A 69,224-nucleotide genomic window follows, 5' to 3' on the forward strand; every position below is an offset into this window, starting at 1 on the left:
ATTCAGATGTGCAGTCTGGCTCCGTGCTTTTGAACAGCCTACTGCATGTGACCTAACACTGCAAACATTTGGCTGAGTGAAAGGTAACATGGTGTCTTATAAAACTTTGATAAATATCGATGGTAATAACAATAAGGAACTAGGAGCTAAGCATGAGGCGTCTCAGCATGTTTCCTGAGACTCACCTGTGAACAATCTAAAAAATGACATACATATACATACTATTATAAAAAATTTAAAAGAAAAAGCACACAAACAATATGCATTACGTGTAGTTTAACTGGCACATACATATTCAGTTTCTTACAATAACTCTTTCAGGCAGATTTCAAACAAAGACTGGTATAACATATAAATTCATGTTACTGTTGACTACACACTAACTAGTTTTATAAGACCTAATGTAAAGTGGCATTTCTCACTGCATGGAATGATTGACAGTATTCTTATGCTTATTTCACACATTAGGGTGAAGCACAGCTGCATATTCTGCCACATGAAACCAGTTTTACACTGTGTTGATTGAGGGTTAAGTTAAAGATGCAGGTTGGTTTTCTCCTTTTAACGTCACGCACTCTATGATCTACCTGTTATTGTCATCCATGCTCACATATGGTACAAAACTGTGGTCCTCTCAAGAGATATTGATCCAGTGCCATTACACATGGAATTCACAAAAGATCATTCAACTATTTTGCAGCTGGAATATTACTCGAACATTAACCTCATTTTCTGTCCTTAGCTTTTTCATCTTGGATTAAAAAAAAAAAAATCAAATCAGAATATTTTAACAGACACTGGCTCGGTAATACTGGGATTTTTAATCATACAAAAATAATTTTGTAAGTATCGTCAGTATAAGTGAAGCCTCTATTAAGCACCTGTGGCAACACATCTGTCTTACAGTTTTTGATAGCACAGTGTATATTGCACGTGCCTTCAATATAAATTGCTTTTAAATAAATACTTATAAATATGGACAAAAAAACTGTAAGTAACATTCAGAACAATTACCATTACCATATTAGTTTTGATTTCTAGCTGTCATTAGAAGCCTTGTCTCACAACAGTCAATTCTTAGCCTGAAATTTTCCACTCCAGTAGAAATGTCAGTATCATCAAGTATCAATATAGCACTCCTACTGCACTTCTACATTTATCACTCTGCCTGCCTGTTTATATGTGCATCCTATCACCCAACACCTTATCTTGCAGTTAGGCTACAAGAACCACCCAGCATGCCATCTGTTTAGAGCATGTCTGATGCTGCATTTGAGTTAAGAAAGATTATAACTACAGGAGAACACAGATCAGAAACATGTCAGGATGACAACAACAGAGACAGCGATGGTTTAACTTCAGCTGTTTTACTGAACCACTGTGGTTCAATATTTGCACAGTCAATGTAACCTGTCTGACTAAGTTGTTCGTATTAAAGTTGTCTAAAAAGCTAATCAAAAATGCTAGTAATAACTCTCTGTTAAAATAAGAATAACACACTCAGGGTTTGCTTGGTAAAGAAAACTGGTCTTAAAGAAAACTTTTGTCATGTCAGGTTCACTTTAACAAAAGTTGACAATAGCATCACAGGATGGAAGGTCCTAAAAAAACAGGAAATCTTAATTTACCTGGAAATAATATTGAATGACAAAATCATAAATATTGTTAAGACTCTTCTTGCTAATCCATTTTCTATCACTGCCTTGCAGATACCTGTGTGAAAAACAGGTAAGTCTTTTGTATATTTCTAATTCCTACAATTGCAATCAATTCTTTGAACCCTTTACTCAATGTCTACCTTCCCACGACTGTCACGTTCTGTTGCATGTCACCCACTATCTCAGCAATGATGAACGGAGTCTATAGAAACTAGAAGCTCTCAAGATTCTGGCATTATGCATCCTCTGGGGTCCAATAACGGTTAACTATAAACCATCACTTCATGGCAATACTAAAATAAAGGAGGATGTATTAGAGGGTTTTCTGTTCATATAGTCAACTTTCAATGCCCTAATTGTGGATTCAGCACCTGGATGTGGCATCAGTGACGCCGCTCATTACACACACACCAAGGGTTGTTCTCTTCACAGGTATAAGACAAAGGATGGTCAAAGGATGCAAAAGTTGATACTGTGCTTGTTTCTGGCATCAGAATGTTTGGATTTCTAAAGAAATATGGCCAGTTTAATAACTAACAGGATGATCTTGGAATATTTTCCAACATTCGTAATGCCATGCGCCTGCCTTTTATTGCAAAGATGAAAAATTTCTCAGATTCATTGACTCAATTTTTATGTGAATTTTTTTATTACATATTACTGGTGTTCCTGTTTGTAAAAGGTGCAATTCAATTTTAGTATTAACATCAGTCATAATAATAATAATATAAATTTCTGCATGATTTTTCCATCAAATTCTATTAATATCCTTGCAAAAAAAAAAACTTTATTGGGCTTTTCCTGCAAAAAACCTAATTAAACAAGATAGCTATTTTCAGAAGCCATAATTTCTACAGAGCTCTGTAGGAAGTTCACTTCCATGAGCCAGATTTGCTCTTCTTTGGTTTCTGGTGCTTGTTAACAGCCAAAGGAAACACAGAGTGCCATGTTTTCTTTGACAGCATGAATGTGCAGAAATCAAAAATGAAGAAAATAAAAAGTTTGCTACTTCCAGTTTCAAAGTGCAAGTGCAACCCTAATGCAACATCACATCTGTGCGGCATACGATTAAGCATGGGGTCTCTTACCTCAAAAGTAGCTGCCAAAGTCATCCATACAGGGAGCGCTCATGTCTGACCTTTACTGCTGCAGGTCCAAGTTGTACTGCTGTGGAGTTTGGTGAGATAAAACGGACCATCATTGTACCTCGAAATTCATACTTTTGACTGTTACCTCGCCCTAACCTCATCTTTAGTGATGAATACCAAAAATAGTATGACGTGTGTGCAGTCTGATGATGTTTATGAAGATGTTTATGAATATACAATTATTAATATTAGCCTACCAGTAAATGCATTAATGTTTAGTATTTAACCCTTGTAGTTGGCTGAGGTGGAGCCATTTTTTAAACAATTTTAGACACAGCTGCAACTAATTTGCTGGTTCTTTTGTACTGTTCAAATGGGGTTAACCATTTTCTACCGTTAGCCATGATTGCAGGTGCTAGCCCCAGTTTGTTCCTCCTCCGTAGCTAACCACCGGGTTCACAAAACAGACAAACTTACTACTGTTTTGAAGACATTTCCAAACTTCCACAGACTCCCCTGTGGCTTACAGCACAAAAGTCGCTTTGGATAAAAGCATCTGCCAAATGAGTAAATGTAAATCAGTGGCAGGACAAGCAAGCTTGCCCAGTTAAAGCTAAAAATAGATATCAATTAGAATGATACTGAAGTGGAAGTGATCTGTCCCATAACGGATCTGACGTCATGTATTTTTGACTCCCAGCTATTGTAAGTTGATGGTAAATATGTTGAAGATATGTTGAACCTCCTCAGCCAGGAAGGTGAAAGGCGAAGATGTCCAGGCAGAGAGCAGCAAGATGCAGGAAAGAGGCTTTCAGCACAGGCTTGTATTTATCTTTCAAAAAGAAAATGATGCATTTGTGTGACATTAGCTCTTATACTTGACTTTATGTGACAGCTTCTATGAAACGTATTCATCAATTTATATATCTCAGACAGTTTAGCCAACTCTAATCCCTCTGAAGAGAGCGAATTTAAAAAAAAAAATCTCTATAACTATTAAAATGTTGGAAGTAGTAAAAGTGAAGTTCAATAACTGAAAAAGCATCAATATCACATGATGAGCCATCCATATGCATAACCAACCGTTTCCAGATAAGTTATTTGTTCAGATAGATAGAACTTCACTCATCCACATGGGGCTATGAGGTCATTGCTGTAATAAAAGTAATAGGCTTCAGCCCCCTGTGACCCTGAAGAGGAAAAAAGAAATATGGAAAATGAATGAATGACTCTACAGATATGACAGCAGATATAGCTGCAGATTAATGGCACATTTTTCTGTGAGGAAAGAATCCAGGATGCTCAACTGTGAGAAATATTTTACATATCATTGTATTTTATTGTGATATAGTCCATTTATAATATTCTTTGAAAGAATATAAAGCATTTGCGTGCCTTTGTTTTGGCAAGAAACATATATGCCTGAACAGATACTAGTTTTGTTTTTCCAATTGCAATGGGCCGGTTGATATAATGATTGATTTAATTATAGTAAACTGTCAACCTTTCCCAAGAAAATCATGAGAAAACATATGGTCTGAAATACCACATCAGGACAAAGGAGAGAAAATATTTAGGCCTGCCATTCATCCATCAAATCCCGAAAATCGCGTTCTCTCACATATGCCCACCGTTTAGCAGTGGGAAAACAGACCATGCTCTTTTTCTGCCATTTCAATTTCAACAATTAAAATCAGTAGATGGACCTTGGTCCCTGTTATGTATAATAAAAATACTGCTGTAATCTGTGTATACATGTCTGTGTGTCTTAAGATGTGATGTAAAGGCTAAATTGCTTCCAGAGAAACACCTCATAGGTGAAAGAAGACCTGGCTCAAGAAGGCTGCTCTCGCCCTCTTAAAAATCTTACTCTTGGCCCTGAGCACTGCCCACTTAATTTTTCATTCACACGTCTGACCTTATGTCTGAGTATTATTGTATAGAGAGGGAGCGCAATGCTGCAGCAGCTGAGAGAGAAATAATAGACAGAGTCCGACGTCATGAAATACCACATTAAGTACACAGGATGCCTTTATTTCCCAGGACCCCATTCTGTCCATTCTCAAACGCTGATCGAGGGATCAGCTTGATAAAACACATCACACAAGCCAGAGACTGCAGACAGAGGAGGCTCCACCGCCAAATACAAAGGTTAAATCTCAGATGTACCCTCAGTATATTATTGATAAATATACTGGTGATAAATATTATAAGTTATAGTATGTTTTATGTGTTTTTTTTGTAGAAATTAATCAACATGACTTTGAACCTAACAGGGCAGGACACATTTTTAAATTGTAAAAAGTAATTTGCCATAGAGAAGTGGATTTCGACAATGCCAGCAAGTGATTTCACTTTGCACCTATTTTGTATAATTTCAAGTGTCAACACTCTGTGCTTTGGGGTAGGACTTGCCCTTGTGTGGCTCCACTTAAGTTTTCATTTATGTCACCTACTCTGACTCTGCCTTCATAAGTAATGGCTCTTTTCCTCAGTTATTAGGTTGTGTAAATAATATCATCAGTCTTTCAGTGAGTTGCATGGCTGTGAAATAGCTGGCCAATAGGGCAGTTGCACAGCAGCTGTAATATTCTGTTGTTCATAACCAGTGGGAATCTATATAAAGTGTTTTCAAAATCCTGGACACAAAATAACTCTTCTTTGTTGCTTTAAAATTTATTTACATGAGGAGAGTTAAAGTTGCAATTGCAAGGTCATTTGCATTTAGCCCTTTTCATTACACAGTGTAGGTCAGTGTATTTAATTTTCAATTACAGTAACAATCACACTAATGCTTATCACACAATATGAAATCAAAAAACAAAAAATATAATAATTTTTTATTTCAAATGCATTAAAGCCCCACTAAATTCTTCACATATACTGTACAGCACAATATGCAACTTTGAAAGAGCTTTCTGTCCATTTCTGTTTTGAGCCTGAGTCACCCTGGTCTATCAATCATCAATTTATCGGTCCAGAATATTTAAGATTGGGCACACTCTGGTCATTCTTGGAAAATGGTCATTTCCTTATCTATATTATTTTATTGAAATATAAACACAGACTTATTCCAGGATATTAATCTACTAAACATCAAACATTTTAAATGTTTTAGTGCCACTGTGTGCAGCAGTGCTGCATTTACTCACTGCAGTACCTAGACAAGATAAGGATTGAAGACCAAAAACAATATGTCCTAAGCATTTTCTCACAAGTTCAACAGCATTTCTTGGAGAGCTTTTAACAGCAAGCATGTCCATAATAAAGCCAAAGATAATAAGAGGAGGGAGAGGGAAACTGCAAAGACAGCCGGTTAGATAATTTGGCTAGAAGATATTCAATTTGCTGAAGATCCACCCAGGACATACTGTATACGAGGGGCTGGGTTGAGGGATTTAGCCATGTGGGTTCAAGAGAGTTAAGCAAAGAACTTTTTTTTTTATATATTTCTAAACTCTCTGATAAATGGCATCCATGGTTTTCTGGTGCATTAGAGGAGGATTCGTATCAGCTGTTTTCACAGCTGTTCCTCTCAAAGCCTTGGTTTAGAGAAATTCATAGTATCCAAAAGTGAAATCTGAGTATATTGTAATTGATTTTAGAGCTGCAGGGAAGCACCAAACCAGGACTTAGACTTTTGAACCCCATATAGTTAGATTTGAATTAAACATAAAAGTTCATTCTTGACTTTGGAAATGGAGTCCTTTGTGAAATCTTTCAACAGTATCACATGGTCTGAAGGTTGCTCAGTTTTTTCGGAAATGGAAACTTTTTTGTGTGATACAGTTGGGAGCTCTGTAAAAAACTACAAAGTACACCTTGAGTTGGGTTTGTTTTGGCAAACGACTATTTCAAAGTTCAAGAATGAGCTTTCATGCCTCACTTTTAAGCCAACATAGACAAGAGGTCCTACAATTGCTGTAGATAAAGTCATAACAGCTCCATTTGCTGATGAAGACAAGCACTGCAAAAAGCTGGTAGGTGGACCTTGAGTTAGGAATGTTTGTAACTATTTCAGAATACTTTCACTGAGCAACATGAAGTCAGGAAAACTGGCAGGTTTTTAAGGTGTGTTTATAGTAATTTAAGGTTTAAGGTGACAGTGATGACAGTGATGGTAAGATAACTGGCAAATTATGACAGAAGATGCTTCCAGATGAAGATGTGAACTTACTGTAAGATCCTCATTTAAAAGAAAAAAACACCACTGACTTCTGCAAGAATTATAAATGAGAGATTTCCTGTCTCTGATGTAAAAAAAAAGGCTTGATAAGGCTCCACAAAATACATACATACATACAGTATACATACATTATACCAGTAATGAAGTACAGTAAATGTATAGCTGCTCTATGTAAAAAACTGGTCTCACTTATTCCATTAAAAAAAACAGGGCCCATTGTGAAAATATTCCACATCCAACTAAGTTCATTAAAAATACAGATCAGGTCATTCGGGTTAATAATGACATCATAGCAACTGTAGTGTGCTGATATCCAAAGCAGACAAGCACTAATGGACATTACATTAACACCGAAGTTCACGGCTGTTGCTGAAGTTTTAATGAAATACACAATCAAATAATATGAGAAAAATGTGCAGTGTGTTAAAATGTTTCCTACTCAACATCAACCACCTTGATTATATTCCTTATGAAAAGAGCAAAATTTCAGTGAATTCAATCATATTTTGAATTCCCAGACATATCCACATTTTGCCTTCTGTTATTCAAAAACGTTTCACAAAGAAAACACTCCCTTGTGATTCATGTCTTTGGATTTAGAACAAATCCCTCCATAGTTTCTGAATTCCTTTGGTGGTAAGTAGTCGCGGGTAGGTGGTAAGTAATCAATTTCAACTGTACCGAATTCCTCCATGGTTGCATTCCCATCACCCTCTCCATCATCCATGTGCAACTGGATCCCACAGACCTGATGTGCTCTTCCCCGAGGCCTCAAAAAACACAAAAATTAACTTCATCAATTACTTTCAGCCATATTTAATAATAAGGATAAAATGCCCCACAAGAATTATCTTCTTATGTTACTGTGCAAAAGAGGCAAATTTGTAAAGAAAATGTGCCAAGTTTAGTGGCTTTTGTTAGATGCAGTAATGGAAGAAGTACTCAGATCTTTTAATGAAGTAAAAGTACCAGTACAACATTGTAAAAATACTCATTTACAAGTTAAAGTCCTGCATTTAAAATAATACTTAAGTCAAAGTATTGGCAGCTAAATATGCTTAAAGTATCCTGATAATTTACTAATTAATTAATGGAGCCAGTTTTAACTGCTTTATATGGTTAGGTAGTTTAGGCGTTTCCAACCTAGCACTCAAGCCCCTCCAAGGGGTCACAAGATAAATCTGAAAGGTTATGAAATGACTAATGGCAGTGGAAAGAAGAAAAAACAAAGTTCTGATACACAAATCTGTTTTCAGTTTTTGGACTTTTCTCTAATCTGTATTTCTAGTCAAATATTGGACAATTTGAACAGTTATTGAAATGAAAACATGTGAGAGGTTTATAGGGTAAATGTTTCTCTTTGGTGGAACACCTCATAGACATCTGAAACACAACTACAAACAGATTTCATATAAGAGGTCAATAGACAACAAGGTTGGGAATCACAGGTCTTATTTTCAACGATATGTTGGATCCATACCTGTACGTCTGTTCTGCAAATGCATTTCAATCTGCAATTTATTATGCACTATTGACAACAGCTACTTTTACCAGTCACTGGTAGGTAATGTCTTAGACGTGAGCATGTGGTAACATTGATCTTTTTTCACACTTTTGCATTGTTTTCTGTTGGTTCCAGAAATGATCATTGTATAGTTACAGTCAGGTTTGTGTCATGTCGGTGGTCTAGGGGTCTAAAATTGCAAGGGGCTTAGGCCATGAATTGAATAGTAGTGCCCCCTCCTGTTCGAACGGTGCAGCATGTTTGGGTTTTAGACTGCCATGAACCCTGAGTTTAATTTCACCTTGAGTTATAAGTTTTTATAGACCTTTTTTCCTCATTTATGTCATTACTGATGCTATCACTACTTTTCTAGAAATGACCTTGAAGTTTGCAAATTAGTGATTGTAGTTTCGCTGTGTATATGGTTTTATATTTGATGTCATTCACAGGTTATGTCACTATTGTTTTATATTTTACCATTTTCTCTAATTTTGAAGTGTTTCATACCACTTAGGTATTATATAGATACATTATATTAATCTATATTGGACTGTACTTTGTATAAAGGCCAACAGAAGGGAGGGATTCCCACCTGTCTTCATATCGAGGGGGGCCCTACATCTGTCAGAGACCCAGACCTTTTTCTAGAGATGTCAGCTGAGGATAATTTATTGTTGGATGTGATGCACTACAGACATACACTTAGAGACAACACTGTGTGGGACCAGCCTCTGACAGGGCTGAAACAATAGGCTTGAATCACTGCAGACATTATGATGTCAAGGCAGGAAAACCACAGGTGTAATTAATAACCGTAATAAAAGTCAGGTGATCTACCTCCAGGGTTGCAATATTGTGCTGGCTCATTGCCCTGGCTTTATGATTTAAACAAATAAAACAGACCCATCATTATTTGTATTAGTTACACCTGTGTTTCCCCTGCTTTGACAAGTTAAATAAAAAACAAAATCTTTCCATCCTCATCAATGTTATTATAGAGATGAATTCTGCCTTAAGGTCAGAAAATTAACCTGTCACAGTATCTCAATATTATTCTCTCAACTAAACAATTCCACACACATTATAAATCTTCACATTAGTCTCAAAATGTTTTCCTTTATAATATGAGACATCTCAACAAGAGAGTTTGAGGAGTTCTCTCATCATACCTTTGAAAACAAAACAAGGGCAATTTCTCTGAATGTTTTATCACAGTAGGAAAAGCACAGGTGTAAATAATAAAATTAAAGAGGGCTGAATTCCATTTAGCTGGTTCAGTTGAACTTAAATAGAACAAAGTTATCGTTAATGTTATTAGTAACACCTGTGCTTTTCCTGCTAAGGGTCTGTGAGAAGTCTCAATACCATTACAGTTTATTTACTTATCTATTTTATTTAATTATTTTTCTTGTTTTTTGAAAACAACAACAGGACATTTTTGGTTTCCTTGTGGGATTTTTTTGTTATTGGCCTAAGCAATTCTGTTCTCCCTCAGTAGTGGTTTCTTTGCTGCAATTTGACCATGAAAGCCTGATTCACGAAGTCTCATCCGGACAGCTGATGTTGATATGTGTCTGCTACCTGGATTTTAGACTCTAATCTGAGGCACTGTTAATTGGTGTTTTCTGAGGCTGGTAACTCTAATGAACTTATCCTCCAGCAGAGGTAAGGTCTTCCTTCCCTGGGACAGTCCTCATGAGATCCAGTATAATATAGAATAGTGCAGTTGTCCAATAGGGCTATTTACTATATACCAACACTACCAACACAACACAGTTGATGGTCTCAAACACATTAAGAAGGCTAGTAATTCCACTAATTAACTTTGCAGCTGTTAATTGAAAAGCATTCCAGGTGACTAGATCATGATGCTGGTCAAGATAATGCCAATATTGTGCAAAACTGTCAAGATAAATGGTGGCTACTTTGAAGAATGTAAAATATTAAATGACTCATGTCAAAATGAGAGAAAAGAAAGACCTATTAATATATATGTGTGCGTGTGTGTGTGTGTGTGTTTGTGTGTGTGTGTGTGTGTGTGTGTGTGTGTATAGTTTATCATTATAATTATTAATTTGTATATATAAGTAGTTTCTAATATTAAGTTTGTGAGAAGGAGTAAAAGTGTAGTATTTAATTTTTCACCTTTCACTTCTGCCTAACATGTTACCTTTCTGACAAACACGGGCACAGGTCATCAGAGCGCTGCGGTGCAGCAGCACCACCTGGCGGTCAGGGGTGGGACCAGCCTCTGCTCTGTGTACACTAGCACAGTTGAAGATGGCGACTGGAGTCCTTCAGAGAGTCAGCGGAGGCTTGGCTCGGGCTAAGGGCAGGGCCCACTCGGCCGGACAGCTTGTCCTCTGGAGCAGGTGGGCGGTCATCAGTGTGCAGGGCTCAGTGTTTACGGGTGTGCTGTCTGTAGTTGGCTGTTGTGTGTTTTTTTATCAGCAGGTCTCTGAAGTGGCTACGATGAGCCTGGGGAAGCTAGCCCGTTAACTGCTAGCCAGTCCTCAGTGGCCTTAAGCTTTAACTTAAACCAGAAACTGCACTTTAACATTATTTATTCCGGGGTATTTCAGATTAACGCTACGCGTGTTTCCTGGTGAAGGTGAAAGAATACAAGTTTCTGTCATCTTTTGTCAGTGAGCATCTCAAATGCTCAAGGTCAATTTGATACTTTATCTTTATTGCCAAGTTGAATGTGTCTGCCCTCTGATAGGTGCTTTATATGAGCCATACTCTTACATACTGTTGCCTGCAGTAATTCATATACATCACTATCATTGTGTGTGTGTTATGTACCTCAGAGGAGCGGACATGTCAAGCTCGGTCTGTATTTTGATTAGCTTACTGTAAAATATTGTCCTACAACAGCTTTCAAATTAAAGTGTAACCATATTCATAATAAATAAATTGCACATGCAAAGACACAAAGAAGGAATGAGACTTTCTCAAACTCATGCAGTTGATCATCATGACATGTCTGTGTTTGCAGAGGGTTTGCAACATCAAGCAGCAGAAACCGGGAGGACAGCTGGTTTAAATCACTGTTTGTGAGGAAGGTTGATCCAAGGAAAGATGCTCACTCCAACCTACTGACCAAAAATGAGGAGAGTAACCTCTACAAAATTCAGTGTAAGTTGCTTTCTCTATATTTACACTTAAACCACGACAAACCCTTACGCCTAAAATAATGATGAGATTGTTTTCAAACACAAACTTTCTTTTCAGTCCACAATGTGAAACCAGAGTGCCTGGAAGCATACAACAAACTCTGGTGAGTGTTATTTCACATTATTGTCAAATCACGTATACTTTCATTAACATTAATTCAGTTAATTCGTTCAGCAGATGTAGTGTCAACAGTAGTAGTGTGAGATCAGGACAACCTAAGTACAGCGTTGTGCAGTATTGAGTAAAAATAGTCTGGAGCAGTCTATTCCTGTGAGGTGGTCCGACCAACCTTGCTCATACCTAAGATGCCAGGAGGCCATTTGCTTGTAGTTAGGGACTAACTTGGGACTCGCAACATTAAACAGAAAACATATGACCAGAAAACATGTGATTGTTATTTAGATTTGGTAGTTGGAAAATAACTTCTTCAGGGGACTTGACTGCAGATATGAATCCAGTGTCAAATGCACTAATAATCTATGTGCTGTATTTCAGTATTTGATCCAGGTGTCCAGCTGAAATTAATTTGTTTTCTTATTCATCACAGTGAGGATGTTTTGCCCTCCATCCATGCTGATAAGTACTACCCCTGTGAGCTAGTGGGAACCTGGAATACCTGGTATGGAGAACAAGACCAGGCTGGTAGGATTACTAGTATTAACATTTGCTGTATAACAGATCAGGGGTCTGCACTGTTTTCAAATCAGCAGGCATGCTATACTATATATCCGTCCTCATGCAAGTATGATTATTAGGAATTTATGATGTATGTATCCGGTTAAAAGTTGTTGTATTTTTAAACCTGTAGAAGCTATAGCTCCACCCTAAATGAGCATTCCTGATTTCCAGGGTCAGTATTTCTCATATTCTTGTTGCACAATTACGTTATATTACATGAATTATTGCATTATTTATTGACCAGAAGTACGATTCATTACAGAATTATTGGCTTGATAGTGAACAAAACACAAACAAGACTTATCCACCAAGCCAGATATCCATGAAACATAATAATGATATAACCTGTTCAGACTAACAAACACTTCTTGTGAATTTCCTCCTAACCCTAACGATCTTTAATTATCAAGATGTAGCAGCACTTTCAGACAAATCGAGTACACAGAGTCTGAGGCCTGGAGTAATGTTTATTTTAATTATATTATTTAATGATCCTGCTTTTAATATATTTGCTTTCTCTGTAGTTCACCTGTGGCGTTACAGAGGTGGATACCCCGCTCTAACAGAGGTGATGAACAAGCTCAGACAGAACAAGGTAAAGACTCCTTCGCAAGCATCTTGTTTGTGTCACCTGTGTATAACGCTTTAGTCGGAGAGCCATCAGTCCAAGTAAAGTTTATCGATTGGTGTCCGTCCACTGGCAGGAGTTCACGGCGTACAGGAAGGAGCGGGGTAAGATGCTGTTGTCTCGCAGGAACCAGCTTCTCTTGGAGTTCAGCTTCTGGAACGAGCCTGTACCCCGAGAGGGCCCCAACATCTATGAGCTCAGGTCCTACCAGCTCAGGGTAAGTACCAGAGCCAGGGTTTATCTTATCATTAGCGGTGTAGTTGATGATAGCGACAGATTTATGAGCTAAGTCATGCCTCATGTCTGATTTGGCCCACGCCTTTGCTTTACGAAACATAATCAGCTCTTCTACCAAGAAACCCAAACACTGATTAAACTTAAAAAACTCACATGGATGTAACAGCTTATACTAAGTTAATTTCTCTTTATTTTCAGTTTTATTTATTCAGCCCAAAGTCACAAATTTGCCTCGAAGGGCTTTACCAATCTGTAAAACATACAACACCCTCTATCTTTAGACTGCTGGTTCAGATAAAGGACTTTCATTACGATCTAAATGATGGAGCTCATGATCTGAATCTTTTTCTAAACTTTTGTACACATAATATATCCACCTGACAAATCACTCGGTTTTCGCATCATCCTAACTTCACATTGTGAAGTGTACACTTGGTTCAAGGCTAAAAGTCATCTGCACAGCATGTTGTTGCAGGAAGGGGGAACATTACTCTTTCACTTTCCTAGCTCACGTTTTCCCACTTAAACGGATGATCTCCTGGTCACATGCTTTACTTATGTGACCTCTAAATTGCCTCCACCCTCACAGGAATACCGTATAACATGTAACGACCCCGTCAGGATGACAGTGGTGGTGGACAGTCTCCACTTGTGCTATTTTTTTTCCAACCGGGTCACTCATAAACAATTTATACCTACTTATGGACTCCTCGCTGAAATTGGCAATCCAGTGGCACATGACTTTAGCCTGGATCAATGGTTGGATTGAAATCAGTCTTAGTCCAACGTAATGCTTGATACACCCTCCGCCAGTTGCAGATTTAAGTCGTACTTTGTAAGGCAAAACTTTCTAGATAAGCGCTCCCTGGGACACGTGATGAATGCAGGCTATTATCCCTCATCACAGACTCAGATTACATCTTAGAAACAGCAGGACATTTGTTGCCTTAAGCACCAGACAATGATTGAGGAAGCCTTCGGGCGTAGTTATTATTGCAGCTTATCTTCACAATGACAAAATACCTGAGTTACGTCTTTATCACTCATTTGTGTTAATACGTTTATTCTGGAAAGAAGAAGAAAGTGTGATACCCATCTGCAGTTTGGAAAACTCAGAATTATATATGTCTTAATGTAATAAAGAATCCTGTGTTTTCTTTCCTGCAGCCAGGAACCATGATCGAGTGGGGTAATTACTGGTAAGGCAGCCTGAATTCATTTGATTCACTGAACTGTAGTTACAGAACAGTTGCACTACATGAAACCTTCCTCATCACACTGTCATTAATAAGAGCTATTCCACAGAGAGGCCCTATTTTGAAGCTGTACTGTCATGCTCTCAAGCCAAGACCCAAAATCAAGTGCAATATTATGTACACTGCAAATGTGTGTCTGTAATAGTTGTGTATAATGTGCCTGGAAGGATCCACTGCATGGTCTGACCGAGCCAACAGGTCAGCATTTATCAGTTTGTGCAACACAGTTGATTGTAATTGATTAAAATGAAGATGTGAGCTTTCTCCACACGACTTAGTTTACCATAGACTTTTTTTTCCTCTGATGGCTCTGTAATGGATTTCTGTGTTGGTCTTTGTACTTGTATGACCATTTTTTCAGTTGTTACTAAGTCCACTGGATTACATATCACTATATGTTTTTGGCTGCAAAAAATACTACTGACTTATACTGTCAAATCTTCCATATCTTTTTCCAGTTAACAGATTTGTAGTGATCCCTAAGCATCACGTGCACCATTTTAAATGAAAATATGACATAAAACCCCTGAATAATATCTAGTAGCTTTTCTGTTTTGAGTTTTCAAGTTTCCATCCTTAAAAAAGCATAGATGTGATTTGAAATAATCATAGGGGGAAAAAATTACGTTGGATGAAAAGACCACGCTAAGACAAGTTCATCTTTTCCTAAAGCCGGTTATTTTCTTATGTTTGCGTTTATGTTTACTTTAACCAAGCTTAATTTGAACAAACCTCTGTAGTCATGCAGATAATGCCAGTAAAGCAATTTAAGGCAATTTCAATATAATTTGTGGAATTGAAGGCTTTAAATCCAAGTTCAAGTTACAACAACATGAAGAACTGAGGCTGTATAGTTTTGTATCCAGACAGTGATTATGATTTGAATAAGTGCATGTTTGCTTTGGGACAGTGCGTAATGGATTTTAAACATCTCCCTCACCTCAGTCCACTTATTTCACATAGACTTGGCCAGTGTTAAGATTCATAGACATACATACAGTAAGTTATGGCCTCACATCTAATGTTTGGACGTAATGTTGCAAAGGATAATCACAGTTATGGAAGACAATTGCCATCCAGCTTATGTTACCAAACAGACAAAGTGTAATTGTGTAAATTAAAGACAGTCCAGAGTAAATTCAAAGATGATGTTGAAATCCTTGTTTGAGGACTGGTCAAATATCTTGTGCGTGCAGGGCCGGTTTTGTTATGCCAGATGAAGCCTTGGTGTTTTTGGCCTGTGTTGTGACTGGAGTTGTTTTTGTCTGCAGGGCCAGGGCCATTGGATACCGCCAGCACAACAGAGAGGCTGTGGGAGGGTTTTTCTCACAGATCGGCAACCTCTATATGGTTCATCACCTCTGGGGTACGGTCAAATACCAGCTTTCGCAGAATTACATGCTGACAGTGTCAAAATTATTAGCTTCTTCAATATTCATGTTGCTCCATGTCTGCAAGAATAATACTTATACATGCAAGTGTTTCATAAAACCTTCACAACAACTTTGTATATTTTAAGGTCAAAAGATGTTGACATCTGAATTCTGCTGCAACCACATGTCCAGAAATATCTGTTATTTGTGTTATTGTTGTTATACATGTGTGTGATTTGTTGATCTCAGCTTACAAAGACCTGCAGTCCAGAGAAAACACGAGGAATGGTGCCTGGCAGCAGGAGGGCTGGCACGAGGTGGTGTATTACACAGGTGAGCGATAAATAAAATCCTTTTTCAAACACTAAGTGCTGATGAGAACTCATGTTTGTGTCACTGCAGATTTTCAAAGTCTTTTTCTCCATTCTTTTGGCATTTACATCATTTGTCTTGAGTAACAACATACTGAACTTTTTTTATCACTTTTAGACCCTGTTGAAGCTGATCAATATCAAACAGACTTTAAACTATGAGGACACACTAAATCAGTTCTAAATCTGTTGTTTCACCTTTCTGCAGTTCCTCTCATTCAGCATATGGATTCCAGGATTATGATCCCGACGAAGGCTTCCCCGCTGCAGTGAAGTGAGAAGTGAGCTGGAAGCTGAAATCAAGTGGCACCCTTTCGAATGTTAACATCCATCCAGAGCATTACTATCATGGTTTCAACCTCCTGTCACAGTGCTGCCAGACAACATCCCTTATTCTTTTTCCCTTAATTCTTTTTTTGTCTTTGCTTCAATACTTCAAGATGTCACAAAGTCAGAGGAGGTAACAATGCCTACCATGTATTTGGAATTAAAAAAAGTCCAAGCCACTTAAAGCCCTTGACAACAGACAACCTTCTTTTTTTTTCTTTTGGGTACTGGGGCAGGATGAGTAAATTTGGCCAATTTAAACTTCCTGATGTTCGTTACATCCAACGTCTTGTACCACATTAAACGCTGGTCCATAAAGAGAACTCATCTCTAAGTTTAGAACCAACCAAAGTTACTTGAAAAGGCGAGCAGCTATATATAGTGTAAGTGTGGGAACTGATATTAATAAAAATAGTACTGCTGAAGCTCACTACACAATGCAGTGGCTGTTTATTTATTTAATGTAAATTTGGAATACTTGTATTATCTACATGTGCTGAGTAAGTGGCACTTAGATGTAAGCCATGCCATTGCTGAGTGAAGTGAGAGAAAGCCTCTGTATACTCATGAAAACTGTATATCTGCCTCAAATAATGATGATGATGATGATAATAGAGTACAACATGGTGTAAAATGTAAACCTCAGAATTTTATAATTGTGGTCCATTATACATTGAACATTTTTTTTTTTTTTTTGCAAACTACTCCTTTCAGTTGCTTTTTCCAGATGTTCCTGAGTTCTCTGTCATGGTGATATTGATGTTTCATGGTGCTGTGTTTGTAACTATGGCTTCTACTTTTTTCTTGTGAAGACAGCATGCCTGATTTTAAAAACTTTTTATCTAACCTGTTTTAAAGGGGCATAACTATCATCTATGATAATAATAAATGTTATCTATCATTGGCTGAGAGGCCAGTCATGTTGCTGCATACTGTAATATCAGAGATTTTATTGTGAAAGGAAGCATGTTTATCTTGTCTTTCCGTTCATGGAATCATAGGAAACAGTGTGGAGGGAAGGACAGCAGCGCCAACACAGAATAAAGTCGTTCAAACAACATCTTTGGCAGCACGTTTTTATTTTTAATGCTGACGTTCTTCACGGGACTGAAGTCACCACACTCACTGACACATCTGGTTACAGTTCTTAGTACCTATACAAAATTAAAACATTTCTAATGCTCATTGCACATGCCATTATATGCAGGAGCTGTATTAGATTACCTAAAGGCTTTGATGCAAAAAGTGCAAAAACACTAAAATCTTCTTCTTAACCCTCCACATAGACAGTGTTTGGTTATTCTTGTAGTATCTTCTAGTATAAAAAAATCAATAAGGCAACATCCCCATGAAGGTAAAATTGGTGTCACTAGTGTAAACATTTTTCATTATAAAAATCTAAAAGTCTATGGAAAAATGTGCTCTGGATAAAACTATCAGAGTCACACCCTTAGGTGCAAATATAAAATGTTAAAATTAGTAGTTACTATTCTTTTAGCATCTTTAGATCTTCTCCATTTCTTTTAGTAGCTCCCCAAAACTTGTAACGTACCACGAACACCTCTCCTTTACCTGCGGCCTCACAACGTTCCCACCAAATCCAATGAAAGCACTCTGAGGATGAAAGAAATAATACTTTAACCACACTGTAGCTCCAATATGCGTATTAACCAGCTGTCAAATATTTATGTGCACACTTGAAACTGACAACATACAGCATAAGGTGCAACACTTACAGCAGGAGGGCAGGCCTCTAGATCAGTGGCTCCATCTCCGATCATCACAACAGTCTTGAAGCCATACTGTTCCTTCAGCATGCTGATGACCTTTCCTTTTCCACCACTCTCAGCTGTGGGCTGGCTCTCATCAAAACCAGCATACTCTCCTGGAAAACACATCATTTAATTAAGAAATGTAGGATGATGCCAAAGAACAAGCTGACAGGAGATTTCTGATAGGAAACACAAAATGCCATTTTTGATATTATTAGGTAGAGGATTCAGGCCTTGTACTGAATTGTTTCATAGTCATTACAAAACTCCACTCTTGTAAGAACAGAGAAAAGTCACTAACAGCTCTTACCAGTGAAGTAGAACTTGAGCCGGTTGGCATAGACGTGATGCAGAGGAATGTTTAGCTGAGTGGCCACATGTTCAACAATGCAGCGGAAGCCCCCTGAAATGAGGAACACCTTTATGTTGCGCTGGTGCAGACGGTCCACAAGCTCCCTGGATGAAGACAAATGGACATTTAGCAACACTCAAATTAGAAGCATTTTTTTCTTACATTTTTGTGTAACAGGCAATAGTAAGATCTCATTTGGACCAAGAGGCCTCATCTATCAACTACATCTGAGCAAACCATCATTCCACACGTTTATGACTGGATCTGATTAATTACACATCTTTGCATATGAACAAAGGAGCAGGACAGGCTTATAATGATAAACACATGCATAGCATTTAATGCCAGGACTCTCATATTTGGAAGATGACATTAGTCTCATGCCTAATAAAGAAGGTGTATAAACTGCCAACAAAATGTCTGCCATGTCAGCAACCATGATAGTTAAATACAAACAGACAGCTCATTTATGCTCATAGTAGAAAGTGTTTTGTAGAGTTTCAGACACTGGATGGCCATCCTGTGTTGGACAGTTTGGTGCCTAAATCACCTGCTTTTTATTTTCTTGTATAAACCACTTCCAGAGACCATGACTTTAGACTATGACTTCAAAATACTATAATATATAGTATAATAATATTGTACTTGCTGTTCTTAAATGGCCACAACAATTAACAAGTTCTGTTTCCTTATAAACAGAGGATAGGATTGTTTAGCACAAATGGTCAGTTTAGGTGATTAGTTTGTGGACATTAAATCCCCAATCAAAGACCAAAACCAATGTTTCCGTATTGAGTGGAATACAAAGTCACTACGTTACTCAAATAAACAAAATGTTGGCATGCTCACCTGATACCTGGAGTCAGCTGAGGTGGGTGGTCTGTTATCAGTTTGTTCACTTGTTCTCTGGAACATCGGATGATGGAAAGACGCTCAGTCAGGGCTGTTTTAAAAGTCATTGAGCCGCCCATAGCTTTGCGAGTCCTGATATGTGAAAGTAAAACAGCATGGTTTAACATCTGGAACAAATCCAGTAACATCAAATATCAACATGAAACTTCTCCTTTCAGTACAACAGTGCAGATAAATAATTTAAAAGTATTTGTTTTCCCATTTGATGTAATGTTGAGAGCATTTATACACATACATTTCAGTGACTGCATCCCCCACACCACAGAATTTGGCCAGTTCATCAATGCCTTCCTCTTTGATGACGGTGCTGTCCACATCGAAACAGACAGCGTCTGCTCTCCTGAAGAGCTCCTTGGTCTGTGAAAGTGTAGTCATCATGCTGGGCAGAAAAAAAGGATACAGTATGAGAGGCTCAAATACAACAGAACCAGTTCAACAGGAATTACAGGTCTGATGGCACAGATTTGTTATTCTCAAAGAACTTTATTAAACTAGGTGTTGCAGGTAAACAGCAAGTGCAAAAATACCTTGTGTGAACAACTCAGCTACAGATGAAATGTATTGTTTGACGTAAAAAATCAGCTCACAGAAAAATGGCTTTTTGCTTGTTATTCTGATTTATGAATATAAAACATGGAAAACATAAATCAAATTAAATAAAGCTGAGCAAGAGGAATTCCTATGATCAACAGTGAATCCAAACAATACATTTCTGAAATGAATGGTATGATTAGCAATAAATTGTTACTCCACAGAAATGTTACTCCAAAACAGTTGGATAGATGGATGGATCAGGTGAATTGCATTATTACAGCAGCCTACACAACAGCAAAAAATTGGCTCATTAACAACACATTATTATCAATAACGTGAAAAATAAAGTTATGGAGTAGGAATAAAGAAGACAATACAGAGATAAAAATGTCCTAAAACTACAGTAGAAGTAGTCGTGGGAACACTCTGACACAGACACTCTGACACTCCCTACAAAAGCTACAACTTACATCAGTTTCTTTCTTACATTTCTGGATAAAACCTTTGAAGCATTTTAAAGGATTATCTCTTTGACTTTGTTATTAAAATCAATAGGATGTGGCAACATAAGGAAGTCATCTGAGAGCAAATCTAATTGTCATTATCAGGGTCCCGAGATGGATTTGCTGGTTTAACGTGAGGTCTGTGATATTGCAGAGCAGCTGCCTGATTTCATTGTTTAACTAAGCCCTGTATGCAGTGAATGTCTTCAATCCAAACACATCCATTGACTGAAATACCTATGTGCAAACGTTTCTGCATCGACGGAGCTCATCTCATCAAATAATCACATGTCCGTTGATGTGAGAAAAAATGGGTTACATAAAGCAATCTGCCTAAATAAACCATACTGGAGGCCGTTAAGGACATACTCTGCCTGTATTGCGTCACCCCAGACACACTACAGAGGACTAAGGCTGGCAAGCGAAACCCACAACAAACATGAAGACGATGAAAGCCGATCAACCGAGCCGATTCTGCGGGTCTTGCGTTGCGGTTGCTCGCTGCTGCAAAACACTGGCATAACGGTGTCACAGCTTTACGTTACAAATGACCGTTAACGGTTCCCGAGAGGATGCTACCTGTCCGGTGTGGTCAGCTTCTCTTGATTTTAGAGCTTTCAACACCTGTTCAACTGTCCAGTGTGAGAAACTACTCATGTTGCAGGCCAGGCTCGTGTCTTAAAAAACATTTATTTACAACATTATATATACTAAATATACTCAGGTTGTCTTCTGGTACTTACTGGTAAGGGCAACGTCGATGCAGCAGTAACAGCAGCTCCAGTATTAGCCAGCTTCTCTCTGTGGGCTCACCGATGAGGAAGTGGAGCGCTCACTGCGGAACCAATCACAGTCAAGCCGGTGAGGGACCGCCCACTAGCCTTTGGTCCGATTCCTTGACAACAGTAACGGTCAGTTAACGGCCAATATATGCTACTATGAAATGTGTCTCAGCAGGGTTACATTTTATCTGCTATCCTTGTAGTAAATTTAATTTTAAACAGGGGTGTAGTGCGAATAGTTCTTAAAGGCATCATGTTAATAGGCTGTAAATAAAAAAAGCAAATATGTTTGTAAAAGAAATCATGGTTAAAACTGTTTTAAAAGCGAGGAGAGGGGAATATTAGATACACAGCTGAATAAATTAGTTGGGATAATTGTGGCGCTGTCAAAGTGTTTTTCACATTCACATATCATTCAAGACATTTAAGAAACACGCGCGCGCGCACACACACACAGGGCTGAATGGAAAAGCCCTTTGAGATAACCAGGTTGAGATGCAATTAAATCTGAAATTAGGATCAGATAGCAGTAATAGTGGGATCATGAAAAAACTGGAATATTTTTAGAAAACACTGAAAGGAACACTGGAGGAAAAGTAGGACACTAAAGTACAATCTTAAAGAAAAGGTGGCATCTCCAAAGAAATGACTCTAGGAATACTTTCCAGGCCAGATGGTGGCAGTAATGGGCGCAAAATGCCACAAAACACCAGAAGAAGAAGGCAACCCAAGGCGAAGAAGAAGGAACGGAAGGCAGCTGACATCCCACGTTGTAGCCGCGGTGTGGAGCGTGGACAAGATGTCGCTCTAGATTGTCCTGGTTCGCTGGAAAACCTCACCTGGGTCCAAAGGAAATGTGAGTTTGAACGTCAGGACATTTCACTTCAGTGAGCAGCCTAAAGGTCTTCGATTAGCTTTACGATATACACGTGAGGAGAAGTTAACTTGTGTAGCCTAGAAAGCATGTGGTCCACATGCAGGAGTCTAGCTAACGGTATGACAGGCCACTGTAAATGCAGGGACATGTTATTAGGATGGATCAGATGTTTCAGTGTGGTCTGCAACAGAAATCAAGCTTCTGTGAATCGTGCAGTGTGTGTCGTGCAGTCAGTGCAACATATTCTAAGAATAGCTCAAGGCCCCGATGTCTGCAGGGAAACTTAGACAGCCATTCTGAATGTGTACATAAATAAGATTATGCTCACAGTTGTGTTAAATATTTGTTCATCTGTTTTGTGGTGAAATCACAGGATCACTTCGGAGGAAATGACCTCCAACCTACTCATCATGGAGGAGCCCCAATCCTCAAACATACAGACCATGTGGCAGAGGTGAGGAGGAGCAGACAGTCACTATATCATTACATAGGGGGGGAAGTGTGCTGTGTTTGTGGAGACAGGAAGGTTAATGACAAAGCAAAGCTACATTTCATAGAAAGTAATTGTGGCATTTTGCCTGCTTCCCAGGCTGTCGAGTTAAGAATATGGTCTATGGACTTTTCTGTAGCCAGACCACCAGTGCTTGCAATGGTATAAATCTTTGGCCATTGTCTTGATTTTGAGCTGTTCAGCTCTTGAGTCAAAACCACTCTTTGCATGTTTTGTATGGACACAGATCTCTTCAGCCCAAATGTGGCCTCTGGTCTTTGTCAGCTCCTCAGCCTCCATTATGTTTTCATAGCAGCAGCAGCTACAATGGCACCCAGTGGAGCGCATACCTCCACTAGGGCCAAACAGTCCCACATATGTCTGTGACATCCACATTATTAGTCATAGATCTCAACACCATAAATATGGGCTTAATGTGTAAAATTAACCTCCTGTCTGTCAGGGAGCTGGTGTGTCGGCTGCTGACGTGGAACTGATTCATGTTGCAGATGATCCTTGCGTGAAGATGGGATTGTTGATCCTTTATAGAGCCGGGAGGAGAAACGTGGAGAGGTAACTCATCGTTAGTAAAAAAAAAAAAAAAAAAAATCATGTTTTTGAATGCATGGCTGAATTCTGTGTTACTCTTGAAATAGTAAATGCAGTCAGACACCATGCTAAATTATTGGTTTCACACACTGACTCAACAACAGGAGAATAGTGCTGTTCATGTGCCTCATTCTTATGTCAGAGTGAATACAGCAATATGTTATCAGCTTGAATATGATAGTCTGTATATCCAAGGCTGCAACATTTATTTAGATATCTTATTCAGTTGATAATTTAGTTGAACAATGAGTGATTTCGTGTGTGTGTGTGTGTGTGTGTGTGTGTGTGTGTGTGTGTGTGTGTGTGTGTGTGTGTGTGTGTGTGTGTGTGTGTAAATGATGTATTATCTCCTAGCCTCTGTTCTGTTGTCTTTTTTTTGTTCCAGCATGTTTTGAAACGTTTATCTCTGGAGAAGTGCAGGCTGTGTGACGCTCAGTCAAACTGCTGGTCATCGCACACTGGCCCAAAGAAACAAGGTTGCTACGACTGACGCCCAGTCCGTGAAGAATGGCCCGGGGATGGTATGTTTGTGCAGTCACACTGTTACACAATGAAACGCAATGTGTTTGGAGTTGGAGTTGAGGCATGGCCGAATTCTGTTCCATCCGGTCAGTGGTGGATACAATCAGACACCATGCGAAAGTCTCGTCTCATTTCTGCTAAATGACCGGAGGAGTGCTGCTCTGAGCCTCCTCCAGCTGTGCAGGAATGAGTACAATGATGCATTCGGGAACTGCAGATGCTGCTGCTCTGCCTCTTGGTTTTAGATTGATTTGTCTTCTGTTTTGCTAGATTCTGCAGCACAACCACTGTCTGCTTTTGAAGCAGGGCTGTCGGAAAGCTTTGTCAACTACTCCGCCCATGGTAAGAACATGAAAATGTTAAATCAAAGTAATTATTATCATGCTGTGAGATCTTTTTAAAACTTACATTTTTTTGCTTTTTTCACCCGTAGCTCCATAATGGGAAGGTGCATCTTGTACGAGAAAATAACGCCCTCCCTGCCCTTGGATGAGTTTTATTAAAGATGTTGTGGATGTGAATGTACCTCTCTCTTTTATAATAAACTTCTTATAACTGTTCAGAACGGGTCTTGTGTAATTGGGCTTAGAATTGTTGGAGGAAGAGCATTACAATTCAGAAGCATCACAAAGTTGACACCTTTTACAATAGCAAGACTTTAAATTAAATGCAAGTTTTAATAAATAAATTCATAGCATACATTTCAAGTCCTTTCATCTATAAATGTCCCTTGAAGCTGGTAACCAGTATAATACATCCTGCATAATGATCAAATAGCCAAACATAAATGTAAGTCAATGGCATTTCAAGTATGCAGGTTCACTGTCAATTATGCAAGTGATTTTCACAAGTTTTGCATTAGCTGCTAAATCCTGGTTTCGCCGTTCTAATAAAATGTGAAAGAAAAGAGTAACATGTTGTTCCAGGGCATCATTTATACACCCAGAAATCAGTGGGATCTATATGAACATGATCATTCATGTTTGACATTTATATTCTAATGTTGAACAGCACATTTAAATCAATGTCTATTTCATACAGTAAAAGATGAGGTGGAAACAATGAGTCCACTTTTGGGATATGGAGATTGTTGCATAGTGTTGAAGAAACAGAATGGCTGCTGGCTCCATTTGTTTTAAACAAGCGCAAAAAAACCTCAGAATACGGCATATACAGTTAAGCATGGGCTCATTTCAAATTAAATAGTTTCTCTAGCTTTCTTTCTTTTTTTTTTCTTTTTTTTTTTTACAAGCAAATCTGTTATTTTACGATCATTTTTTTCTACCTTTGCGACAGCAAGCAAACTGTTGAACAGTGACACATCTTCCCACCGGTAATGTTCCACATGTCTTGGTTGCCACGCTTGGCACAATAGCACTGTGGTAATAAATACTGCTTTTCATTAGAGAATATGCTGCACACATTAAAGACATACTTGTGAACCTCGTCTGGTAGTAGTCGGTTACTTTTTACCAGTTCGTTTCTTTCATACGATGGGGAAAGGTACAAAAAGCCACACAGAGTACAAGTGTATCCCCGATAAGCCTCAGCAGATCTGCCCTGAGGAACAAGTGCTTGTTACCAGATGTGGTGGGCCGGCTCATCTGCCTCTCCCCCTATCGACAGCAGGATGGCTTTGGGAGTGTTCTCGAAAAGTGCTGCTCTGTTCTGAGTTTGGCCCTTCTTGACCCAGTGGCCGTAGATCTTGAACGCACAGGCGTCAATGAGCTTGCGGATGGGCTTGACAGCGTATGGGTCGCTCTGGATCACATCCTTGGTGACAGGCTTGGCACGGCGGTAGTTGCAGTAGATCCTCATGGTGGCGAGCACAGTCATGCAAATGACCTGATGGAGAAAGTTCAGTAGAGTTCAATGGTTGTTGTTTATACGTATAAATTGTGGAAAACAATCATGATCTCTTGGAATTTAAAGGCCGTACTGGTAGCTTTTCACGCTTTGGCTCATTAACTGCAAATTTTTTATATTTATATACAGATGACCATTTTTCAAAGTGCACCACAAGTTTGGATCTCAGTCCACAATGTCCAAAATAGCCAAAATCAACAGATATAAAATAAGTGCACTAATAAACAGTATAATTATATGAATAAATAAAACATAAATTAGTCAATACATTGTAAAAATACATATATGAAATATGAATCATAAGGGGATTGATGACGTTAACATTAATGAAAATGGAAATTATACAAAAGGGAGGAAAATGCCCCTATGAAAGAAAGGGGGCATTTAAAAAAAAAATATATTTTTTTTTGGGGGGGGTTATTTCATACATTTTACTCTCTTTTGTCTCTGTGTCCAAAAACGTTTGAGTGTCAACTCTCAAATAGTGTTGCATTCATGGGTCAAGCCAGAAAATCAGACCTGCATGATGGAAGGTTAAGAACAGGGTCTATGGTGTACTTTTTGATAATTGCTGATTGTAACTGAGAACAAGAAAAACATGTTTCCCGAAATCTCTTTCATCTCACCTTGAAGCGCCTGTATGGACTGAACTGCCGCACTTCATCCACCACATACTGTGAGAAGAACGAGTGGTTGAGAGCATCTGTGGCGGTGAAACGCTGCTTTGGGTCCACCACCAGCATCCGAGAGATCTGAGGAAACCACATAGAGAGTTTTGTTCATTAAAACCTTACGGCAACTTCCAATTTTGACAACACCACTGAAAAAATATTACCAATACTTAGTTAAGGCTGAAAGAGACAAGCATTTTACATAAAAAAAAAGCGTACCAAATCTTTAACAGTGTCTGAGCGGTCCTCCCATTCTGGAGATGCAAAGTCGTAGCTGCCGGCCAAGATCATACGCAACATCATCATCTGTTTCCTGTGCCAGAAGGGTGGAGAGCCTGCGAGCAGAGTGAACATGATCACCCCTGAACTCCATCTGCAAACACAAACCAGAAGACAACCAAGCTCAGAAAGTGTGTTTATCTTTGCTTGTATATAGTTCAGTTTATATGTGCGATGTTCAGATGCCTTTCCACTGAGGTTTTAGCCTCAGGACACTCACATGTCCACAGCAGTCCCATATCCTGCGTGTCCTGCATCCATGGAGCACTCGATGATCTCAGGAGCCAGGTAACCAGGGGTCCCACACACCTCTGCAATACAGACGGGTCAAAATCAAAATGTTCATTTACTGTAAAACACAATGTATGATTCAAACCTTTTTAATGAGCTGTGAAATAATCCGGGCTCAGGCAGTGAAAATTATAAAGGGATATACATGCGTGGTCACCATGTTGTGTCATTGTGTAAACTATCCCTCAGAGATCACGCAGGGGCGAAAAGAGCAATACAATCTCTCACTCAGACAGAATGCTAATGCTAATGCTAATGCTGTAATGCTGCATCAACTATCATATCAACTCTGTATAACCAGAGATTACAAAGTGCTTTTCAAGGGGAAAAAAGGAAAAACAACATGCAACAACAACAGTGCTCTCAAGACTGTGGACTGTCCTCACAATAAACAGTTTATCCCATGTGGATGAGCCAAGCTTATTGTAAAAGCACAAAAAGAGGCTGGTCTTTGATTCCTTTAAAAGAAAAAGTAGTTTGGCTAATTAGTAAATCAAACAATGACTTAAATAAAGGAATAATAATGAGTTAATTTCCACATTTTCTAGTGGGTTCAGTCTAACTAGAAAACAGTTTATATAACAGCTATAACATCTTTGAATCCCATTTTAACAGATGTTGATGCTGAAATTCATTCACCTTCACTGTGCATTTTGATGGTGAGGGTCACTGTAGATATGGAAGTAATTTAACATGCACTTCACATAGTGTATTTACCAACTAAGCAAAAAGATAAGATGATGTACCGGCCCATTAGACGTGTGTCTTGCCAGTTCCCACTGGTAATGATCTGCTGCTTTATCGGGGGCCTATTTGGAAAGGTCAGTGTGCTCCGAGTGTCTGGGACCACACCAAATAGAGTGTCCTGTTGCACCTTAACCTTTGTAAGAGCAGCTACGAGAGACGGGAGCGTGTTGTGCAACCGGCTGGGACTTTACTGGTGCAGGACACTTAATGATCCTCGCCTGAATATGCTGGAGAATTAATTTCTGCTGAATCTGTGTTTAAGTGTCTGTCTACCTTGATACTGATGAGTGGTTTCAGTGAGTGATTTGGACCATGTAGAGGTCAACTTGTCTGTCTGACATGACCTTAAATTTATCAACAATCCAGAAACATACTGTAATAATGTTTAAATGCTCTAACTAACCTTTGAGCTTCTCTTCCGGCTGTATTTGCACAGAGAAGCCGAAGTCGGTGAGTTTGATGTTCATGTCGTCGTCTAAAAGGATGTTCTCAGGCTTCAGGTCCCGGTGGACGATGTTCTGGCTGTGGAGAAACTGGACCACCTCCAGCAGAGAACGCATGATATTCCTAAAAGCAACACATGCCAGACTCTTTCAAGATCTTTAAAAGATGAAGCTTGTGTCTCCTGCCTCCAACAATGAAAACAACACGCTCACTGACCTGGTTTCCTTCTCACTCAGAGTAACTTTCTCTGTGAGGTAGTCAAAAAGTTCACCCCTTTTCATCCTGGAGAGAAAGAAAATAAAACTTTTGAACATCTGTTGCTTTTTAGTTTAAAACATAGCCATGTAAAACTTGAGATCTGACACTTACAGGTCAAAAACCAAGAAGAAGAAGGCTTTGGACTCAAAGCAGTCTTTGAGCTGTACTGGAGAGAGAGAGAGAAACGTTTGAGACACATTCAGTATTTAATCAAGGCAGGTAAAACAAAAAGGTCTTAAATCAGTAGATAATGTGGATCACTTGGAAACAAATGCCCCTTCACAGCTGACCTCCTCAGCAGGTTAGTGGGACAAAGGCCACACAAAGTCTTTTTGCTTTGTGGAAGCAATAGTAGGACTCCTGGGCTGATGCACACAGTTTTAATTCAGCTCTGTCTGGGGAATGTGCTTACTGATGTTGTCACGTCCATAGACTTTCTTGAGGATGTCAATCTCCTTCACTGTTGCCTCTCTGAGCTCCTCGATCTCCTGCGGACTCATCTTGTCTGAGGGGGTGATGTCGATGATCTTCACCGCGTACTCCTGAGACGAGTGTTTGTCGATGCAGCGACGCACCACACTGCTCACTCCCCTGAGGAAGAGAAAAACACATCAGCCTTCTTATCTAAAGCCTAGTTGGCTGATTTCTTCAGAAGTTTCTGTTTGGACAGCTGGACTTGAAAGACACATGTTTGTGTGCTTCAGTCAGGAATTCAAACAACAAACTCAAAGTTTCTGTGAGAACTGTCAGAGGTTTTATCCTTTAAATCCTTTTTTTTATCCAGTATATCAGTACCGCTCTTTATGGATGACAAAATGAAAACCAAATGTTTCACATACTCAAACTAAGGAAAAGTATCCATCCAGATGTTTAGTAAGTATAAACAGTGAGGACTGTGTCATTCGAAGTAATAGATAATGTATTCATGCAAAACACTGGTCTTGTTTATCATTAACTTCCAGAAAAAACAGTAAAAACATCAAGTCAAATTAAATCTAACCTCATCACTGTGATTGTCCATCTTTTCTCATGTATATAAACTATGATTTTATAACAGAAACCTGAAGTGACTAATACACAGAAACTCATCTAACTCTCTGTCCCCTGTGTGTGAAGCTGACTGAGCCACGTGAAGAATACTAGCAGCTGAACACATTGTCCACATCCGGTGACCTCGTGACCTGCATGTGAGAAATGGAGTGAAATTACATAATCTATCAGCGCGCCGGCCAATCCCGGGCCACTCGCAACACTAAACTCTTTGTCCAAAACATGCTGAAGTTAATGAATGCATCTTCCTCGAACACTGTGCTTTACGTAACAGCACCACCGTCTGACAGATGGTGGGGAATGACAATGAGCAGGCTCGGGCGTTGTTGACATTTCTCAGGGACTTCTGGGAAACTTCAGGGAAACCATTCAGCTTGTTTTTGTACTGTCCACACCAAAAGAGATCCTTTGGTCAAACTGAAGTCTTAGTCGAATAAATATAATAATGATAATGTGTTGAGTGTGTAGCATCATGTAACTAAACATAACTATGAGAGCAGCATCAACCTTCTCATTAAACTCTCAGCAATAAAGTGAACAAGCATATTTCCCAAAATGTTGAACTATTCCTTTAAAATGAAGCAAGTTAATATTTTAAATCTATTGGCATCCCCTTATCAAAAGTCACAAGTGTTTACTGGTTATGACCAATTGAAAGATTGTGATTTTCTTTGCTTCATTTGAATATTTTTAGAGTCCTAAAGTAATAAGGCTTATGACCCTTGTGGGGGTCCCGACCCCCACTTTCAGGTTATATTATGGACGTGTGCTTTGTGAACGTACCTTCCCAGAATCTCCTTGGGCTCATACTTGCCGTAGAACTCCTGAGCCCCGACCCAGTCTGGTATCTCCTCGTCTTTGGTCATGATGGAGTGATGCTGGTTCACCACCAAAGGTACTAAACTGCTCTCCTCTTACAGCTCACAACAGGCTGTGGACAGAAAACATGTTCAGCAGTGAAACCTGCCTTTCCACTGACACAGCGCTGCTTTAGTTGAGACAGTTTCATCGGAGCTAGATGTAAAGTAACACGTCTGCAGATGATTATTGGTGGAAAGAGTATTCAGGTGATTTACTTCATGTAATATAAACATATTTCAATTCTATTACAAGTAGATACAAGTTCTAGATCTAAAATCTCACAAAAGTAAAATGACTTAGGTATCATCAGCAAAATGTACAGTGTAATCAAGAGTAACAGCACACAATATACAGCATAACGAGCCCTGACAGTGTTTATATTGTTATATATTGTGTTAATATATGCATTCATCAGCAGCACTTGGTCGTGATGAAACTATTGAGCTGAAATGATTGTCGATTATTATTCCATTAATTAACTGACAGAACAATCAGGAACTATGATTATAATTAATTGTTTTATGCAGAAATTACAAACATTTTCTGGTAGCAGATTCTCAAATGATGATTTGCTGAATTTCTCTGTAATAATAATATCACAATATGTAAATTGAATTGAATGGGTTTTCGATGCTGGTTGGACCAAACAAGCCATTTGAAGACATCACCTCTCATTGCCCATTTTACCTTTCATAGACTAAACCATTTATTGAATGAGTGAGAAAATAATTTGCAGACTGAATGATGAATGGATATAATCACTGATAATAGCTCTAGGATACTTTTTATACTTTTGGGTGGATTAATCTGTAACAATATATTAGGTTTCTTTATGTTTATCAGCACAGTAACTAATAACTATCAACGTTTGTAGCGGAGAAAGAAGTACAATATGTTCCTCAACTCAAGTAAAGTTCAAGTGTCAATGTACTGCTCTACTCTTATTTCACACTGTCATTCAGACCAGGGGCTAAATTGTACTCACGTGGCAGAGTTCTGATCTGAATATTTATGAGCTCATTTTCCAGCCAAAGAATCTGAAAATTAATTCTAAAAAACTAAATTAAACCAAATCTTCAGACTAGAAAGATAGATGGAAAGATTTCCACTTTCCATGGATTGAACTTGATTGAACTAATTTCATGCACATTTCACGTTGTTCTTATTATAATGAGAGTTTTAAGAGGGTTTCAAGATGCATTATCAGGGGTTTGTGTTGCCTTTGTCAGTATCGGTACTTCCACTGATTTTTATGAAATTACAGTGACATGTTTGAATAATAATGTCAGCTCTGCTTCACGCATGTTGCTTGTCATGGGATCTAACGAGCGAACAAACTGTTTTGGACCAAGTCAAGTTATCGTCCCAGACTTCGTGTCACACTCGACACACAGCAGCGTGTGGACTAATACAGCAATGTGCCGTAGTGTGTGAACTGGATCGCCCTCTCATCCGCTCTCACTATTTGACCTTTAGAGGGCTCCAACAAAGCAACACATAAAAAAACAAAAAAAAGATTTAAAAAAAAAAAAACCCGCTGGTTCACTCACCGTGCCGGTCAGTCCCTGATACGAAGGTTATCCATCATCAATACTGGGTCTGTTCACAAAGTGTTAAGAGGACGGACAAAGATGTCCAGCCAAACGCCGGTGCTGTCGCGGCTTTGTGGGGCTGCTCCTGCCATTGCAAAGGGTGAGCTCTAATGTCAGATGCCAAAAATAAATTGTTGCTTCCACAGCAGCAGAAGGAACAGGAGCAGCAGTTACACACTCTGAACGTTTGCCCACACAAAATCCAGATCCATGAAATAACACCCCGCAGCTCTTGCTCTCACCAGGAGACAGTTATAGACATTTGGAGACTCAGGATTGCCCTACATCACCCTATATTACTTCACATGCAACGTTCACTTTGTGGATTTGCATTGAGGCTGTAATGACATGACAGGTGTCAGGTGGTCCCTGCTTTGTCGCTCTTAAAGTCTAATTAAAGAAATGGCATGTAAAAATAGAAATGTTTCTTGAAGAGTCCAACGTAATAATGTGCTCTGTCTGGGCAGGCAGAGTAATAAATCATCACACATCACAGTGCATTCATGTTCCAAGTGCTTTATTATTTTTAAACCTAAATTTGTTACAATAAAACTGTGCATATCTATGCTCCAGAAAATGGAAAGTGGTGGTTTCACAAGTTATCACGATCTGCAACTAGTGCAGTTCACTTTTGAGTATGTGATGAAATTTAAATCAAAAGCAATGAAGCTGATGGAAACACTGACAACTGAAATCAACTCAAAACATGCCACACCAAAATATATAAACATTATTTATAAGACTATGATTACAAGCAGTATGATGCTCTCCTGAGAAATGAATACAATGTTTTCTGAAGATAATCAACTGTCAAAGTAAAATATGTTTATTGATCTCTTGTGAATCACACACTCTTCGTATCCAGTATAGTTGCTTATTGCAGTTTGTTCATGTACTTCACTCTTCAGGTTTTCCTCTGTCTCATGACATACCTGTGGAGAAAAGAGAAAAGTTTAATGAGGTTTTCATACTGCCAATCATTTGTAATAACTGATTTGTCGTATTTTAAAAATAATAATACAAGAAAAAAAAGCTGGTTGAATGATGCATTCAGAAAACCTTTAATGCTACTCCTCCCTATGGCCATGCGGGGTACTGCAACACATTACATCAGCACCATGTCCAGCACAGTGCAAAGTCATTTGGCTGTGACGTCTGGATGACTAACAGCTTATGAAAAGCCTCCTTATAAGTACAACAAACAGCGAGACCTAAACTGCAGAGACAATGTATTGATCTGGTCTAAAATAAAAGCAAGGATAAAACCTAAACTGTGTTGAGACTTTCAAAAACAAATAATGAAAAATTATAATGATATAATTCCATTAGTGGCCCAGGATGCACTTATCACATATAAATCCGCAGGTAATGTAATTTAATTAATTTCACTTACCATTAGCGAACCTGCACTGTTTGAGCACTTCACTGAAGCCCTCGCACAGTTTGAGGTCGCTCTGGTTTTGGGCACAATCAACAAACTGTTTGAGCTCATAAGAGCAGGCCTGATGCTGCTGAGGGGCCTCCTGCTGGTACATGGACTGTGGCTGCTGAGCCTGGTACGGCTCCTGAAAGACAGGACATATTTACTGTACATGTCATATTTAAAGAGCATGTTCATGCAACTAATAAGCAAACAACTGCAGTTTCCCCAAAACAGAGCATGTAACACTTCTAGTCAAAAAATACTGCAAGACCAAACACAGCAATAAATCAGGCAAGTGTCAAAATTTGCTACATGCCAAGATATGGCTTATGGTTAAGGCTTACATGTGTTTGATTTAAAGTTGATTAGATACAGACAAGGAAGTGGAATCAGTCAGCACACAAATACCTCAATATCTCTGTGGATATACACTTTAGAGAAATCCTTATGTACATGGTTAACGGTTAAATTCGTGAAACTTCATTGACATTTCTTTTACATCAGTACATTAAACGACTCAATTACACCCAGTTAACTACTTTTATTACAACTACTACTACTTGTATTTTAGTTGGATAATAGCTGTTTCATCCTCCATCTCTAATAAAGTACTGCTAACTCCATGTACAATCTTACTTAAAGATAAAGATAACATGGTTTAAGTGTGTACACCAGTTGCAATAATCATGCCATTGCTTAACTTGGTTATTGTTTATTAACCTCAATTATTACAGTGGATGCAATTGCATGCACTGATCTATGGATTACTTATCATCACTACTTTGCCTCCCTCTCCAACCCCCAAATACACACACACTTCCTTTGTTCCTGGTGACCTACCTACCATATGTCAGACACACTAATCTGCCCCGATGCTATTCCAGTCCTTTGATCACAGTTTATTTACCTGGTATGTGACATCAGGCTTGGCAGACTCTGATTGTCCTCCACCGAAGCCTCCAGTCATAGCGTGGCCGATGGTATGTCCTACTGCAGAGCCCACTGCCACACCGGCGGCTGTAGTCGCCATCTGTGCAAACATACCTGGCTGCCTGGGTGCTGCAGCTGGAGCACCCACAGCAGACGGAGGGGCTTGCATTGGAGCCGGGGCATGAGAGGGAGGGGGTGCAGCCCTGGCCATTGGTGGTGGAGCCCTGGCCATCGGTGGTGCCCGGCTGTAAAGAGAAAAGATGTTTCAAAGCTCAATCCAAACACAATCAGCAATCGGAACCACCTGTATTTACCGATACCATTTTTTCCCCCAAATTTGTTGGTATTCAAACTTTCTTACTCATGACTCTGACTCTGTTAACTGCAAACATCAAGTTAACTCGTAGATTCATTTCATACTTTTGAGAGGACATCAGCACTCACAAATGATAAATAAAAACAATGCAAGTCCTGTACAATGTGATACAACTGTAGAACATATCATTGCTTTAACAAGGCAGTGTGAACTATATGTGGCAGAGGCACTTGGGGTCACTTTAGGTCACTTATGAGATTTTCTGCGGTTAGTTTGGCATTAAAATCATGTTACAATTTGTGGGACCGAGTCTCTCAAGTCCAAAGATTTCATGTAACACTGCCTGTAAGTTAATAATAGATTGTTTAAAAATGTTTAATGCCACTCATCAGATAAACACTGATTAAAAACGGTGACCTTAATTCCTTTTATCAAGGACTTTTATGAAACAGCAGTTTCAAGACACTTTAATGTACAAAAATAATAACTATAAAATGATTGCAGTTGTGAATCCCAGGTCATTGGTTAACAAACGTTCGTGTCGTACGTACGTTACCTTAAGTCGCTAGCATGTTTCCTAAACCACACACTATCCTCACTACGTTTCAAAAGCTTTAACTAACAAATGGCACTAAATGCTAAATGTTACCTGGCTGGAGGGGACATCCTGGAAGTCCGGCTTCTGCTTCCTCTTGGCATTTTTGAATTATTAGAGTAGTTATTGGTTTTCTGGCTGTTATACACAGGCACAATGTTGAGCTGTTGTCACGTTAACTCGACCTTTAGCTATTCCGGAAATTTCGATGTGTTACATCATTTGTCTGTCGGTTAACTTCCGGTATGGCGGAACCATGGTGACGGTGCATGCATTACAGTTATATAACTCGTTAACTCCCTTAGTGTCTTTTTAAGCTTAAACTGATGTAACCACTGTTGTTTTCCCATGTTTTTGTCTGACATTACAATAAAATTATTCTTTAAAAGTCAAATGTTTTTGTGTGCTTCACAAAATCTGTCTACAGTTTTTGTTGCTTTTTCAATTTTCATTTCATTTGGGATGTGGTAAAACAGGAGATTAGCAACATAAATGTGCACCTGACAAATCTGCAGAAAGTATGTGATGCAATCCTGTCAACATGTAGCAGAATCTCAGAGATGTTTCCAACATCTTGTGGAATCAAAGCCATGAAAAATTGAGATCATTGAGACTCTTTTGTGAACAAAAGGAGGCCTTTCCCAGTATTAGTATGATGTTCCTAATAAAGTGCTCAGTGAGTGTATACTGAGGGCTACGACTGTGTTGAAAAAAAATGTGCAATTGCAAAACTGCAATGTTGCAATGTCCCTCTGCCCGTGGGACATGTGTACCTCATTATAAAGTTATTTATTTTTTGGGGCATTTTATGCAGTGTAGGGAGACAGGTAATTGAGGGACAGAGAGACGGTGAATGACATGCAGCAAAGACTCCAGCCACCCAGGAGTCAGTCTGGGAGCATCTGCACTCATATGGTATGTGACCTAAGCACTTGGCTATCTGGTTGCCCCATATTTACCCCATTATAACTAAACACCCATGCCTTACAGCCATCTCTGATCAGGCTTTCTATCAGACTGATACAAAATATGTACCTCATTTAGCACCTAAATTTGCCTGAGGCAGGGAAGCTTAATGAATATTGGGGAGGCCAATTGATCACAGCTAAACCAAGTTTTGTAATAATAGTTTAAATATCATTTATATGAGTTATATGTTTTCTCACTACATAATAATTGGTAATTTAACAGTCATTGCCAGGCTGTGTTAAGCATAAAAGCATATCAACATTACACTAGGCCTGGGCAAATATTCAATAATATCGAATTGGTTGCATTTCTTATGCCTGAAACATAAAATACAATAATATCACTATGTTTTTTTTTTTTGTTTTTTTTTTTTAAAAACAACTGAAATATAAAATACAATAATATAATTATATCATTAAAGCCAAGATATGGATGGATATCAACAAAGCCTACATTACACACAAAATTACAATAAATTTGTTTAATAACTTTATTCAAACAAACAAACCTAAATCTATAAATGTGCAAAGCCAACGTGTATAAAAAAATCTAGTTAAATTATTTTTCTGCTTTGTTCTTTCATAAACAAAAATATTTCATCACACACTAGTGCATTATGACAAGCTATTTTTACAAATGTGCACAGAGAGGTAAGTCTATGTACTAAAAATTATACACACATTTATAATTATAAAATTAAATCATATGTAGCATTCCACAGCCATATTTTATTTGATACTAAGTGCTTACATAAAAGAAAATGATCAATTTTTACTCATATTAAGCTGTAAAGCCAAAGAAAAAGACATGTTACTCTTTTTTCCCTTTCTTCTTATCTGAAAATTTACGCCGTTGATGGTGTCCACTTCCTCGTCCTGATCGATTTCCTTTTGCTCTTCGCTCTTCCCACACTGGCATAGGTGGCTCAATTTCCCCTGGCCGTCCTCCTCTGTCAGGTACGCTGCCCATCCGTGTCTAGTGAGATCAAAGAGAGATTAGAAACCATCTGTATTCTGAGCTAGAAGTGTCTTCATTCAGGCTCACAGGCATAGTTTATAACTGTTCACAGCTGTACCTTGTACACGGCTGTCCTTGCTCCAGCCTTGATTGGCTCAATGAAGGACTGATCCTCTCTGGCAGCAAGCAGATGAGACAGGGACACTCGAGAGGAACTGGTGAGGGATTCAAGAGGGGGCACTGAGGCCAGCGCTTCACTGCGCTCCTGCAAATACGGGAATGATTGAGCTGAAATCTTTGATTTCAAATATTTGGAGGTTCCAGCATATCTTTGTTGTACATGATAGGAAACTAATGACATCACCTTGCGCTGTATGAAATTGTGATTGGCATTTTTCACTGTTACCTTATGTTATAGAAACAAAATAATCACTCAATTAATTAAGGAACTAATGTAAACAATCATTAATCAATTAGATTAATTATTGTGTAATGCTTCCTATTGTGACTTCTTCATTCTTACTGATTTTGACAGTTAGTCCATAATAGCTGTCAAATGTGAATCCAGTTTTCCGCTTACTATATATAGTTATTTTTATGCTACCATTGAAGTAACTCTGTTTTTATTTCAACTTTTTATGAATCACCATCATTGAGTTTGTGATTTAACATGCCTACCTTTTGTTTTTCTCCCCATGCAAATGACTCAAGTGTAACCTGGAAGCGTTTGATCATCATCTGCCACCGACACTGATAGTCCTTTGACAGAAAATGACCGATCTCTTTAACTTGTGTCTGAGAAACACAAACGAAAAAAGGTTGAAATGCTGATGTTAGAGTTACACCTGATGTTTAATGAACTGAGTCCTGTCAACTTACCCACTGCTGTGAGCTGAGGCTGCTGTTAAGAAGGGGGTCCATCATGCCCCCACATGGTAGACGAGCAAGCCTGGACTCCACCTGTATTGAAATAACAGAAAATAAGTGAATCTAAACTGTGTAATCATGACTTACACATAGGTCAGTCTCTCTTTCGTCAGCCTTACCTCACTCAATACATCTGCAAGTTGAGTGGAAGCGTCCATGTCGAGGGCGCGCAGCAGTAATATCCACTCTGCCTGCATCTCAGCCTTCCTTCTGTCTTTGTCATAAACATCATCCTCCTCATGTTCCTGACAAAACTCTTGGCTCTGATCTACCGCTCGCTGCTCTTTTTCAGATTCCTCTCCTGTCGTCTTCTCCTCAGGATGTAATTCCTTATGCTGGATCATGTGAGCTGCTTGTAATTCTGATACCAGGAAATCTGAGGGATTTTTTAGGACAATACACCCTTCATTTAAAAATGATGTGCAATAAAAATGTACCAGTCCATTAGCACTACAATCATTTCTTATGACCTTAAGCGCACAACTCTACAACAGAATACATTAGACTCCTATATTTATTATTTCTCACCGATGATTTTGTTGAGGATGGATGGCTCCAGCACCTCTGAGGTCAGAAACGTGGGCGGGGAGACCATGTTTGATAATAAAACTCTCAGCTCTCCCACGAGAAAGACGTCGCCTGTCCCACCTAAGTCTAAAGAAAGGGAAAGGCAAGGGTAGATAGAACAGGGATAAGCAGCTATTTTGTTAACCAATGAATTGCGTCATTGAAAATGGAGTCATTTTTCAAGCAGAACTGTCAAACATTTTCTGGTTCCTGCTTTTCAAATCTGAGGATTGGTTGCTTTATCTATTTCACATGGTGGTAAACTGAAAATTCTGATGGGCATTTCTGATAATTTCTGGCATAATTGATTAATTAATCAAGGCTATATTGGCAGATTAATCGTTCACTTGTTCCAGCTCCATGAATGTAAATACTTCTTCCCTGAATATATTTGGATTTGGACAGTGAGCTGGAAAAAACAAAATGAATAAATCAGCTTAGGCTTTGAGAAACTGTGCTGAGATTTCATGTTACTTTCATAAATTGAATGGGCCAAATAATTAATCAGTTAATCGTGCAATAATGATACTCGATAATGAACCGGTGAACTGATAATGATAATAATTGTTAGTTGCTGTTCTAATAAAATGCATACAGCAACAAATGTACAGGAAACTATAATAATTAAGAAAATACAATTATACCAAAGGGAAAAAATTTACAACCGGTCCACACACAAAAACCACTGAAACTGACTAGCACACACATTTCTCAGACACACAGTAACTAATTGCAAACCTTAAGAAAATAGAAAACTTTTCATTCAAGTTTTAAACAGACCTCAGGTCATGTGGCAGTTTGTTTCAGAGAAAAAAAAAGCCTCAATAGATCTGGATATTACTCTGCTGTTAGTGAAACTGGATTACAGCTCACTGTTTCACCTTGCAGCTCTGGACAGGCTGTCCTCAGCTCTGCAGACAGCCAGGTGAGCAGCGGACAGGGAAGCTCGTCACATTTACACCGCGTGAGGCAGGACCGGCCCGGGTACCTGTACAGGAAGTAACGCCGACAGGTGAGTTGATACAGACCAGAGGAAAGGCAGTAAATGAACAGGTGAGGCACGGTGACTACGCAGGAAAAACAAAGCAGTTAAACGTTACTTACCCTAAAGCTTTAATGGCTGAAACCGTCTCTACGCTCCTCTCCATGGTCACTGTAACAGTAAACAGCGAATACACCTGTAAACGTCAGCTCTACTTAACTACAGAGAGTTTCACCGTGTTTACAAGTTGTTCTCTGCTCTTGTGCTTCCTCTTTTTACAGTGTTTAATGGCGTGGTGCAGAGTGCCACCTGCAGGCCGGAGTGTGTACAGCAGCTGTAGTGAAAATAAATACATGAAGCATTTGAAAAAATTAATAAAATAAAATTACCAAAAAATGAATCAAAATGTGTAGAAAATATATAAAACAGAAAACAGGAGATTCATATAAAACACCAGTCTATAAAAAATGATAAAACAACTATATGGTAAAAAGGGAATCGGAAAATTGGTATATATACAACATACCATCTGTTTACATAATCCAAAGACATTTCTATATTTTGGATTTAGATTGTAAATCGAAGCACCCAAATGTGTACACCCACTTTACACCAAACACTCTCCCTCCAGAGAGGAGAAAGCCGTCCCTGTTTACAAGATTTACATTGTACAGACTCTGTTGACACTGTTTTTGTCTCATTTACATTTTTATCCACTAGATGCCACTAGAGGTTTGTGGTGGCCTTCAAAGGTGGAAATAGAGAATATATTTGTTCAAGTACTGCACTTCAGACATTTCCTCAAGTATTTCTATTTAATGCTTCTTAATACTTTTATTCCATTACATTTCAGGTGGAAACATTGTATTTTTTTTTTACTGTACAATATTTCTTTGAGAGTTTTAGTCACTAGTTACTCTGGAGATTTTACCTATAAAACACGTGACCAACTTAAAAGACATGATCGAGCAGTGTATGAAAGTATTAAAATCTGCTTCATCTCAATCAACATTAAAATGTTAATGCTTCAATAATAACAATCCAATAATAGCACATAGACATGACTGCAACTCGTTTTAAGGAGCTTCTCTGAGACATCATGTAAATTTGCTGTACATTGTAAGTAAAATCAGCCTCTGTTTACTTTTAATACAGCTCTCCTTGGTCATGTGAACATATGGATATATGAAATGAACATACTAGCCGCAGTCAAACACAAACTTCATCAAACTTCTCTGAATCCCAACACTCGCCCCTTTCAATCTATTTTACCTAATCAGAGCTCAGAGAAGCAAATAATGCTGAGCATGAACTCTCTCTCTCTCTCTCTTCTGAGAATCATGATATATAGCATCACTCACCGCGTCCTGGCTCTGCTACAGTGTTCTCCTCATCTTTATTATGATCCGTCCTCCTCACATTTATGTGGCCTTTTCTCCGAGCCTCATTTGGCGCACTCAGCACTCTGCACACTGTCACAGGTCTTGCTGATGCAGGCAAGTGCAGCTGATATTTGCTTCACAAGAGCTGGTTGAGAACACCGAGAGTGTTATAAAGAGTATTATTGCTGTCAGGGAGCGCTGGCATCTTTTGATTTAAAAACATCAACCAGGCTTTTATGGTTGTCAGCTCTGCTTGGGTAGCTTCAGGTCAATTTCTGCACACCTGCTGCTGCAGCTCTTTCAGCAGAAAGCCTTGAACTTAGGCAGCACCATCACTCTGGGAAAGCAAAGTGGGATAGTCAGTATAAGAAGGTGTTGTTTTTTTTATTGTAATAAGTGCAGAAAACAGTTGATATTTATCTTTTGTTGGGCTGGGGCAGCCGCCTGCTCTTGCCTAATGCCTAATAAGACTGTCCCTTCCACTGATGTCTCTCTCTAAAAGGCCTCCCCTCTCTCTGTGACCACTGTTTGACCACATGTAGACTTCACTGCAGGTGGTAGGCTACGTGAGACACCTCACCACGCTTACGGCACAAGCCCCTCCATCAGCCGCCTATGAACTTAACAGGAACAATGGGGACAATGGCGGCGAGGCATACTGAGCCTCGGCATACAGTGCTTCCACGTTTGCTTGGTCCCTGCTGCCATATGTACAGAAGCTGTGGCCTCCCCGACAACAAAAGCCTCGCCATGCGTCAGGATGCTTCGTCTTTTATTCCCCTGACACTGTCCCCCAGCTCCATGAAACCTTGTGGGGGCTGACCTTTGACCTCTGGCAAGTGGCCAGACAAAGCGAGCAGACACTCCCCCTCTTTGGCAGCAGTGATCATGCATGGTGGACTTGTTGAGCACTTGTTGGATGAAGTAACACAGTGACACCCTGCAAGGACTGTCATAACTGCAATTGCATGTACTAGATACTGGCTGGGGGTGAATAATTACACCAACATACATTTTCCATACGTTTTATAGGCACAATACTTGAAAACATACATTTAGGCCCATAGTATAAAACATATTCATTATATTGTCTGAGCGGGCTGAACTTCATTTTAATTGTATTTAAATGTAAAGGGCATTTTACTGTTAATACAAATACGGAGGTAAAAATACACACAGTGAGGAAAATCAATGGTATATTATAACAAGGCAAAACGTCAAGGAGGAACAAAGAAGTGATACTGTGCATTCATGGTACATGTCATTCTGCTCCACTGTGACATGACCACAACAACAGAGACCCCAAAGTAATCTAACAACACCTCAGTCCTACAATCAGTAGGTTTCTGCATTTTCTGAAACTTCAGTGAAGGTTTGATTCAGCTATCCAGCACATTTCTAATCAATACTTTACGTGATGTTTATGAAGTAGACACACACTAACGAGGGGACTTCTGAAGTGAAGTAGCATTTATTGAATTGAATCCCATCATACAGGTGTTTGTGTCTTTTTCCCTCTGTGACACACAGTGACTTTGAACCTTGAGTCAGGACAGGTGTCAGTGTGGTTGTTGTCAGTGGGGTGGTTACAGTTGCTCAGGTGACTGAAGCCAACGCCCCCTGGAGACAAGCAGTCATCTGCCGGTGTCAGAGGCAGCAGCAACAGCTTCACTTTCACCGTGCACGCAGACGCTCACTGAGACAACAGCAGCAGTCAGGTGTTATGGATGGACATCTTATTCACACGTGAGGCAACGTTTCAGCGTGATTTTGTATTTTCACCATAAAAAAAAAAAAAAAAGAAAACCCAAAACAAAACACTGTGACTGAATCTGAATTAACTCTGTCATGGATCGACTGGACGAATGGAGCTTCAAGTCCCAGAAAATGGACGAGGAGGAGGATTTCTGCTTCGACTACGGAGCGGAGGAAATAACAGATTATCAAGACCCCAATGAACTTCTGGCTGCTTTGAAACAAAAGGAGGAAGAGGTTATTTTGGCAGCCCAGCTGGGAAACGCATTGCTCCTGGAAAACCGTCAGTTGAAAGAGCAGAGCGAAAAACTTCATGAACAGTACGCAGACAAGCTGGAGGTAAGACTACTTACTAAATAAATACATCTTAATGGCGGTGTTCAGAGAAAAATTGTTTCAAAGTTTTGCCGACTCGGTTTTAGCTGATGTCTGACATGGGCGGATTAAAATGAAATGAAGTTTCCTGATTTTTGTTAACTCCATTCTGTGGGCACAGGCTGACTAAATCCAGTATAGAAAATATACTCCACATCTATCTTGGACTTTTCTTAACGAATGTATCATGAATTATAATGACCATAGATAGGTTATATTTGTTGAGATATATGTGGTAAATATGCACCAGGAAGATTACACCTAGTTGGCAGTTTCTTTGTGGTTGTGTGTCCAAATGACAACTTTAAATATTCAACTTTGATGCAATATATGACTTTCAGTTTGAAAAGATAATGGAAAAACTACTATTTATGTGTTGAGAAACAACATGAGCATCATTCAGTAGGTTATACTCTTAAATGCTTTGTAAATCTTTTTTTTATATATATAAGTTAGTGAGATATATTTAACATTCATAGCAAATACTGTAAATGTATCAAGGACTTTGCATTATCATTACCAAAGCAGCTGCCACTCACAAAGGCTACTACAGTGTAAACAGGCATAATGGTTTCTCTTTAGATTGTTATATCACTAAACTTTGCTGTGTCTGATCGGCCTCATGCCTTTGTACTCTCATTGTGCCCTCTGTCTTTTCCCTCTGAAAAGATCAAACTCCAAACAGTATTTCGGATAACTCTCCCATGTTACGACACCAACTCCTAATGAGGCATGAGCCATTAACTTCTGCTTCGAACACAGGGAGATAAATGCAGTTACATGGTCAGCAGCGATATCCACAGATTTCCTGGCGTCCCCCTCAACGCTCACACACTTTAAGCACCCTGAAATTACTTAGTGAGGATTCTCCACATTTAATAAATGTCTACAAAACAACGGATGAATCCAGCCCAACAGCAGCAAAGTCAAAGGCAGCAGCTGAAATCAAGCTGTCTATTAGACTACCTGTGTTTGTCTTTATCGTGAAGCTGATGTCTGCTGCACAACGTTACACACCTGAGTGGTTAGGACAGACTTGATAATGGGCTCACTGCAATTCTCAGGGTGAATGCTGATGTCTCCTTCAGAAGTTCAGTCTTAAATCTTATCAGGTGTGACTCTCACTTAAATCACATGAAGGACAAACAGACGAGGTGGAAATGTGACAAAAGTACTTTACAAAGTGACATGAAGATACAGTATGTCTGAAGCTGAGGTATGATTGAATATAAGGCTCAACAAGCATTTATTTTCATCATCAATTCTTCTCCTGATTATTTTGTCAATTAATTGCATATATGCAAATTAGCTTTATTGTTTGATTGACGGTCCAAAACCCTTTTATCTATCTATCTATTATCTATTCCATCACATGAAACAGTTGAGAAGATAATTAATCAGTTATCAGTGTAGTTGTAGATTAAGTTTCTGTTGATTGACTAATCCACATTTCAGCTCTAATGGAATAAATAACAGGTTGGGTGTTTGTCTGTAGTAGGACAAATTGTTTTTTTTGCGACTCAATTCAGATTACAGCTGTCACAAGTTTCCTGTGATCACATTTCCCCTAGATGAGGCTCATTGTTGATTCTTTCCAAAACAATATGTTATTGTCACATCCGATTGCCAACAAGGATCATTTATTGGCACTGTAGTTTCAAACCAACACATTGTGTAAGCATTTTGAATGAACTGCATTTATAGTTTGACATGCTTGACTTTTGTTGTCCCTCAGTGATATTCCCACTGCCACCTATTAAGACATTGGTCTTTTCCACCTCTGTTTAGGAGCTGGAGCAGGGCAGGCATGAGCTGCGGCTGAAGCTGGAGGGCTGCCAGTCCCAGTGGGAGAGCCAGGTGGGGGACCTGGAGAGGGATGCGAGGGAGCTGAGCGCCCAGGTGGAGCGGCTCACCCGGGCGCTGGGCGAAGCCGAGAGGGACAAGAGTCGAGCCCAGCTGGAGCACAGCGAGCACACACAGCGACTCAGAGAGGAGCTGAATACAGTGAGTGCCACATACGGATAGTGGTTTTTATTTTAGTGGAAGTGGATGGTCGAGTGTGTGTGAATTTAATCTAATTCTGTCTGCATCACATGAAATGAGGTTGAATTATAGAGCTGGGTGCAAAGAAACTGTCTGACTGGGACAGGTAACTGAGCCTCGGGGAGTGGAAACAACCACCTGCTGCAGGCCTCCTGAGTCAAACCAGATAAGATGGGCTGTCACCCAATCCACACGCTGAAACTCAGTGTTCCATACAAACCACTCAGGTATCAGTCTGACTCAGTCTAATCTGTTCTAGAGCAAGGCCAGACTCTCAGACTGTTTATAGCCTCAGAGCAAAGCCATAGCAAAATGCTTACGGCACAGATACAAGTTTTCATCTGAGCAGGAGAGACAGAGGTGGAAGTTGTTGTTTATTCGGGAAAGCTATGAAGCAAAGTCTGAGCTGTCGGCCTGAGGCAAATGATCCGTGCCAGTGTGGAGCAGGATGGAAACGATATGTAAACAAGAGGGGGAGTTTTAGGTAATACCTCAACCTGATTTCAGATCTAGGACAGAGGGAGGAAACCTTCGAGAGGTTCTGGAAGATGCAGGTTTCACTTTGCTCACTTCCAGCTCATGTTTGTTAGTTTGGTGGAAGTATTTATAGCATGAAGATAGAGCTGGAACAAGCTTTAAAAAATGTTAATTGTGGCCCTTTTCAGTCACTCTTTGACCAAACGTGCAGAAAATGCTGATTTCAGCTGGATATCTCGGTTGGTTGAAGGTATTTAAAGAAACCACGTTGGGCTTTAGTGAATAAAAATGTGAGTAATAAGTGATATGAAATGTTGAGGATTTTCTGACATTTTATAGACCAAACCATTAATCGATTAATCTGGGAAAAAATGGGTCAATTAATCAATAGTGAAAATAATGATTAGCTACAGCCCTATAGAGCATTTCTTATCTATTTAACCAGATCCAGTTTATTTAGCAACATGAAATTAGCTTTTAGCTTAGACAGGCGTACTTGAACGAAGTAATGGACAAGAGCAGTGGCAACACATAGCCGACCTGTCTCATAATCAGCGCATATGTGTTGAGGTGAAATACTTATGATCCTCAGTGTTTGATCCAAAGAAAACAATGTACACTGGGACCAAAATCAAACTGGTGACATGTTTTACAGTCTCTTATCAGCTAACGCGCGGGAGCTGATTACATCACACAGCTGGACAACCTTGAGTATTTTTCCAGCCTGAGAAAGTAGTGATTGTTTTAGAGTCGTGACGTGTTACTGTACACTCCACCGATCACTTAGCAGAGAAATTCCCTGCGTTGTGATCATCAAACCTGAGCTCGCTAAGTTAAAAATGAATCCAAACAACAGTGTGCACCCTCCCACAAGTCAAGGTCCACAGAATAAAGAGCTATGAAGAGCTCTTCCTCTGTTGCCAGGCTGTAGGATTTTCACTGGAGGAAACCGACTCCCTAGAAGTTCAGGAAAAAGTCAATTTAGATAAAAGGTGCTATCTCTGTTTGGGCTGTTCAAGGAGAGGAAGGAAGAAAAAATTTTTGATTTGGCTGTCCAGCATCAGACATGGGTAACTCTGGACTCTGTGTGGTTGTAAAAAAAAGTCAGAGAAGAGAGTGAATGTGTTAAAGAAAAGAAAGAGCGTGAAGAACCTCCATGTCTGATGTGTCCTTACCTGGTGTGGTGAGTTGTGTTTGTATTACTGCGAGTCTGTGAGCGTGTTTGGGACATTGACTGAAGCATGACATTTTGTTCTGTATGTCCTCAACATGTCTCAGTATCGCTGCAACTGCTTAATAGTTTCATTATCAGGGAATCCGTTGATCATTTTCTCAACAAATAAATCGATCGTTTGCCTAAAAAAATGTCAGAAATAAAATAAAAGTAGTGAAAAATGCCTGTGACAAGTTCCCAGAGTCTTTAAGTGTCCGACCAACAGTCCAAAACCCTAAGAGATTTAGTTTTCTATCATCAAAGCCGAAAGAAAATCAGCAAATATTCACATTTAGGACCAGAGGACAATATTGGAACAAGTAAATTTTGGCTCTTTATATTTACTCAAATGATGAGTTGCTGAATAATTTATTTTATTTATGACTAATCATTTCTGCTCCTGGCTTCAGTGGAGTTTTTGGAGCTGAGTTTTTGCAGATGTCCGCACATAATGATGAACTAGCAGGTTTCAAAGAGCTTGAAACTCTATATCCTAATTGTGAGAGTGTAACCGGAGCCTGACAGGAATCTGGAGCAGGACCACAGTATCTCAGGACAGAAACCTGACAGAGGGAGAGAATTCATTGTGTGAACTGGCAACAGCAAAGCAAAGCTCTGATGTGAGAGGAAAGATTTGCTGCGACTCTCAGTCCCGGTGCTTTTGAGGAAGCGGCTGCGCAGATGCGATGTTGGCGTGTTCCAGGTCGTCACATGCTGACTGTTTAAAGAGTAGCTAAGGTCCAGGAGAGTGATGAACCATGTCAGGGTGTTTTTCTTCTGATCACATTGTAAATGTGATCATTCCTGTCGCTGAGAACACTTCAATCAATCATTAATGAGTTTTTCTTGTGTCTGATGCATCACTTTGTTAATTTGTTACTCGAGTCAGTTTGAGGAGTGTCTTTCCAGGCAATCTCGACATTTTTAACACAGAAAACCATGAAATCAGAATGTACTTGACATTATTTACACTGATAGAAAGAAAAATGAGACTGACATGTTTTGCTGATTTAGTTTCACTCATGTGAAAGAAAATGTTTCACAAATTAACATTATCAGTGTATTAGAAGCAGATCTACTGAAGAAGAAATACCAGATTGGAAAGGGAGTATGATTAGAGGACGATAAGCTGGAAATTCTGATTAAACTGGGTTTGTTTACCGGGCAGAGTCATTTACTCAAGAAATGAATGATACATCCCTGAAGGTAAGATCAGGACATTGTTTTGGACCTGTGTCAAGTTACACTAAAAATAACCATTAGTCACTCACAGTTTTGGTTATCATGATTCATGTTTACAGAGGCTACAATAAGCTATAGTCAGTATTGATTCTAAATTATCACGGTTCTTCAACTAGAATGGCGCTTAGACAGGTTCACCAAGGCCAATGTCAGTCAACATAAACCAGACGTAAGAGAAATAAAATTCAAACTCATTGTAAAATAATGAGTGGGTTCTTCTCTGAACTTCTCTGACCCAGTTCAGATTCTTCTTGTGTAACCCTGCTGACACGAGTGAAAACATTATATATGTGGTTTGACTTTTCAAGATGAAAACAGTCGGGCAGGAGAGCAAACGCCTCACTTACCAGTTTGTTAGGGACACCTAGCTAAGTCTAATACAACAGTCCTGCAATAAATCGTCCTGCATTAAGGTTGTAATGTTCAGTTTTTACTGAAGCTGTTTTGATTCAACTTTAGAATCATTTTGTGGTGCTCTTAGATTGTATTGCTGTACATTAAAAGTTGTTTTCAATATTTTAGGAGCTGAGAAGATTGAAAGTCGAAGTATTGTGATTATCTTTTGTCTTTACAGTGATATTTCTTCAAGAAAAAATACCAAATATTGTTATTTTTGGTATTGGGTTCAGCTTCTCAACCCTCTGTGAGGGTTTGATGCTTTTCAAATGAAACATGATGGTAAACTGAATTTCTTTGGGTTTTGGTTTTCTTGACAAGAGAGTGAGAAATTGTGATAGAGTGTCGTTTCACTATTTACTATCATGCTTCAACCAAAAGCATAAAATATCAGATCACCAACTAACTGAACTAATCACTTAGTCGACTAACTGTTGAAGTGCTGCTATTTTTTGACATTTCATTGTTGAAATGATTCATTGATTCATTGAAAAAAGAAGCAGCAGATTAGTTAATAATGAAAATACTAATTAGTTGCAGCTCAAATATTTCATCCACATTTTTTTTAATCAATAACGGTAGACTGGGCATAAACAAAATATGTGGTCATTTGGTCATTTTTCTGTGTCAGGTCAACTTTTCGCCTCCTGCTTTTCACCCAGTGATACATGATCACCTTCCCCGCCCGCGGATCACAGTGTGTTATTGGACAACTGTGACAAATCCCTCACTGTGGATTTCCGTTATTGTAAAAGGAGACGCCCAAATTGAGGCGAGCCCCCGTGACCTCTGCTCTCTCTGGCAGCATCACCCAGCTCATAAACAAAAAAGGAAAAGACAATACACAATGCAGAGAGATATAAATCTTTCATTTGCTTCTTTTGATGTTGCCCCTCATTCCCCAACATCCCATCATCCCAGGGGAAAGCCATCCTTTCTGTGTGCTCCCTAAGGGGCCCGGCTATAGCTGGGGTAGTCAGCTGTTAGATACCCCAGTGTTTGGACTGGTGAAGGCCTGAGGCTCGGGGGCCATGTGAGGGGATGTCATCTTTGTGTCTCTACCAAATGGAGCGTCCTCCTTCCACTTGTGTTTTGGTCATTCTCAGTGGGTCGCTGCCTCTATTGTGGAGGAGACCCGTGTTGACGAGACGAGGCAGCGGTAATGACGACCCGTGGACGCAAACATTCATGTTTAAGGGTCGCCCTTCTCCTCCTCCTAGTGTGTCTACATGCTTTGTTTTGTTTTTGTCCATCAGTGCATGCTTTACTCTCAGACACACACACACACACACACACCACACACACACACACACACACACACACACACCACACACACACACACGCACACACACACACACTTCCCACTAATTTTAGCCCTCACTTCCTCTGTGCACTCATATAAACACGTCCACATAAGCTGCCCCCCCCCCCCCCCAACTTTACCTGATGTCCAAGTTTACCCTCCGCCACATTGTTGTCTAATGTGGCATGATGATGTCACAGGCAAAACCAAGATGCCCTCTGCTCCATCTGCCGCAGAGACCCATTCTTTCATCTTGTATTATGTGGCAGTGATGGGACCTGACAGGGGCCCGCCGAACTGCTGAGTAAGGGGAACTGAGGGTCTGAGACCAGGACGGGGGAGGAAAGGGGTTGGTGGGAGGGCGATGGGTTGTTGACTGTGGCTTCAGAACTTGCACAGCGGCGCTCCAGAGATCCCTTCGTTTTTGTGTTTTGAAATCATTGTGTGCTTCAGAGAGAAGCCCCAGCAAAACAGATGAGTAACTGATTTATCATCATCAGCAATATGAGCGCAGTTCGTCAGTGCCTGGCTAATGTTTTCCTGTTCTTTTGATGGATCAGTGATCACAGGAAGCATGTTGCTTTTTGTTCAGTTACAGCGGTGGTTCTCTGTCTTTTTAACTAATGACCTGTTAAAGGTGGCCTGTGGAGTTTTCTTTCTCTAAACTTATGTTGACATTCAGCCTTTCTCACAGCACATTGTGTGTGTGGCCAAACAAACATGATGAATACATTTCCTTCCTCATGAAACAATTGAAAAAGCTTTCTTGTTTTCAGTCTAAATATTACGTTCTTTATATCCAGGTTTTCTAGTGGTTAAGCTTCTTGGCCTGTTGCTGCTGTCAACTGTTCAATCAGTGAAACCATCGTCAGAACTGTAAATGGCTCAAAACAGGGACACCACATGTAAAAACAATGCTCCATATCCCTATTAGTCAAAAACTCCACAATGTACCTTTTAAAATTAGCCAATATCGTCTTAATCTGTTGACATGAGTTCTGTGCAGCTCAACAAAGATGATATTTTTCCTTCTCGCGGTCTGAAGAGGTTGAAAATAGCCAGTCTTTTACAAGAATAAAAGCAAAACATATTTTTGTCTTTCATACCCCTTTAATCTCCTTATGGTGCCCACCCAGATTTTATCTTTGTACCCCACTGGGATCTATCTTGGGAACCACTGGGTTACAGAAACACTTGCAGTTCCTTTGAAGGCAGTAAAGAAAACCATTTCTCATTTTCCATTTGCTGCTGGGCCCACAGCAAAAGCAATACAAAACACGTATTTAATTCCAGGCACCTAATCCCCACCTTTCAGGCAGGTATCATATTATGTTTCTTCTCATTTGAGTCTAGATTACAGGACTTTATCTCAGAGAGACCTCCTGCTATATATTTGGTTATTTTTAGATCCAAGATTGTGGGCTGACTTTTCTTAAAGCTCATGCCTCAGGCAAGCTTTGTTCTGGAGTTTCAAGTTGACACAACATGATTTCACTTTTCTTTGGTCATGGTCAGATTTCTGGCTGAGTGAAATTTTTTTTCTGTGTTTAAATCTGTCTGTAAACCCCTCCTCGTGTCAAATAGTGGACCTGCAAATTCAAAAGCTACATGTCTATTTTCTGTCGCTCCATTTGTGAATCTTGTGTCTGTGTTTTCCCTCTGATGTGTGTGTGTGTGTGTGTGTGTGTGTGTGTGTGTGTGTGTGTGTGTGTGTGTGTGTGTGTGTGTGTGCGTGTAGGCGATGGAGGTGGAGAGGGCCATGTCCAGCGAGTTGCAGGTTCTAAAACAGGAGCTTCAACAGAAAGGAAGCCTCAACAGGCCGCAGGATGAGGAGCTGATCAGTGCCATGAGGGAGCAGGTGACTACCATGCAAAAACATTTCACATGTCCCACTGAATGCTGAAACCAAACCAACGCTAATCCAAAATGTAACCGCTATGATGGAAATTACTCTGTGACTCTGTTCCGCAGTGGCTGACTCTGACTCTGTGACACTAAACTTGACAGAATTTCCTTTGAGAATCATTGATAATCCTTTCAATTACAGATCAAAAGAGATGGTATCCATCATTGATTTTAACTGCTCAGGCTTTTCCAGTGGTGGAGAACTGTCCTTCAAGCAGCAATAAAGCCTGCCAATGGGAGGATTCTGACAAGGATTTATGCAACCAAACTTTAATACAAAAAGGACATTTCTCTATTATATGACAGATAGTTCCTAATAGTTTTCTTTTTTTTCCCTAGGGAAAATAAAGTCAGATAAAATATTTTCAGCGCCTCTCCAAACACTCCCAGATAAAAGCATTGATGGATTGAATGGTTGTGATGCAAGGGAACGGTGGGAGTTAGGGAGTTAGTGTGAGTTTTCCTTTCAGAGAAGAGTGAACGTTTTTCCTTTTTTTTTTTTTTTTTTGTTCTTGTTGTAATATTTAATATCTGCGTTTTGTGTGTTTTTCCAGGTGTTGCGTCTCACCCAGAAGGAACAGGTGCTGGAGCAGCGTTTGGAGAGTGTGTGTCAAGAAAACGCTGAGCTGAGGGCGAGTTTGGATTCTTTACAGACACGTCTAGCTCTGCACGACCAGCAAAATCAGCAGCACAGCCAGCAGGTACATATACAAATTCATTACATACTGAAGTAACACTTGCAAGCCAACGCAGACACACCCGGAGGTTCATACTTTCTTTAAAGTAAATACACACTGATTAGTGTTCATTGTAGCAGCAGGAAACAAGTTCAGTGCGATTGGTGTATGAATGATAGAGCCTCAATAACAAAGGGATTTTCTGCTCCCTGCCTGGCGGCCTGGGTTTCGGCGGGATTGTGGAAAGCATTGCTAAACAATCACCTCATCCCCGTCATTGTAACTTTCACTTGCAATTCTGGATTCCACTCTTGTTCATTTAGTTTCATGTTGAGCTGGAGGCTGGAATCTGGCACGTCAGGATTTCTCTCGCATTAGCAGAGTTTTTGCACGAGTGTCTCATGACAGCTTTTTACAAAGCATACGTGGCCCAGTGTAAAATCACTTTGGTGTGGTAACAACCATCTCCCTCTGTCAGGTATCCATATGGTCTATAAGAATTCTTAATTGCTGTCATTAGTTGTACTTGTAATTAGACGTGAGCCTGAGGTTCACAAGCACAACTAACTCACGTTTTTTGCCCGGGGGGGTTCTGTATATGTTTATGTGTGTGTTCATGCTTGTGTTTTCAGCTATCCGAGGCCTGGCAGGAGGTGGAGGTGGCACAGAGTCGCTCACAGCAGCTGCAGGCCCAGGTGGAGGAACTTCAGGAGGTGTCCCTGCAGGAAGCCAGGAGCTATGGAGACGCCTCCCTGCTGTCCGAGCTGGAGAGCAGCCTGGAGACGGCAGGGCTGGGAGTCGGCAAAGAAGAGGTACTGAAGCAGCAGCACTTGATTTTCCAGAAAATGCACAATATTATAATATATCAAAATTATGATTTTATCCTTACAGATACTCTTAGCAGTAGGTGAGCTTGAGAAAAAGTTTCAAATTCTCCAAAACGAAAGGAGGACATTTCAGATTATCTGAACAATACAAAAAACACAACCTGGCTTTACTACGAGGCAGAGAGGCTATAAACTCAAACATGTGCTGTAACTGACAGAAGACCACAGATAGTTCACTGTGGGACCGGCTGCACTAACCTTTCCTCCATATTGTGGTTGGCAAATGTTACTTTTGGGCTTACTCTATTGTAGTCCTGCCCACAATGATTCACATCTGTTTTGAGGGGAAATTGTGTTCCTGTGATGACTGGAAACAAGAACTTTAAGATCTGTACAGTATATATGTATATATAATATACAGTAGGTGTCCTGAAAGACATGTACAGTGAGATCACACAATAATGGCACCAAGGCAACAACATCTACAAGTTGAATTTTAGGAAACATGTGAACGTTGTCGTAGTGACAAGTACAGTAACTTTCTCTGCAGAGAGGAATGAGCTGACAGAACATTTTGTGCAAGTTCTCTATGACAGTGTGACTTGTTTGTTTGATGCACGAACACACTCTGCGAGAAGAAGGTGTGAAAGAACCCTGGTTTTCAAAGTGGAGACACCACCAAGAAATATCAGAGGGGGCTTGTAGCAGAAAGACAAAAGTTTGAGTGATGCCTGCGAGAGAGCAGGAAAACTGACTGACAGTGAAGCCAGGTCTCACTCCGGGTGTCTGCTGTTATTGTTTTGTTCCAGCAGGAAAATGTGATATATAACTGCGCTTGTGAGTCATTCGCCACATTTCCTGTTTGTCATGGCCACATTGTTTGAGTTGAGTTTCCTCGTTTCACAGCTTTCAGCACATCTACACACGTGTATGTGTGTGTGTAACCTTATCATAAAATATGATTATCTGATCTACCAAAATGAACCTGTGTGGATCACCGCATAATCAGTATAATCATGTGATGCATTTGACTCAAGGAAGGTAAATAAAATAATGAGATAATGCTTGCACCTCCCAGTGTGTAAATACTTGATGTCACTCAAGATGTGGTATGTGAAGAGAATGAATTGCATGCTGAAGGGAAAACAGGAAAAGTAACACCTTTGTTTTGATCCAGTTTGTTTGTCAGGAATTTCTTATTTTTCATTAAAACATCCGAAACATTAGCTCTCTTCATGTAGGCCAGCTATACAGTGTCAGCCTCCGAGCTACACCAATTGTGTTGTGGAAGTAACTCAAAACCTCAGTTAATAGTTAAGTTCAAAATGTATAGCGTTTTTGAAAATCAGAATTAACATAAATTAACACGCCTCACCTCTGATTCTACTTAGATAATGCAAGAAATGGGCTCCATCCTTCAGTTACTGCTCCCACTGACCCAGGAACTGAACAGCTCAGGGAGGTCAGAGGTCCTGGATCAACAGGAGGACCTGCAGGCCATGCTGCACCGGCTGAAGGGGGTCGCCCAAACCCTGGCACAGGGATCCAGCCCTCAGGTGAGCGAGAGCCACACAAAAGCAACAAGTGGGGCAGGAGAGGAAATTCAAAGAAAAGGCCGACCTTGGTTGTAATCATAGAGGATGGGAATATGACACATACAGTATATAGGACATATATGAATCATATATCATTTCAATATACAGATGTACAGAGTATTTATGCAAAACTACCAGCTCTAGGATTTAAAGATCCAGAAAGCAGCCTACCCACATATTCATTCATTAATGTATTCACAGTTGGCCTGTTTGCCCTCCAGTGGCTGTTAGTGGCACTATAGTGTCGTCATCCTGAACCACGCTGAGGAACTGTGGCCTTGTTTATCTAAAAGATGCCAGATGAATTGTTGCAATTGATACCTTACATGCTCTGCTAAACCTCTATTTGCCGTGAGCGAGCGTGTACAATTGTCCAGCTGTGTCTCGTGGCGTTTGTAGACCTTTCAGACCAGTAACATGCGTTTACCGCTGTAACTAAATATTTGTGCCCAGCCTCTTCCTCCCTCGGAGCACCATGCATATAGGGCAACAGCACAGAAACTACTTTTGGTGTAAAAATGCTCGGCCGACACTTGATCTCTTTGTTAATGTCTCCGTCCCAGGAGCTGAATCGGGCTTTTGTCGACAGGACGGGTGATCAGTGTGGGAACACGAGCGCAGCAGAGGAGCTGAGAGATCAGGTAACCCAGTGTTGAACAAACACGCCTGTCAGGGAGGGGCAGCACCTGTGGCAACCTATTATTTGAGGATTTGGCTTTGCCAGTACTGACCCTGTTACAGTCGCTGTATCCATCTTAGTGTCATATACAGATTGAGTGACCTTTGAGAGCGTTTTTACAGGGTTACAGGCAGATTGTTTTTTGTCACAAATTTTAACACCTGAATTAGTTTAGTTAACTTCACAAATTCAAATTTGTCTTAAGTTTTCAATTTATCACATCACATTTTTATTATTTTCATAATAAACTGCAACATAACTCATGTCGCTTTGCAGAACATCCGGCTGCAGCTGGAAAACACTGAGCTGAGACAGAAGCTGCAGAGCGTACAGGAACAAGCTGAAGTCGTCCAGCAGGCCATCAAAGAGCGAGATGAAGCCATAGCCAAGTGAGAAGCTCATTATTTCTCAATATTCTCAACTGCAATTTGTAATATCAAATATACTCAGATTCCACTTTAACAACCGTTATTAATGACTCTAATCTTGAATAAATCAAATCATTTTTGGTTGAATACTTAAAAAATTTACTTTTGCATGAATTCATTTACCAGGTTTCTAAACAAAAAGACAGAAGTAATTTATAGTTCCCGTAGAAAGCTACTCCTGCAGCCATAATAATGAGTTTTTACCTGTGGTGAGGGTGAATATCACAAGAGTGAAATTTTCTAGTATATGACTGTGATGTGTCTTCTTTTCTTGGCAGGAAAAACCTGATGGAGGTCGAATTGGTGAGAAGTAAAAATGATATGATGTCTCTGAACAACCAGTTATTAGAAGCCATCCAACGTAAACTGGAACTGTCACAGGAGCTGGAGGCCTGGCAGGTGAGGTCCCTATTTACCCATAATGCTTTTTGCCCATCACATCCAGTCGACTGTATCCTACAGCTCCCTCGCTCATCTCTCATGCTGTCGCTTTGTCACACTGTCTTACTGTCTTCAAACTTTCTGCACAATTCCTGCTTCATGAAATCTTACACATTTAAGTTCTAAAACACCCCAGATTAAAAATCACTTTGAGGCATGTTGACTGCAGTTTCAGTGATAGATGAAAGACAGGAGATGAATGTGTCTCAGTCTGTCCTCAGTGGGAGGTCAGGGACAGACGCAGCCATATCCCTCTCAGCCGTGTCAGTCTGGAAGGATATAAACGGCAGGTGTCTCTGTCCATGAGTCCTTCTGCTGCTGACTCACGATGCCAAGCTGAGCCATCTGCTGGAGGGTCTGATCTCTTGTGGTTTGATGACAATACTGCAGATAATATTTAGACCAAAACACTGATTAGTTTTCTGGAGAAATCATGTTTGTTAGCTGAAAGCAGTAGTATGCTGTTCCCTCCTGAACAGCTAAACTCATTCAGCTGGAAGAAGCACACATGCAGACATAAGTCAGGAAATAAAAACTGTTAAATATGCAGAAATGTGCAGCATGCCAGATCAGCTACACTGAGCTGAATAGTTCATAGGAACAGAGAAACTAATTAAGTGTCAATTATGACGACATTGCAGTTAGGCATCAGTACACATTATCATACCACAATGAGATTCTCAGAACATTGCTCTTTCTTCACACGCAACCTGAGGCAAAGTGGTGTTTCACAATTTTCTTAAGTGGGCAAAAAAATCAGCAGGCAGCAAATGTAAGAATGGCTTATGTTTACTACATAGCTTCATGTTAAACAAAGTAATCCATGACTTTTTGTTTTTACTTTATGTGTCACTGCTCAGGAGTCACGAGCTGAAGTGCTTCACAGCCATTTGGTAGCGATATTAGATCCACTCGCTCAGACCCACAAATCAAATCCTTGTTCCTTGGCCCATGTTGGCTGAATTTTCTGTTAGCTGGCTGACAAAAATACAATCAGGATCTGAAGCGAAACCTTCTTGACAGTTAAAGGATAAAGCTGGTGATAACTTTAACTTTCCAACTTCTGCTGCCTCTCTGTGGCACTCAGCCCTTCGCTTGTCGCTTCCGACTGAAGAATAAAAACTTTTAAAACACAAGTATATGTTTGCAGTTTAAAAAGGTTAAAAAGGCTCACTAACACACTCCTGCTCATTTCCTCTTCCTCTCCACCTTTCCTCAGGATGATATCCAGATCATCATCAACCAGCAGCTCAGGTCCCAGCAGCAGTCGGAGCAGCCTCAGAAGAAGCCCACCTCCAACGGCATGTCATTCTTCCGCAGGCCCAGCAGGACGACCTCCACCTGGACACGCCAGCCCTCCTCTTCCTCCTCCTCCTCTTCCTCCTCCTCCTCCTCCTCCTCAACCTGGAGTTCGGACAAAAATCAGGACAAAACCCAATCCCCCTGGAGGGATTGGTTAAGACGTGGCAAAGGGGTGCAGTATGGCAAATAATGTTTCAACTATAGGACCTCCTGAGAGAGGAAAGGACAGAGGGAAGTCACAAGTAAACCTCCCTGTACATCATGTATGGTGCAAAAAGGCCATAAAAACACTTTTAATACAGTGACGAACAAAAGAGCCACAGTGGACAAAGACTTGTCAAGCAGACACTTACTGAAACACATTTCACTGAGAGGCTGTGCCTTCCTGAAAACTAAACTGTGACAACCTGGAGCACTAACATGTTCACAGAATTACATTTGAAGGTTTGCTTGAGACTGTAAATATTGTGCCTTATTTTATAATATTGCGAATGTCTGACTGTCTGAGACTTTATATGGTATACATACTACTGTAGGTGTAGATGGGTAGAGAGCATTTCTTTGGATTATTTAACTTCACAAAGTAAAGTGAGGAAATAAACAGTTAATTTGTAACTTTGTCTTATCATACCAAGTTGGACCTGAGAAGTTAGAAGTAAAAAAATTGTTGATTGTATGTCTTCATGTACACTGAGAAAGCTATTATTTTTCTATAATTTAATTTTTTTGGTTTCTGATTAAAAAGCAAACAAACAAATATTTTCTCTGAATGAAAACTTGGTGTGGCAGACACACGTACTGTATCTGTATATTCTGTGACTCAGTATTCAATGTTGAAGCTGCTTAGTTCAAACTGTGTTGTTTCCTAAGCTGTCCTACTGACCACATCTGGAATGATTGCCAGATGTCTTCATAAAACAACAAATAATCCTTTCAGGTTTTTGTGTCTCTGAGTGTTTGTGTTCAGAATATTACTATGATAAACTGACAGCAGGCGAATCAGGCAGCTGCTCGATCAGCAACAAGAGGCATCTAAAGATGTTCTATTAAAAAATCGACTCGATTCGGAGCAACTTATTTACACGAGGTGAACTTGTCCTAGAAAAGTAGTAGTTTATCAGTCTCCTGTTTCTTTTCTACGGGGGAAAATCTGTAGAATAGAGAATTGAAAAATGTATTCATTTCCCAGAGTTAAAACTCATTTTCTCCTGTACAATATAACAATGCAGCACTGACCCCAGGATGACCATACATGAGATTGTTTAACAGACAACTGATAAACTGAAAACAAGTCATTATATTGTACAACATATGTAGTAACTTAAAAAACAGATTTTGACAAAGTGATTGAAAATGAATTGCAGAAATCTCATTTACACCTAGATTAGAGTTTTTACTGCGCTGTAGCATAAAATGGCCACAACATTGAAATGTTAAACATCATTATGCAATGATTACTTCACCAGGTGCTGAAAATTCTGACCTGCAAAATGCACAAACTCCATTTTGGAAAGAAATAGGCTTGAAATGGATTTGAATTCTTTTGACAGGATGAATTTCACATGGACCAATCTCCTCGCTGTGTTTTACATAGTTACAGTCGTATCATTGGGTGTGTCTGTTAGATTTCTGCTTTAATTTATTTCTTGTTTAATTGTGATTTTAGATTTTATTTGTGGGAAATGGAGATATTCTCTGAATCCTGAGTTCTCCTTTCAGTGATGATAGCAGAGAAACCGTGCATAATTATGCAGAAAATAAGTTTGGTTGCATTATGGAAAAGGATTGCATGACTGAGAGCCAAGCAAGAGATCGTTTTCGAGAACATCATACTTAATTTTTCAAATAATTTTGTTTAGTTAAAGCATTAGACAAAATAATTAAAGGGGACAAGTGTTATAAACCTTTTTGTCCAATTACAAAAGACAGTTCTAGTAACAAATATATTTATACTGAACAACATTATAGTGAAATTTGTTTCTAATATTGTTCTTCTTCATGTTTATTAATGGGGTAGAAACACCTCTCAGTATAATGTTGTTCATCAACACTGCAAAGTTGCCTACAACCTCAACAATAAACATGTAGCCTAGTTAAATTAACACCTCCGACAGTGTCAATCAAACCTGAACATAAGTATAATTTTAAAGGTAGAATTTATGGCTGAGCAGTTGTACTAAATTACATGAGATGTTACAAATGTAAGTGGCCAGGATGCCAGGGAGTGTATTCACATCTCCAAACATTTCTTTCATTTCATCAAAGTCTGTTCCCAAAAGCAAAAACCCAAACTTCATAAACACACTTTTAACGAACAGCAGAGGTCAGGCCAAGAATAGGCCTCATCCTGGACAAACAACCAGGATGGAGCACCATGAGATAGAGTTGCAGTCCGCTGCTGCCCTCTGCTGATGGTCAGCAAACACTACAAAGTTAAGAGAAAGATGAGTCCTAGCACATGTAGCTACTAGAGAACTGTAGAGCTGCAACCAGAATAATTTTCGTTATCAATATCAATCTAACGGTTATTTTATTTGATAATCGATTGATAAAAATTTCAGAAAATGGTGAAAAATGCCCATCATTATTGGCAAGTTAACATATTCAAATTGCTTGTCAGTCAACAGAAAGATGTCAAGTTTACTGCTATAGAAAACTGAAATATTCACATTTCAGGAAGTGCAAACACATTTTTTTTTTTTTTTTTTTTTTTTTTTACATTTTTGCTTAAAAATAGACTTAAAGGATTAATCAATAGTTGCAAGTTCAATTTTCTGCCAATCTACCAATCAACTTCTAATCTCTATACAACAGGTTGGGTTCAGGGTGCCTGGGAAATAATGAAACCGCCATACAGCAATTTTTTTTGTCCTGGGAGGTTAATCCATCAACATATATGATGCCTTTTAATTAAACAAAATAGGTCAAGTCTAGCTCTCCCAAAATATTATTTAATAATGTGATAAAATGCAGTGAAGTAGGCTGTCCTGCCCATTTTTTCCATAAAAAGCGCAAAAAGTATTCGATCTAAAACTGCTCTTTATTTTTAACATAAAAGTCAAAAATTATTCCTACAAAAACTTACTGTTAAAATGGGGGAATCTTTAGATAATTAGATAAGTTAATTAAATTTAAAGCTATAACAGAGATGTTGTTTTTATTTTATTTATGAAACAGTTTTCCATCACGTTTGAATGTTTTATGAACAAGTTACTCAGCAAAGCCGACGCTCCGTCTCAGTTTGATGACGTTTATAATATCTGTTTACTGAGGAACTGCCACTGGTTTCGTAGAAGCAATTTGTTTAAATAAAAGACGCACATTTCTTCCCGTCAAACAGGTACGACAGCACTCTTTGTCTTTTGTATACTTTATTTAGACTGATTGTACGTAAAATTCATGTAACAGTTTGTAAAATCGATGTTGAAATAGAGTCGTGGTGACCCCATGACAGCTTAGCTTGCTAACTAGCTTGTTAGCTAACTAGCGGTAGGAAGCTAAAGCTGCTTATTACACGCAGGGTATTGAAGGTTTGTCGGGGAGCTAGTCGCGTAAAGATGCACATGTTATAGCTGTGAGGTACTGAACTGATGAGCAACTGTGACATCATGCTGTAACGTGAAGCTGAAGTGGTGAGCACGGAGCAAACGTCTGGTGAACTGTACAGATCGTCTGTCTGTTCAGTGAGTCCACTGGTCGTTGTCAAACTGTGAGGAGGATACTGGTCTGTTGAGCCTCTTTTTTTCTGAATTTCATGACAGTAACTTTCTAACCTCGTCACAACTGGTTTCAGCGTCACTGTCTCACTAGATTAAAAACCATTTACAAACTGCCTATTAACATGTACAACTGCTGACAGACTTGATGGATTATTGTACGACCCAAGGCTGGATTACCTACCTTGTTTTATATGGGTTATGACTGATGTATAGAGAATTACTAACGCATTAAGGCCATTAATTTCAGTTAATAAACTCTTAATGAATGGCGCCTTATCAGAAAGCGGTAACATGGTTTCTCCTAATCAACAAACCATACCCTATCTGTCCTGTGTTATCTTCTGATACATGATGACCCAGTAAGGTTGAGATGTATGTTGCTAGAAAATTCTGCACAGTTGAAATAAAGTGCAGGTTTGTATCGATAGTATTTAATCTGCTATATCCAATGATCTACTGTATGAAATTCTGTTCACTCACCTAAGAATAGATACCAGCAAAGGTGCAACATTCTTGTGCCTCCCTGAATGTGTTTACATTCTTGGGAACAAGAAAGTAGACAGTCTTGCTAAACAAGCAATCAGAAGACGTCAATTGTCAAAGTCAGTATTAAACTTTCAAAAGCTGAAGGAAAAATCATATTGTGGAAAAAAAACAAAAAAAACTACTGGTACTGTGATTATGCAACGGAAAGAGGCAATCCAAAGTAGAGTTGGTCAAGGAAGAAACAGTAAAGAGAGTGATTACAGTGAAATTAGAACAGTAATCTGAACATTACTCTTTGCATTATTGGAAAATATGTGGCACTTTATTGGGATCATTGTCAACGAGATAAAACACAGCAAGCCCTTATAACATGCAGAAAATATGGACCCAGGAAATGATTACAGAATTACTGAGATGAGCACTGACTAGTGTAAAAAGTATGGTCGAGTGTGGAGGTAGTCGAGAGGCAGTAGATTTTTTAGGACAACTGTAGCAACTAGACAATGAGAAGGTCTGAATCCTGTTAATGATCAGGTGCAGAAGTTAGGCAGCTCTTAATTTTATCATAAGGCGGTGCTGATTTATAGTGGCACAGTGATGAAAAATGATGACAATTTTATGTGTATGTGGTAATATACTGTACATGCTCACTAATCTCTTACTTGGTAATTCTAGGTCTTGTTCCACTTCCACTTATTTGTCATATCTGCATTGCTTCTTTAGGCTGGGATCTTGGATGGAGTGAGTGTTGAGCCCCAGTGAGATGACTGACCAGGGCAACAACAACCAGAACATCTCCTGCAACCCCTTTGCTGCCCTCTTCAGCTCACTGGCTGATGCCAAACAGTTTGCATCAGGCCAGAAACCACAACAGCTGTCTGCTGAACCACCATGTAAGAAGGGTTATCTGGTCCACTGCAGTCCTCAAATGTCAGAATGCATAAATACATACAGAACATCGTGTCAATGTTAACAAAGCATCAGCTTCTTTTATTTGTAACTTCTGGCTTAAATTTAATCACACGGTTTCATACCTAACCCCCGTATCTGGTATTACAGTGGAGGACTCAGGAGAGAGCCAGTCAGACTCAGAAAACTCTGTGTCAGACAGTGTCGATGATAATGACGACTCTGTGGCAGAGATCAGCCGCTCTTTCCGGTCCCGCCAGGAGCTGTGTGAACAGCTCAATGTCAATCACATGATCCAGCGAATATTTCTCATCACTCTGGACAACAGTAAGTAAAAGGGGAAAAATAATCAAGTAATAAGTCATGAGCGATAATGTGGAGTACACACTACCTTTTATTTTGAAATTAGATTTGTTTTGACTCTGAACACTCATGTTGTAGCTTTTTGAACTGAATCAGATTGTCACCACACTACCCGCATTCAGCCTGCATAAGATTGGTCACAGGTAAATTGTCTGGGAGTAACAACTGCTTACACACAACCCATTTCCACAACTGTAGTTGAACGGGGCTTTCATGTTTTGACACCAATTGAAAAGTATCACTAGAGTGTTAATACAATTGGCTGAAGACATTATTTGCAATAGTAAGCACGAGTACTTCTTACAATATCTACAGTTCTGCAATAGCTGTAGATTGTATAATAAACCTGTAGCGAGTCTATATTAATGCTAGTTAGTAACTTATGTTCATTCTTTCATATCAAAGCTGCTCATTGAGAGGCCCGTGTAAAAGTCTGTGAGAGAAGGTTGTGTCACATCACCCGCAAAAACCTTTTAAATTTTTTTATTTGAGGTTCTTGCTTTGATCTGAAAGGGAATTTAGTCAGACAAACAGGTGCATGATGATGCACTGTAACTGTATTGGTAGTTGTAAATAGTAGCACAGTATGTTGTTTTCAGTGGTGTTGGTGGATGGTGCTGGCGGTCTTGAAAGTCAAATTTGAAGTTTCAAGTAAGTAACAAATGACTCACCATGCTTCAAGACAATACAAAGACCTCGCACACTGTGAAGTCTCGCTGTGTAGTCTTACTGTGAGCTGGCTGCATCCCTCCAGCACTGTGGCTGCTTAAAGATGAGTCGTGATGTTCAGGAAATGCAGGCTAAATTCCCCCCTGTTTTCACAGAGAGCCCTTTTAATGAATTCTTCTGCCACCTCAGTCTGAAATAAACCAGAGTAAATACATGCTGTGCATTTAATCCTCCTCTGTCTTATTTATTCTTATGTTGGGCTGTTGATTTATTTCTCAACTACACTCAATCCAGTATTCATGAATGGTTTGGTTTAAGCCTTGTGGATTGTTACATATAATTTGAGCAGACTTTATTTTATGGACCCCGGTTTTATTTTCACCCGTAGGTGACCCCAGTTTAAGAGGAGGAAATGGAATCCCTCCTCGCTGTGTGTACCTGGAGGAGATGGCTGCAGATCTGGATGGACAGGACTGGCTGGATATGGACAACATAGAACAGGTCAGAAGTCAACAATGTATTTCTGTGTCACCACCCTTTTGTTGCAATGTCTTGTTCCTCTTCTCTCAATAACCATCTAAACGTCTGAGACGGTGGGAGAGGTCAGCCTTTTGGCACAAACCATTCACAATCCATCAGATGCATGAAACTGACACATTTGGAAGTTGTATGCATTATGTGAGAAATGGGTACAGAAATTTTAGGAATCACATAACATATGAAGGTTTTACTATATTAGGTGTGTAATCAAGTGTTTTGCACAGTGTGATTTGTGTTTGAGATGTTTCCCTCTGTACTCCAGGCTCTGTTTAATCGTCTGCTGCTACTAGAGCCAGGGAACCACCTCATCTACATGACATCATGCAGCGCTGTAAACCTGTCTGCAGACCGTGATGCTGGAGAGAAATGTGCCATCCCTTACCTTTTTGCTTGTTACCAGAGAGCCAAAGAAGAGGTGCGAGACTTGCCTACATTACTGTAATTGCAGTACTTAAATGCAACTATTTTCGGAGATTTCTAGTTGTTAATAGACTATTCTTGGTAATTGGAACGTAAAAATAACCCACTCTCTTTCATAATTCAGTGACTTTGTTGATTACTCGTGCACCAGGTGACAAAGGTACCAGAGAAGTTACTGCCCTTTGCTGTTCGCTGTAAGAATCTGACGGTATCAAACACACGGACAGTTCTGCTCACCCCAGAGATCTATATCAGCCAGAATGTCTATGAACAGCTTCTGGACCTGCTGCTGGAGGGTTTCAGTGGAGCACGTAGGTTCAGTATAGGCTTGATGTTTTCCTTTCCTGTGTTCCCTTTTTTCTCTTCCTTTAACTTTTACTTTTGTCTTTGCATATTCTCAGTAAAGTATTCCCTCTAGTCTCCTCTACTTACAAAGTTGCTGTGTTTCAGAGCCAGAGGAGGTGGTTGAGTTTGTGGAGGAGGTCGTTGCTGGCCTGCTCTCTGACCAGGAGGTGCGTACCTTCGAGGAGGTGATAGTACCAGTGTTTGATATCTTCCAGGGACGCATCAAAGACTTGGACCTCTGCCAGCCTCTCCTCTACTCCTACTTAGATGTTCTCCTCTATTTCAGCCACCACAAAGATATTGCCAAGGTCAGGAGACACACAGAGACAGTATATCTGCAAATGTTATTATAATGTACCCTCTGACACCAACAGATAATTTCCCCGCTCACTACTAATCAAATAATATACAACAATAGACAGTGATCCCAGAACATTTCAACGTTACATACCTTCCATGTTTGTTATTTCATGACCCCATCTTTTCAAATCCTTCCAACAGTTCTTCTTATTTATTTCGGTTTTCCCAGGTATTGGTGGAACACATTCAGCCCAAAGACCCAGCTAATGGTTTGCAGTACCAGAAGAGCCTATTGGGGGCAGTGTTGAGCATCTCCTGCTTGTTAAAAACCCCAGGTGTAGTGGAGGGACATGGCTACTTCCTGAACCCCTCCCGCTCCAGCGCCCAAGAGACAAAGGTCCAGGAGGCCAACATCCACCAGGTAAACAGATTATTTTTAGTTGGTTGTATTATAATCTTAGACTGTTTTACATGGTTTTCAAGCTACAAATGCATCAGGGCTGATGACCGTTACTCCCCTTGTGTTACAGTTCATGGGACAGTTTCACGACAAGTTGCACCAGATCTTGAAAAACTTGCTTCAGCGATCTGGTGAGACACGGCACCTGCTGCTCTCGTGGCTGGGCAGCTGTCTGCAGGCTAACGCTGGCCGAGCCAAGATATGGGCCAATCAGATGCCAGAGATCTCCTTCCAGATGTATGCTTCAGATGCATTCTTTTTAAACTTGGGTGCAGCTCTGCTGAAGCTGTGCCAGCCCTTCTGCAGGCCTCGTTCACCCAAACTGCTCACCTTCAACCCCACCTACTGCGCCCTCAAAGAGCTGAGTGAAGAGGAGAGACGCAATCGCAATGTGCATGCAAGAGGTTAATATATGTGAAAACGAGTGTCAATAACACTTCCCTTTTATCAGTTTAAATATATCAATTTTAATACAGCAGCTCTGGTATTTGTTTTGTTTATAGCAGCACTTTACACCACTTTTTTAAGAGGAGAAGGATTTTCCAAGTTTGACTAAAGATCTTCTTTCACTAATTCCAGGTCTCGACAAGGAAACCTGTCTGATCCCTATGCCCCCTCAGCAGCCGGTGGAGTCTGCACAGTCCTACAGCCTTCTGACTGAAAACCTCATCCTCACACAACTCACCCTGCATCTCGGCTTCCACAGGTACATGCCTTCAAACAAGCACCTTCCACTGTGCAGTTAAAAAGCATACACAGACTTAGCTGCACTAAAGACCTCACAGTGCCGCGGATCTCTCAGCAACATAGCATACTGTATTTTCTCTCATGTTTACACCATATGTCAGCATTAACTTATGTTATCTTGTTCTGTTTGTGTCCATACACCTGTGTGCAGACTCCATGAGCAGATGGTGAAGATGAACCAGTCCCTCCATCGGCTCCAGGTGACGTGGCAGGAGGCCCAGCGAACTGGGAACCCGATGTCAGAGCAGCTCCTGGAGCAGTTTGAGCGTCTGATGATTGTTTATTTGTCAACCAAAGCTGCCACAATGCAGCCTGCCATGCTGCAATGCTGCCTTAACCTCCAAGCTTCCACCGCTGCTCTGCTGGTTCAACTTGGTGTTGGAAACCAGGGGCCTGAACATGTAGCACTCAGTTTTCCCCTGCCTTCCCTGCAAAATAGTATGCTGTGCTTTGTACCAGGTAGGTCTGATCTTTCACTACATTACAAATACAGTGGAACAGAAACACCCAACTTTAGCTCTGATTGTCAGACTGACCCACAGGGGTGAGGAGAGTCTGTAATTTCTCTTAATTTTCTCCATCTTGAATTGGGGCAGGTTTATAAAATTTTTTTGTCTTTATTACCTCCTAAATTGATAAGGTTTGAGTTTATAATGTAAAGGTCACAGGCTTTGGGCTCAAGTCAAGTGAAAAATTTCAGTTTGAATAATTTTGGACCTGATATTTATGTCTCTAATGTTGGGTTATACACAGCCTCTACTACAAAATGTTTTTGAAATTACAGCTGCTATGGAACATTCCTTCACATGATAGTCCTGGCTAAAGTGCGCCTTTCTGTGTTTGTTAGAGTTTTTTGCAGAAAACTTGGGGGATTTTTTCATCTTTCTGCGGCGATTTGCAGACGATGTTTTGGAGACTTCAGCAGAAAGTCTGGAGCAGATTCTTCACTTCATCACTGTCTTCATGGGTAATGTAGAAAGGTATGTTTCTCAATAATGTAATAAAATCATGTCTGTGATTGAAGTCAGTGGTCTGGCAAGGCTGAGAGAAAGAATTATGAGGGCTCATATGGTCCATTTGATATAATAAAATTTTCATATATTGCTCCAATCCCTCCTGTCCTGTATCTCCATCAGGATGAAGAACCCACACTTGAGAGCAAAACTGGCAGAGGTCTTAGAGGCGGTGATGCCACACATGGAGCCAGTGGCTTCTGGTGCTGCTCAGCCAATCGTGTTCCAGCGAGAGAGAGTCTTCTGCTCCTACAGACATGCACCTCAGCTGGCCGAGGCCCTCATCACTGTGTTTGTAGACATTGAATTCACAGGTGAAACAGTTGTGTTCCTTACAAATGTGTTTTGACTCGCTAGTGTTCGCTGTAGACGGAGACAGCGCCGAACTCACGTCTTTTTAATGGAACTGCAGAATTTTAATGAAGCCATATTTAAATAAAAAGAAGCTGATTTAAAAACATCTTTGATTAAAATGTCACGTACGAATAAGAAATAAAAGAAGAGTCTTGGTATAATTTTCCAGTCTGGTGAAACTGTAAAGAGGTTACACTTTGTGTGCACACCTGTGTGTGTTCTGCGGAGCAAGATAAGCAGAGAAGCTGGATGAAGTGAAAACAAATAGAAGGCATCAGTGAAGCATGTTTGAATTTATTTAGTTTTACTCTCTTTTCTTTCAGGTGATCCTCATCAGTTTGAACAGAAATTCAACTACAGAAGACCCATGTATCCCATCCTCAAGTACATGTGGGGCAAAGATAACTATAGAGAGAGCATCAAGGTAATGAGAAATAAATGTTTTTGACAGTCTATCTTCAGATGTTAAGATGTTGGTATGATGTTTTTTTGTCTTTCAAACAGAAACCCTCAGGTTTAATTCTTTCTCTGTGAATTCTCTCTGAGTTTAATGTGTTCTTCATGTGGTTGCTGTGAAATCAAATTTTTAATCCTGTCTGTATCATGTTGCTTGCTGTCCCAATAAGACACTTACAACTCTTTAAAATCATATTCTCTCATTTCACTCTCCACTGAAGGTTTAATAATAGATTCCATACATGCACTGTAGAAATTCTGTGTCACAGTGTTAGTATTAGACTAGTACGATGGCAGTATAGGCAAAAATATAAATGTGATGTTAATAATTTGTAGTGGGTGCACATACAAATCTTTTTGGGTTATGATGTGTATTATGGAGTTTATGATGGGGCAACTTCTTCAATACTTTATATAGATTAACATCTCTCGTTTCAGCATTTGGCCGACTATGCATCAGAGAACCTGGAGGCCATGAACCCCCCTCTGTTCCTCAGGTTCCTCAACTTACTGATGAATGATGCCATCTTCCTACTAGATGAGGCTATTCAGGTGAGTTCACAACGTTCAACACATGCAAAACATATTTACCAATTTTTGAAAAATAATCTTTTCCATCACATTAGTACATGTAACGTGAAGTATTAGGTCTTCACATCGTTTTTGTTTAAATGTTTATTCAGTTTTTTGTGATGCTGCTTATGATTTAATTGGTGGTAAATACAGGTTTTGCATGAGCAGAAATCCCTTGCAGTCTCTGACACTTTTTTCATGAGCTTAATAAACAAAATTCATACATCATCTTTTCTCATAGTACCTGAGTAAAATCAAGGTTCTGCAGC

General features: G+C 39.7%; 7 protein-coding genes, 1 long non-coding RNA gene and 2 other non-coding genes across 11 annotated transcripts in view; 6 read left to right on the forward strand and 4 right to left on the reverse strand.

Annotated features, from left to right (window-relative positions):
• Positions 1-10,681: 10,681 nt before the first annotated feature.
• Positions 10,682-17,543, forward strand: LOC130167596 (protein NipSnap homolog 2-like). Its single transcript, XM_056373935.1, has 10 exons — positions 10,682-10,808; positions 11,435-11,574; positions 11,671-11,716; positions 12,161-12,255; positions 12,816-12,886; positions 12,996-13,136; positions 14,324-14,355; positions 15,684-15,778; positions 16,035-16,118; positions 16,365-17,543. The coding sequence occupies exons 1-10, from the start codon at positions 10,717-10,719 to the stop codon at positions 16,427-16,429; spliced, it is 861 nt and encodes a 286-aa protein (XP_056229910.1). The 5' UTR covers positions 10,682-10,716; the 3' UTR covers positions 16,430-17,543.
• On the reverse strand, positions 17,544-21,405 carry psph (phosphoserine phosphatase). Its single transcript, XM_056373936.1, has 6 exons — positions 21,300-21,405; positions 19,755-19,898; positions 19,457-19,591; positions 18,566-18,711; positions 18,220-18,368; positions 17,544-18,097 (listed from the first exon to the last, which is right to left on the reverse strand). Exons 2-6 carry the CDS (start codon positions 19,895-19,897, stop codon positions 17,987-17,989), a joined length of 684 nt encoding a protein of 227 aa, XP_056229911.1. The 5' UTR covers position 19,898; positions 21,300-21,405; the 3' UTR covers positions 17,544-17,986.
• On the forward strand, positions 21,343-24,401 carry LOC130167598 (uncharacterized). Of its 2 annotated transcripts, none has more exons than XR_008827313.1 (7): positions 21,343-21,417; positions 22,007-22,194; positions 22,589-22,669; positions 23,169-23,278; positions 23,669-23,835; positions 24,107-24,178; positions 24,270-24,401. It is a non-coding gene; the product is annotated as an uncharacterized LOC130167598 (long non-coding RNA). The 2 variants fall into 2 exon arrangements; XR_008827312.1 differs by having other exon boundaries at positions 21,403-21,417; positions 23,700-23,835.
• On the forward strand, positions 23,329-23,469 carry LOC130168820 (small nucleolar RNA SNORA15). The gene has a single exon (XR_008827746.1). It is a non-coding gene; the product is annotated as a small nucleolar RNA SNORA15 (small nucleolar RNA).
• On the forward strand, positions 23,898-24,034 carry LOC130168821 (small nucleolar RNA SNORA15). The gene has a single exon (XR_008827747.1). It is a non-coding gene; the product is annotated as a small nucleolar RNA SNORA15 (small nucleolar RNA).
• A 92-nt stretch (positions 24,402-24,493) lies between the features above and the next one.
• LOC130167595 (phosphorylase b kinase gamma catalytic chain, skeletal muscle/heart isoform-like) lies at positions 24,494-32,074 on the reverse strand. The gene is made up of 10 exons (XM_056373934.1): positions 31,854-32,074; positions 30,226-30,373; positions 28,805-28,983; positions 28,504-28,558; positions 28,351-28,416; positions 28,094-28,257; positions 26,873-26,963; positions 26,593-26,746; positions 26,329-26,454; positions 24,494-25,681 (listed from the first exon to the last, which is right to left on the reverse strand). Exons 2-10 carry the CDS (start codon positions 30,306-30,308, stop codon positions 25,415-25,417), a joined length of 1,185 nt encoding a protein of 394 aa, XP_056229909.1. The 5' UTR covers positions 30,309-30,373; positions 31,854-32,074; the 3' UTR covers positions 24,494-25,414.
• A 321-nt stretch (positions 32,075-32,395) lies between these two features.
• chchd2 (coiled-coil-helix-coiled-coil-helix domain containing 2) lies at positions 32,396-35,374 on the reverse strand. Its single transcript, XM_056374262.1, has 4 exons — positions 35,214-35,374; positions 34,226-34,493; positions 33,289-33,460; positions 32,396-32,827 (listed from the first exon to the last, which is right to left on the reverse strand). The coding sequence occupies exons 1-4, from the start codon at positions 35,261-35,263 to the stop codon at positions 32,817-32,819; spliced, it is 501 nt and encodes a 166-aa protein (XP_056230237.1). The 5' UTR covers positions 35,264-35,374; the 3' UTR covers positions 32,396-32,816.
• Positions 35,375-36,604: 1,230 nt separating this feature from the next.
• Positions 36,605-39,846, reverse strand: im:7138535 (uncharacterized protein LOC797998 homolog). Its single transcript, XM_056374361.1, has 8 exons — positions 39,684-39,846; positions 39,461-39,567; positions 38,541-38,666; positions 38,132-38,388; positions 37,965-38,045; positions 37,764-37,880; positions 37,204-37,350; positions 36,605-37,103 (listed from the first exon to the last, which is right to left on the reverse strand). The coding sequence occupies exons 1-8, from the start codon at positions 39,725-39,727 to the stop codon at positions 36,939-36,941; spliced, it is 1,044 nt and encodes a 347-aa protein (XP_056230336.1). The 5' UTR covers positions 39,728-39,846; the 3' UTR covers positions 36,605-36,938.
• A 2,719-nt stretch (positions 39,847-42,565) lies between these two features.
• On the forward strand, positions 42,566-58,537 carry si:ch211-235m3.5 (BICD family-like cargo adapter 1). Its single transcript, XM_056375147.1, has 10 exons — positions 42,566-43,037; positions 44,862-45,077; positions 51,486-51,605; positions 52,207-52,353; positions 52,962-53,141; positions 54,548-54,712; positions 55,315-55,392; positions 55,707-55,819; positions 56,137-56,257; positions 57,519-58,537. The coding sequence occupies exons 1-10, from the start codon at positions 42,792-42,794 to the stop codon at positions 57,789-57,791; spliced, it is 1,659 nt and encodes a 552-aa protein (XP_056231122.1). The 5' UTR covers positions 42,566-42,791; the 3' UTR covers positions 57,792-58,537.
• Positions 58,538-60,850: 2,313 nt separating this feature from the next.
• Positions 60,851-69,224, forward strand: part of ube4a (ubiquitination factor E4A (UFD2 homolog, yeast)) — a 12,047-nt gene continuing 3,673 nt past the window's right edge. Inside the window, exons 1-16 of the mRNA XM_056374603.1 lie at positions 60,851-60,941; positions 62,530-62,699; positions 62,866-63,042; positions 64,136-64,248; positions 64,550-64,702; positions 64,859-65,018; positions 65,158-65,360; positions 65,582-65,773; positions 65,883-66,216; positions 66,392-66,518; positions 66,711-67,018; positions 67,407-67,539; positions 67,696-67,886; positions 68,250-68,350; positions 68,821-68,934; positions 69,197-69,224. The exon at positions 69,197-69,224 is cut by the window's right edge and continues 147 nt beyond it. Of these exons, the coding sequence (XP_056230578.1) occupies positions 62,570-62,699; positions 62,866-63,042; positions 64,136-64,248; positions 64,550-64,702; positions 64,859-65,018; positions 65,158-65,360; positions 65,582-65,773; positions 65,883-66,216; positions 66,392-66,518; positions 66,711-67,018; positions 67,407-67,539; positions 67,696-67,886; positions 68,250-68,350; positions 68,821-68,934; positions 69,197-69,224 (2,464 nt within the window). The 5' untranslated portion in view covers positions 60,851-60,941; positions 62,530-62,569. The remainder of the gene's footprint in view (positions 60,942-62,529; positions 62,700-62,865; positions 63,043-64,135; positions 64,249-64,549; positions 64,703-64,858; positions 65,019-65,157; positions 65,361-65,581; positions 65,774-65,882; positions 66,217-66,391; positions 66,519-66,710; positions 67,019-67,406; positions 67,540-67,695; positions 67,887-68,249; positions 68,351-68,820; positions 68,935-69,196) is intronic.

Source organism: Seriola aureovittata, chromosome 4 (genome assembly GCF_021018895.1).
Source record: "Seriola aureovittata isolate HTS-2021-v1 ecotype China chromosome 4, ASM2101889v1, whole genome shotgun sequence".
NCBI classification, from domain to species: Eukaryota; Metazoa; Chordata; class Actinopteri; order Carangiformes; family Carangidae; genus Seriola; species Seriola aureovittata.

Bases quoted from the DNA above. Each gene is read 5' to 3' on its own strand.
- LOC130167596 (XM_056373935.1), top strand. From the start codon at position 10,717: ATGGCGACTGGAGTCCTTCAGAGAGTCAGCGGAGGCTTGGCTCGGGCT. The intron at 10,809-11,434 runs GTGGGCGGTCAT...CTGTGTTTGCAG, and splicing joins CAGCTTGTCCTCTGGAGCAG to AGGGTTTGCAACATCAAGCA. The intron at 15,779-16,034 runs GTACGGTCAAAT...TGTTGATCTCAG, and splicing joins TATGGTTCATCACCTCTGGG to CTTACAAAGACCTGCAGTCC.
- psph (XM_056373936.1), bottom strand. From the start codon at position 19,897: ATGATGACTACACTTTCACAGACCAAGGAGCTCTTCAGGAGAGCAGAC. The intron at 18,369-18,565 runs GTAAGAGCTGTT...TGTGTTTTCCAG, and splicing joins GCTCAAGTTCTACTTCACTG to GAGAGTATGCTGGTTTTGAT. The intron at 18,098-18,219 runs GTAAGTGTTGCA...TTTCATCCTCAG, and splicing joins TAGAGGCCTGCCCTCCTGCT to AGTGCTTTCATTGGATTTGG.
- LOC130167595 (XM_056373934.1), bottom strand. From the start codon at position 30,308: ATGACCAAAGACGAGGAGATACCAGACTGGGTCGGGGCTCAGGAGTTC. The intron at 28,559-28,804 runs GTAAGCACATTC...CTCTCTCTCCAG, and splicing joins CTATGGACGTGACAACATCA to TACAGCTCAAAGACTGCTTT. The intron at 26,455-26,592 runs GTACGCTTTTTT...TGGTTTCCTCAG, and splicing joins CAGACACTGTTAAAGATTTG to ATCTCTCGGATGCTGGTGGT.
- chchd2 (XM_056374262.1), bottom strand. From the start codon at position 35,263: ATGCCAAGAGGAAGCAGAAGCCGGACTTCCAGGATGTCCCCTCCAGCC. The intron at 34,494-35,213 runs GTAACATTTAGC...TTCTCTTTACAG, and splicing joins AGGATGTCCCCTCCAGCCAG to CCGGGCACCACCGATGGCCA. The intron at 33,461-34,225 runs GTAAATAAACTG...CCTGTCTTTCAG, and splicing joins AGCCTGATGTCACATACCAG to GAGCCGTACCAGGCTCAGCA.
- im:7138535 (XM_056374361.1), bottom strand. From the start codon at position 39,727: ATGGAGAGGAGCGTAGAGACGGTTTCAGCCATTAAAGCTTTAGG. The intron at 38,389-38,540 runs GTGAGAAATAAT...AAAATCCCTCAG, and splicing joins CATCCTCAACAAAATCATCG to ATTTCCTGGTATCAGAATTA. The intron at 37,104-37,203 runs GTACAGCTGTGA...TGATCTCACTAG, and splicing joins CAAGGACAGCCGTGTACAAG to ACACGGATGGGCAGCGTACC.
- si:ch211-235m3.5 (XM_056375147.1), top strand. From the start codon at position 42,792: ATGGATCGACTGGACGAATGGAGCTTCAAGTCCCAGAAAATGGACGAG. The intron at 45,078-51,485 runs GTGAGTGCCACA...GTGTGCGTGTAG, and splicing joins TCAGAGAGGAGCTGAATACA to GCGATGGAGGTGGAGAGGGC. The intron at 54,713-55,314 runs GTGAGCGAGAGC...TCTCCGTCCCAG, and splicing joins CACAGGGATCCAGCCCTCAG to GAGCTGAATCGGGCTTTTGT.